A 72089-nucleotide genomic window follows, 5' to 3' on the forward strand; every position below is an offset into this window, starting at 1 on the left:
CCTTTTCTAGCCAATTGGGTCCTCTGTCAATTTACTGGGCCTAATTTAGTATTAATTGGGCCTGCTGGGATTAACTCCACTCAACTGGGTTCGGACCCAAATCAATTTGGGCCTAATTTGGTTCGGATTTGACCCAATTTGCAGTTTGGGCTCGTCCAGACTTAGCACAATCTGATTGAGCTCGGATTTAGACTTGCCCAGTCTAATTGGGCTTAGGTTAGTCAAATTTGGCTAAACCCCCTCTTTTTATATTTTTTTCTTTCTTTCTTTCTTTCTTTCTTTTTCTTTTTCTTTCCCTTTTTCTTCCCTTTTTCTTCTCTTCTCCTTCTTCTTTTCTTCTCCTTCCCGAAGCTTCCTCTCCTCCCTTCTCTTTCATCCCGATCTCCCCCTTCCTCTCTTCTCCGACGATGGGAGCACGACGAGCGGAAATGGAGGACGGCGAGCGGAGGGGGACGGGCCACGACCGGCGGCGTCCGCAGCCAAGCCCCGCGGCATCCCCGGCCGAGCCTGCGGCACTCTCGGCCGCGCCTGCGTCGACGGTGCTCGCGGCCGAAGCCGGCGGCCGCCGCACACGACGACGAGGATGAGTCCCCTCTTCCTCTCTTCTTTTCCCTCTTCCTTTCTTTCTTTCATTCTTCGTCTTTTCTTCAACCTCCCTTCACCAACCCCCCATATTCTCTCTCTCACTCCCAAACCCTCTCTCTTCCTCTCTTCATTCTTCCCCTGTGAAGGAAGAAGGGGGGTTTGGGAGGGCCGAGCCACAGTCGGCGGTGCCACGGCCGAGCTCGCGGCGTCCACAGCCGCGCCTGCGGCTGAGCCCACGGCCGCGCCTGCGGCGGCCTTCTCTTCTCCCACGGGGAAGAGATGCCGGGAGAAGCCGGCGGCACTGCGGGATGTCCGCGGCCGCTCCCTTGGTCTGCCAGCAGTCCCCTTCCTCCCTTCTTTCTTTGTTTCTTTGTTGTCTTGCACAAAACAGGGGGAGAGAAGGCAGGGGGCTTACCTGGCTTTTTGTTGGTTACCGTTGGGCAGTTCTTCCCCCTGGTAGTCCCTCCTTCCTCTTGGAGCTTCAAGGCTCCTTCGCCTTCGGCTCCAGGGCTTCGGCTCTCTCTCTCGTTCAGTGTTCTTGGGGGTCTGTGACTTAGGGTTGCCGGCAGAAGCTTAAACAATTGTTTAGAGGATGAGACCCCCCTCTGAGAGGTCCCATCCGCTCCATTCCTCCCCTCTCCGGGACTGGCCGCCGCCCCCCTGTCTCCGGTGCGCAGGCATCGGCTGCCAGCAGGGGTGAGGGTCACCCTTCCCTGTCGGTCTTATCCCTTCGTTTTTTTTTTTTTTTTTAAACATTATAACAGCACTGCCCATAGTGAAATTTGGGCCCAAACCCTTAACTGGGCCCATTTCTTATTGGGCCTAGTAGGTTGTGGGCCCGGACATTACATGAAATATGGGTAAGATTGTGGTCTTTGTCGAATATATTCAAAGATGTTATCATTAGAATCTAGTGGCGATGGCCTTATCATGTCAAATATAAATTTCTCTAATGCTCGAAAAACTCTATGAAATTGTTTGCTAATAATCTTCCTAGAATATTGAAACCATTCTTGAACAAATCTATTACTAACTCTATGGCACAAATTTAGTAAAATAAATAGCCATTATCTCTTCAACATTCATTTCTCCAATACTTATCAAACCATACTCACTCTTGAGTAAATTGCAAAGATTTTGAAACACGTGTCTATTTGAAATGCTCATACCTAGTACATGCAAAATATCCATAATATATATATGACCAACATACGAAGAATCGCTACATGGCTCCTTATAAAGAAAAAAATCAACGACATGTTGTTGTATCGACTAGTACAAGTGCATCAAGCTGAATCTCACTTTCATTATTCTCCTCTTAAGTATCATCCTTCAGTTGAAAAGAATCAATCTTTCATCCTCATCCATATTTACTATCATGAAATGAAAGTAATCCCAAATCATGATCAATTAACAACATTCGCTAAAGAACATAAGTATAAAATCGTACATCTATAATTACTGAGATGTTTATAACGAATATGAAAATAATTGTGCATCTGTCTATAATATCATAAACCACTACATCCACATTATATAAAATTCTAAGAACCTATTTTCAAGAATATAAAGATGCTCAAATCATCCAAATATAAAGTAACATTTTCAAAACTGACCAAATAATTAGTGGTGAGAATACAATATTCATTGTACATTAAATATAATAAATATGTTCCAATAACAATTCCAACAAAATTTTGAATAGTTGAGTCTACATTATAGAGCTAAGAGATTGGAACAATCTAAAATTAAGAGGTTGGACCAGTAGGTGGATGGCTATTCTCTTTGTCATAAAATGCTCTGAACCAAGCAAGCTGCATAGTTGGGTCAACCAAGGAAACAAACATCTCTCGATATTCACAGTGCAAGAACAATTGAAACTCAAGCAAAAAGATATCGATGCTACGATCAACTCTCGAGAGTGTGCCAAGCAAGTTTACCATTTTCAGAATGCTACAACTAGAAAAATCATGACTAGATGAGGTGGCCATGCTATGAATTTCCCCAACATCAACCAACCGATCAAATTATCGTGTTCAAATTAGAGGCCATTCATTCTCATTTGCTATCCTTTGGAGTTGATCCTCTTGCCTCCTGTGGAGTGATTGATTATAACCCTATTTGATTTTGATGAGCTCAAAGCATTTGAGTATATCTTTTGTTTACTAATGAATTCAATCTAGTGTTTCAGTGAAAATCTTGTAAATTTATGGTTAAGTGTCTCTAGATTTGGTTCAAGACATTTTGGATAAGTTAAGAAGTCAATTTGAACCAAAGTCTGAGACTCGAGTCGACTCCGGGATATTACGAGTCGACTCCAAGCGCATCAGAAGCACTGGCACAGGCTCGGGTCGACTCCGGAACATTACGAGTCGACTCCGACTGAGAACAGACAGACGAACAGAAAGATCCAACTCAAAACCTGTCAGCGAGTCGACTCCTGAAGAGCGCGAGTCGACTCCGATGCTTGCCGAGTCGACTCCAGAATAGTATGAGTCGACTCCAGGGAGTTACAGACAGAAAGACAGAGAAGTTATTTTGGACCCTGAGAGCCGAGTCGACTCCTGAGGAACGCGAGTCGACTCCGATGGTTGGCAGGTCGACTCCAAAGGAAGCAAGAGTCGACTCCCAGTGTAATACAAGGCAAAAGTCAGAGAACAACTTTCGGACACTGAGAGCCGAGTCGACTTCCGCAAAGCCCGAGTCGACTCCGAGACAGCGCGACCCCAAAAAGACAGAAGACAGTATTTTCGTCTCTGAGAGGCGAGTCGACTCCAAGACAGTTCGAGTCGACTCCAAGGCAGCGCTACCCCAAAAAGACAGAAGACTGTTTTTCGGATACTGAGAGCCGAGTCGACTCCGAAACAGTCCGAGTCGACTCCAAGACGGCACGAGCCAAAAGACAGAAGATCGGGAGTTCGGACTCTGAGCGCCGAGTCGACTCCCAGAATTTCCGAGTCGACTCGAGTGAGGAAAGTTGAAGAATACCTCTATGGATTCCTTGGAATGAGTCGACTCCAAAAGTGCCAGGTCAGCTCCAGATTTTGGGGAGTCGACTCCGGGTTAAGTCGAGTCGACTCCCAATCGAGAAGTGCACTTTAATTCAAATCCGGAACAGTTGCCGAGCCGACTCCAGAAAAGCATGAGTCGACTCCTGCTGCAGCCGAGTCGACTCCAGATCGCGTGAGTCGACTCCGATCCCAACGGAAACATTGTCAGGATGTGCAGAATGTGCAGAACGGCTAGAAGATTGTGTCTAACAGCTAGTTTCCGTGGAAAATGGCTTAAATAGCCACAGAGAACTGTAGCATGGCAGAGAAGTGACATTCCACTCTAAGAAAACAAGAAATCTTCATCTGCAAAAGGATTTCAATGGAAAAGAAGGAAGAGGGCCATTAACTCCATTCAACCAACTCTTCCCAGCATTAAAGAAGTCTCCTTCAGCCTTCAAGTCTTCAAGACATTCAAGAGGAGACCCAGAGTTCGAGAAGCCCTCCTCTACATCATTATAAACTTGTTTGAGGGCTCTTAACTTCTCTATTATTTAAATTGCTTAATATCTGCTTGCTTAGAAGCTGTATTTTTCTGTTTGTTCTTTCTATCCATTTGGTCCTTACTTGATTCAATCAGGGGATTGAATCAAGGGTGTAAAGGTTTGTTGGTGAGCCTAGGTTGAAACCAACGTGTAAGGGTTTGATTGTGATCTCAGGAAAACAATCGGATGGTTCTAGTCGGTGAGCCTGGGAAAACCGACCGAGTTCGTTGTGATCTCGTAAAACAACAAGTTGGGTTGTGAGCTTGTAAAACAACCGGCTGTAATCCGAGGGGTTATAGTGAATTCCCAAGTGAGGCTTGGGGAGTGGACGTAGGAGCAAGGGTTAGCTCCGAACCACTATAAAATCATTGTGTTTGTGATTGCCTTTGTGTCTCTTACTTTCATTTCATTCACTGCACATAGCATCTAATTAACCAACTTGCAAAAAGTATTAATTAGTATTTCACAAACCATTTAATTGTAATAATTATTTTAAAATCCAATTCACCCCCCCTCTTGGGTTGTCTATCTGGGCAACACCTCCCCTGTTCTATTACGAGTTGGGATCATTGATGAGGTACCCATACTATCCAAATCGGAAGTTCTAATCTCTAATTCAGGTGTATCCTTAGGGCTATCATTATCTCCGAACTCCTTATTCATAACGTTTTCACCCTAAATGGGACTGCAAAGCTTGGAGTCCAAGCTTGCCTCCCAGTAGTTACTATATCCATGTACAACTCAACCAAGTTAAGACAATGTTTAAGTTCTTTGTCCTTGTATTTTAACTAATCTGATTTTTTGTTGCACAATATGAGAAACATTCATTAATATAAACAAAGTAGATAAATTTATAAATTAGTATGTGTATATATATATATAGATCCACACATACACGCACCTTAATTTTTTCTTCCCAGCATTTATCTCGAGCATCTATAGTTTGCTTTCCATCATCCCAACTTAACCCAATTTTCTTATACACTAAAGTGTTCCAACTCTGGTACTTCTTTATATTATGTCAATAATTTTTCTTGGCCTATTCATTAAACCTTTTGTTTACACCACATCCAATTCAATGCTTGTGATTCGAAGGCTGATCAACAACAAGTTTGACAAGGTCATTCAGTATAGAACGAGTAATAGCAAGTCTTCAAAAGGGATATATTGTGTAGGTCAAATAGGAGGTTTCGAAAGGATGTCAACCAAGATTTACTATCTCTGTACTAGATCCCGTACCTGTGCCACACTAGCATAGTGTCGATACGGTACAATATAGATTTTTTTTGGCTACTGAGTGTCGGTATGCCACTCGTACTGAGTACCAGTATTAAACCAATACGCCCTGTACCGCCTGATTCGGGCTGGTACGACGTACCATCCGATTCGGGCTGGTATGACGTACCATGATGTCAATCTTCAAATACCAAGGTGCAGATTGAGAATCTTAGGATGAAGTACTCGATCAATGGGCCGAATTATTTAGGATGAATTATCCTACCAAGTGTTAGAGCAGGCTAAAACATTAAGGTTTCTAGCCAAAATACCAAAGGTGTAGGATCAAATACAAAGGATGTAGGGCAAATGACATAAAGCAAGGGGGTGAGAGCTGTCAATCTAGAATGAAGCCTTAGTGGAGCAGAGACTAAGGATGGTGCTTGGCCAATGGTTACCACTACCTATGCATGAAAGGATCGAACTGCCTATCATGCATGGTAATATTAGTGGCTCATGTGACACACAATAGCAAGGACAAGTGTCCATAGTGAGTAATGCTACCCATCTTTTCACTACCCATGATGTGAGAGAAAGGGTAGCATGACCTACTATGCATGGAATAGTAGGTCGTGCGGATGCTAGCAAGGACAAATAAAAAAACTAATTAATGGAACCACTATCAAAGATATGAGTGGACTGGTAGCACTACCTATCACTCTTAGCAATAGTGACCTATATGGCATGTAATGGCCAGGACAAGTATCAAGATAGTTAATGAGGGTTAGTTATAAATATCATATTGCAATGCTGAAAAAAAGACCTTTCAACATCCAACATCAATAAATCTTATTTTATCTTGTACTTTACTTACAAGTAAGATTCTACTTTAGGAGTAGTGTTAACTTAGATTTCTAATATGTAGCCTAAGCTACAACCTATTCTAATCCATCTTCCTCGAATGGGAATGTAATGATGATGAAAGTCCTTGAAGGTTACAACACTTGACTTATATTACTTTTGTATCCTCCCCTCGATCATCCTTTTTTCGACTGCATTAACACCAGTGGCATACCCGCATACTTATCTACCCTCTTGCCATTATATTGTCAAACAAGCTTTTTGGCATGCCCATCCTTAGGCGACAAGGAAAACCTTGTGCGCCAAATAAGTTTTTTGGCACATCTGGTGGGACCAATTAGTAGCTATCATTATGTTGCCCTGGAGAGAGATTGACAAAGTAGCTACAAGCAAAGTGGCCATGGTGCTAAGGCCATTAGTAGAACGAAACGTTTCATTGTTAGCTTTAATGGTGGAATAAGTTGGGAGACTTGTTTCGGTTATTGAAAGCCATTATTATGTGCCATAGTATATTCCGATGTATAATGCGGTGAGCTCAGTTGATCATGTCTTTGAAAAAGGCAAATCGGCTCATCAATTTTTAAATATGGAAATGTCGGGATTCTTAGGGAGCTTGACTTTTGGACTTTAACCTACTAAAAAATTGAGACTGAAAACTTGAATACTTCAAGCTATGGACGAGGTATATTATCCTAGCAAATCCTCAAGACTCTAAGACTTAGGTGAAGGAGATATTACTCAAGCAAATGCCAAACCAGCAAGTCAGACCCAACCTGGGATCTCTCATATTCTAATTAGCATTAGGCTAACAATTAAGCCCGAGGTACGCTTCGGCCATCTTGATGCACGGATGAATGTTAAAAGCAATATCCGTGGAATCATGCCAATGTAGATCCTTATTGTTGGGGTTGGTTGTCCCCCTAAAGGCAATAGATGGTGGGCAACAACTCAACCAACCCATAGCAAAACCCACCTTTATTCCAAGGTCTAGGGGGCAACTACCGTTGTGGATACCATCACCTCCTCAACATCAGCAGCAATATACGCTAACTTTATATGCCTTAAAGCAACCTGTTCAATTGTATCCATCATGTTTGTGTGTCGTGGGACAAGTATAGCATTAGGTTTTACCTCCACCAGATCCTCTATAAATTCTACATATTGCTCAAGTTTGAATCTCACATCCACCAAATCTCTCATGGCCTATATATGTTGCTCAAGTTCAGTTTTCTTAAGAGGTGACTTATCGACTTTCTTGGCGAAGCAAGCAATTGGTGGGTTTGCAAGTTCTCGATTAGCTTTTCCTTCAAATTAGCCAAGTTAGATGACTGCCAAGTCCAAAGTTAGGTCGATAGATGTGGTGTTAGATACATACCATAGCCTTCCGATCATCAACTAATGAGATTTGACAAGCATTGTTCACACTACATCCAGACCAATACCAGTGATTTGAAGACCGATCAGCAACAAGTCGTAGAAAGTCATTCACTATAGACCGAGTAATAGCAAGTCTTCAAAAGGGATACCTTATATAGGCCAAATTGGAGGTTTTGGATGGATGTAAACCCTCAAATATAAGGTGCAAACTAAGTATCTTAGGATGAAGTACTTGCCCAATAGGTCAAATTTGTACTTACCTACCAAGCTAAGTTGCACACTAGCTCCTACCAAGTGTTATAGTAGGATGAAACATCGAGGTTTTTAGCCGAAATACCAAAGTGTAAGTTGATATACCAAGGATGCAAGTCAAGAAACATAAATTGAGAGGGCATGAGCTATTGGCATAGAATAAGGTCTCAATGGAGTGGAGTCCAAAGATAGTGGTTGGCCAACGGTTACCACTACCCATGCATAGGAAGAGCGGTCAAATTATTTATCATAAATAGTAATAATGGTCCATATGGTATATAATAGAAAAGACAAGCGTCCACATTGAGTATCCAAACCCCATGCTCCTCTATAAGTTCCCTCGATAGTCAACACTCTTGCCATGTTTGTGTGATTTTTTCCTTTTAGGAAGTGCCTCAATCACAACTTCGGATGAAGACACAATATCTCTCCTTGTCACCTTTTTTTCTCCTTGGCTATGATATCAACTATCAAGGATTGGGAGAAAATTCTCTTCTTTGTCCTGTGCAGCACTTAATCTTCTTTTATGAAGGTTGAGTTAGCTTTCTCTCAATGCTACAACCCTTTAACTTAGACAAAGTGAATAACTAGACAGCTAGAGAGTAGAGTGGATGAAGAACCCTTTATTAGTATTAAAAGAGAAGAGTATATCTTTTGGATATTTATAATTTAGAAAGCTCTCAATGGAGGATGGTTGCAAATTAGGACTCCTCTCCTATATACAAAGTTAAGCAATGGTGTAAAGTAGATAGGATAACACTACTTATCGTGCATCCAATATTTAGAATATTCTATAAAATATACTTACAAGCTACCAAAAATATCTAGAAAAATCTAGAACATATCTAGAAATATCTAAGAGTACTAGAGGACTCTAGAATCTTCCAAAAAAGCCTCATAATATGAGTCCTCTTAGGATTTGGGCACAATCCCAGACTCCATCAATTAGGTCATAATACAAGGATTGGCCCTATAGTGGAGTAGAATATGGGGGTAGAGATGCACCTCATGATTCTAAACTTCTAATCAAAATAGTAGAGATCATGACACAATGTAAGTATAGAGTAGGAATAATTGTTACAATCGTCTAATTAACCAATATTATAAAAAATAAAAAATATTGAAAATAAACTTTACTAACTAATTATACATGTAGCCACAATAAATAGTTTCATTTAATTAACATAAAGATTTAAATTTCAAAGATGTTAATTAGAATCATGAATGGATCAAATAATGTTCTTTTAACTTGCCAAAAGATATGTTGCATGCCGCTCTATTTCAGAAATAAAGTAAAGTATTCTTAAAAATACGAAGAATTAATTCTTGGAGATAATTTAGATTTAACTGCACCGTTTTATAGAAGGAAGTAGTTTATTCACCTATTCATAGAACAAATAATGTTCTCTAATTAATATAAATATTTAAATCTGAAAGACGTCGTTCTAAGAGGAACCATCAACTGTGAATGATTTTTAACCTGCCAAATGCTATTTTGCCAGGTACTGGAATAAAGCGGCTATTCTAAGAATTGCAAAACAATTACCCCTTGGGGATAATTTAGAATAAACTCTTCTCATTATGTGGAATGAAATAGTTTATTCCACAGTAAAACGCGTTAAGAATAAGCTAACCAAATTAATTGGGACAAACCCGATGGCCGAGGGAGCAAGACCACCTTACTATCATTCTTTTGTGGCCATCTGATCAAAATCCGATGGCCGTAAATCTTCATTTCATTTGGAAAAGCGCGGGAATCTGTATCCCGAACCCATCTAGTGGGATAAATAGGCGGCCCAGGAATAGAAGGGCTTTAGTCCCGTCCATGGAGGAAGAGAAGAGCTTCAGGGTTTCCCCTCCAGAGAGCACCATCGGAGGAGGAGGAGGGGTCACGGGGACCATCGATCTGTGCCGTCGAGATCCATCCTCCGCCGTCGATCTCACGGATCGAGTCCACCTCCTCCCTTGCTCCATCAAGCACGACGGCCCCTGCCCAGTCTCCCACTACTTCAAGCCCAAAAAGACAGGTCTTTTAGGTTTTTTTTTTTGAATATTTTCCTCTTCCGTTCTCCCCTCTCTCAATCATGTTCCAATCCTTTACTGTGATTTAGATGTGGTGGTGGATGGATCGAGCGTGGAAGAAGCCTTCTTCAGAGGGAGGAAACTGCAGGGGATCACTGTTCCACTCCCGGAGGGTTATCGTGGTAATTTTCCCCCTTCTTTTGTTGTGCTTCATTTCGACGATTGATGTTGGTTTTTAGGTAAAATCTGATCTTTTTAGTAAAAGTGGAAGAAATGGAGGGGAACATTGACTGGGTGTTCATTAATTGATGTAGGCCATGTTTTGGAGAGTAAGAAGTCAGGGAAAGGGAAGGGCTTGGAAACCTCGGAAGGGGAAGGGAAAGGGGAGTTCAGCCGTTGGGTTTCACGTGCGGAGTTTCGGAACCTGACGTATTGGAATCACGACATCGTCCCGTCGTCTGATGATCCGCTCGTGCGCAGCTTCCACTGGTTCTCTGTTGCTGATGCTGTGAGTGATACTGCTCGAATTTCTTTACATTTGTTCAGAGTTTGGCTTGACATTACTTTGGATTGTTGGTTCCTCATTTTGATCATATTGATGCATATGTTTAAGAAGGTGGTGTCGTTGGGTCTCTTTCTTGTTGGCAATGTTGTTCGAGTTTGAGACTGTAGAATGGTGAACATCACAAATGACTGAATTGTATACTCCGCAGACCTCATTGTTTCATTTGGCTTTATTTTCTTTCTCTTTAATGAGTAAATGAATCCTTGCACCTGAGCCCTTAACATATGATTATCATTTTTGAGGTTTCTCAGATTTGCTATTTTCATTTGTTGGTTCTTTAAAACTGGTTGGGTGAAGTGGAAAGGTGCTTCTGGGATATTATTTGAGATGCATACCTTTGTGACTTAAAGTGATAAAGTATAGAACAACAAAAATTCCTGCAATGTCTTCCAGCATGGATGCTGGAAAATAAAAAGGATCCATAAAAACAAGTTGAATATAGCATAAAGAAGAATGTTAAGATGAACATGTGTAAAATTAATAAAAAAAGAAGTGAGACATGAGTCTTTACAGGACTCTTACGAGTTGTACAAATCAAGTATAGAGTGATGGAAAATGGATTCAGATGTTATGGGAATGTATACTGAAAAGTATGAGGGCTCAAATAAGGAGGCTACGCCACCAAGGTGGTAGCCTGGTGGTAAGGGGGCTTGGACTCCATCCGAGTTGTCCGGGTTCGAAACGTGCGGGCGTCGATAAAATCAGGGGACTGCATGCCTCACGCCCGGATGGCTCTGTGTGGATATGTTTTCCTTCCATTAGTATTGAGGTGACGTACTCACACGTGGATGGCCTAGTGGGGTTTCCCACGGGTTGGGAAGGGCATGCGGAAACTTGCGACCCGCATTAAATATTTCCTGGTGGAAGGGAGGCTCAGTAGGGGCTGCTACGCGGGTGGGGTTCTGCACCTCCCCCTCCCCTCCTATTGTACACCAAAAAAAAAAATAAATAAGGAGGCTACTTTAGTCTTTGCTGAAGGATGTAGGAAAAGGAGGGGAAGATCTAAATTAATAGGGATTGAAATTGTAAGAAAGGATATAGAAAAGCTTGAAATGACACAGGAGGTAACTGCAAATAGGATGTTTGGAAATAAGGATTTGTAAAACCATCCAAAATAGTTGGGATAAGGCTTGGTATTTATGGTTATTGATTGGCTCTGCAGCATCTCATAGTATGATAGCCTTGATTAGCATTTTATAGCAAATAATTTGTGATTTATGATAGTAATTTGAATAATTGAGTTGGTCTTGTAGTTGGTAGCAACTTATCTCTTATAGATACAAACTGATCAATTTTTTACTGTTAGATATTCAAATGTTTATTTCTACAAATATTATGCATACCTCCAGTGAACATGAGGGTATGCATACATTCCTTCATATGTACAATGTCCTTGTTTTCATTTTTTATTTTATAACTGTATGATGAAATTTTAAAAAATTATTGCAACTTAATTAGTGATCTCATTTTAAACTAGTAATAATTTTAAATAAACTGTTCTAAAACATAATTTTAAAGAAACTAGAGATCTACTAACCAGTGCCATGTAGTGTGTGATGAACCAAAGTTTTAGTAATTCTATTGGAAAAAGCTTGCTTAGTGACACAAGAAATCTTAGGGAAAATGCTTAGGGATCTGGCATCAACCCCATTGTGCTAAGGTTTGAGGTATAGACAGTCCTTTGTTGTCATAGTATAACATATTATTTGCATTATGCTTTGTGTTGACGTGCTATACATGGAAAGTACATAGGAACTTTTTCTTTAATGATTTGGGCTATTTTTGGTTGCTTCAGAGAGACTAGTAGACACTATTTATCATGCTGAAAAGAAGTGTGATTCATCAAAGAAAATATAGTATGTCTAAATCATGCCAAACAAACATGTTTTTCTGGTTACGAGTTGCATTTATTTGTTTCAGCCTCTACCTGTTTGATATTATTTTATTAAAAATTAATGCAAGAAGGTTCAGTTTGAAAAATGAGTTAGACAGAATTCAAACAATTGAATTTGGGTGAGTCAAAAAGTGTGTTGATGTTATATGATTGTACATATTATGTACTTATCTACATCTATATGTGTATACATGCATTTACATATCATATATTGGTCTATGTTGCTATCTGTTGTAGCATACCAACTGCACAATACTATAATCTATATTGTATTAGATGTGCTAATATAGTTTTATATGCACTATGATGATATTGTACTGATGCTAATCAGTAATTTATTTTGTACTTTGTTGCTGCAATTACCTCAAAGTTCAACTTAGTTAAATCCAACGCAACTTGTTATCTTGAGATTACATATTCAGCATGCTGAAGTGTCTTATATAAAATATAAGTTCAATTTCCTTATATGAAGTTACAAAATATAAGTTCAATTTCCTTAGATGAATTAACTTTATCAAAATTTACAGATACAACAAAAAGTCTATATCTCATATCAAAGTTACCTGTTGGAACAACATCTTGTATTTTAACTCTGTATTGTTCATCTTGTTACTCTTGTATGCAAACTATATTTTTCTTTGGGACCATTAATGAAACATTGCGACCAATAATTTATTCACTAAATTCGTATTTTAAATAGGAAATTCTATTAGAATGATTAGATTTCTAACTTAGTAGTTATATGTTTTACTAGATTCACAAAAATATTAGAAGAAGAGGGAGAAGGCAGATTTTAAGAGACTAAAAAGAAAGTATAGTCTATTTTAAGTGGTCCATTGCTCGCCTAGCAGTCTATCTGTGCTATTCATGCTGTAATTCCTGATTCTGTTTGTTGTAGAGGGAGATGAGAGAGATGTTGGTACAGAGGCAACTTGGGAAGTTTGGAGGGTTTGTGGTTTGGAAGGAAGAGGGCCGTATGGGGTTCAAAACAACAAATTTGGTTGTGTAGTTTTGGGAGATTGGAGCCACCAAGAAAGATAGGTGGGGTTGTGTTACCTGGACAGTTGCTTAAACTTTAAATAATTCTGGTTGATACTTATCAGTGAGTTTCGTACATGTAATATCTCTTAGATATTTATCAAATCTGTTAATTAGAAATTAATGGTGAAATGGCCTATCTAGAATTAGTTGACCAAATGATGTAAAATTGGAAAAGTCTTTGATTGTTTTCAGAGGTAGGATAAGGAACTATATTAACTTTAGAAATATCATGATTCTTATGACCTCGTACTAATTTAGAAATTTGGATGTGGAAATATGCATTGTGAAACACTTGGACAGTATCTTTAATTTAGTTTCCTATGTGTAATAGTATCTCCTTATGTTCCTTTTGCCTAATCAAACACTAGTATATGTGCTTAAATCCAATTCTAGGATCCATCTCCATGGAATACTGAGGTGAGGTTGGAGTGGGCATGTTTGGTGGTTGGTTCAGAGGAGATGGAGGAAGAAAGTTATTTTCACAGTTTGTGAATAGTAACATGCCTAGGCATTGGGATTTCTCTTCTGGCATATCATCAGAAGGAAGTAGGTAGTACTATGGGAGGTAGGAGAGCTAGAGGTGAGGGATCTCTTGGGTAAATAGGGAAGAAGAGTTGGGGAAAGAGGGAAAAAAAGATGCAGCTAAAACCTTTGTCCGCTCCTATTCTGTTAATATGTTGGTTAAATTAGGATTTGTTCTTTTCCATGGATGCTGATTGGTAGCTTGATGTGGTTTGTAGAAGACTTGGAAAAAAGATGCAGCTAGAACCTTTGTCCGCTCCTATTCTGTTAATCTCTCCGGTGAATATCCGGGAAAAAATTAAGAAATGGGAGGAAAGTGGGGCTACAAGCTCTGTGTAATGTATTTTCATTCTTACGTTTTTTGAAGCAAATCCATTACTTGTCTTTCTTTCACCTGTTATTTTCCATCTAAATGTGGCCAATCTAGACATCTTCTAGCTTCAACAATTACAGGATCTATATATTTTTATGGGTAAATTAACTGAAAATAACCAAGTTTGTATATAGAATATGATGATAATACACACATTCTGCATATAGATTAAACTTAACACAATAATTGCTTGACTAATTGGATCCATATATATGCATTGAGTAAGTTACCGAAACACACTTCCCCACTGATGTGTGGCTACTTGGGGATGGCCTACATGGGATCAGTATGATTTTAGTGATGGCTGTCCTGTTTCAAAAATAGGACAGCATGTACTAGGTTTAAGGATTATGAGCAATCAAGGGGTCAATTTCCTGCCTCGCGAATTAGAGTCCCATGGGGTACTAGAAAACCTAATATGGAGGTTTACTAGCAATAGGAAGGGTTCAGTTGTTGACCTGTAATGAGATTCAGTGGATAGAAATTCATGTGCAGAGTGCTTATTGCAAGTTATAGAATGTTTAGTTATTAGAGAATAGTGAATGTAGTATTAAAAGGACGAGCAAGGTCTTTGATTAAAATGTAAATCTTAGCTGTTTGATGGAGTAACTATTGTTTGACAGTCTGAATAAGAATCAAATTTCAATTCAATTTAATCAATCCTCAGCCAGCTAACAATGATGGCAATTCCAAAAAGTAAAAGTGTGCATGAGGTATCAACTTAAAGAGAATAATCATGCCATATAATTGAAGGAAGTTGATTGCTGTTTGTGGATAAACTTGCAGCAGGTTTGGTGTTGTAAAACATTTAACCTGAGGAGAAGACAATATTGTAAAATAAACTAGAATAGAGAAGTGAAGAAGGATAAGTTAGAGAGATTAGAGAGGGTACACTTGGCTGAACCTGGCCTTCAACCTTTTTTTCCTTCAACGAGGTCATCAAAAAAGACTTGCTGGAAGATATTATTTAGGTTCCTTAGCTCTATTTAAGTGCCCAACTTCTCCCTAGCGCACAATCTATGGGGAACTCAACACACGCCAATACGGGCTTTCTCATATTCTCCCTACTTAAGCCTAGCATCCTTACCGGGCTAAGGGTCCAAATGCAATCAAATCCATTTAAAATGCTACAATCAGTCCATGATCAGTCCCAAAAAGGCCTGTGTTGCAATGTTCCCTAGCTCACATGGGCTATGGTTTGGGTCCAGTCTTATGCTATGTTAATTGACACATGACCTGAGAAGACTAGCTAAAAGGTATTATTTAGATTTTTCGGCCTTGTATAAGTATCCCAGATTTTTGCAATGCATAACCGATGTAGGACTAAATACATGCCAACACGAGCTCTTATATATTCTACAAGTGATCTTGGACTCTTAAAATTAGAAAAATGAATTGCCTCAGCAAATTAACAAAACTCCTCTATTTTTCTGCGTATTATACTCTAATCAAGATCTCCAATAGTCACCAACTTACGTGGGAGCCAAGTTTGTCTCACGATTGTGTATTATTAAAAAAATCAAATTCCATTCATTGCGCATGGCACTACAACATGAATAATGATCTTTTAACATTACTATCCAAAAAAGGCCATAAACTAACATCCTCTCAAAAATTACGATCTTAAACCTTAGGTGCATAAAGTCCCCCTTTGATAATTAAACTTGGACCATTCAATCTTTTAATTTCTTGTTTGCTCCTTTGAGTCCCCACGTAACTGGTCACTGACTTGAATCTTTACAAAATATTATTTTGTTGCATTGTTGGGCCATTACTGCATCACCTGCTTTTAGATGCATGAGAATAAAGAGAAAGGTATGCAAACTTCACAAATAAACCTATTGGTATCTTTATCTTTGTACACATGTTATAGCTACCAAGGAATTGAACTTCCAACAAGACAGGAGCCGTCCCGATCATCCCGTCGCATTCCTATGAGATCACAGCTTGTGGGACAGGTGCAGGATCCTGAAACCTACTTCTGTCCCATGTCCCAGTAGTCCTACCTTCATCTTGGTGAGGTCATACACCGATACGACCATCCCAGTTGGGATGTGCTTTCAGTTTTTGACGATGCTTTAGCTCATCGCCAGGAGGAAGAAGGAAAGCGATATTTATCTTTGTTTTTCTTCATTGATGCGTCGGCATCGTCGCTAGGATGGAGGAGGGAGGAAGCTCGGTTTGTGGGGTTCCTCCCCTAATTGACATGGGCTCAGGTAGGGGCTCCACCAGTTATAGGGGCTTACTGTCTTAGCCTGGTCACGTATGGTGCCTCAACTTTACTTTTTTTTCTTTTCCCGATGATGACACATAGGGAGATGCGGAGCCAGGGATCCTTCATGCAAAAGGATTCTTCGTTCGATCATTGATGCACAGATCTCAAAGTGCTCAAAACTTCCTCACTTATCTGTCCAAATTGATCTCGAAGTTAGCAGATGACCCAATAGGAGAAAGGAGAGGAACTGTGCATTGATGAGATATAGGGATAAATATCGACATTGAGTATAGGTTGTGAAAGAATTATTTGTAGTACGTCCTTAGTTAAGCTTTAAATTGCTATTATGTTCATAGTTAACAAGCCAATTGCGGGCTTTATCATTGATATATATATATAAGGCATTTCAGGCAAGTACTTGGACGTTCGACCGGGACGGCCACCCGGATGGGGCATCCCATTTTGTGGAAAAACCGGGATGCTCTTGTCCCATTGGATTTAAAACCTTGATAGCTATAATATTATTCACAAGATAACCTTAGTTAACCTAATTGTTTCCTTCTAGTCAAGAGGCCTGAAGACCAATTTAGTTGGAACTGGGTACTTTCAATTGGTTCCCTCTAAGTCTAAGCTTAGGAATTCAAGTTCCCAGTTCATCCAAAAAAAATAACTTAGGAGGGGCCTCTGATTTCAAGATTCAAGTGGGTAAGAAAAACATTTTTAAATGGTGATCTAATGCACTCCCACTCACTTTCTTCTCACGAACATGTCATTTAAACTTATTTAAGTGATATTTATTAGCAATGATAAATTCATGATGCACTTTCTATGCACAGACTTCTTGTAAAACAAACAAAACTAGCTAGAACTTAAGTTCAATAATATGTAACAAACACCTCATCAAGACTCAATTCAAGCTCAAAAGTTTAGATACTTTTGACACGTAGAAGCAAACAAATATTACATGTCCTAGTCTAGTTAGTGTTCACCTGCTAAATAAATTGATAGGACATCTTGGATAGATGATTTGGAATTTACACCATAAACCATGGTCTACAATATTAATAGGTTTATCTTGGAGATTTCTTAGATTCACATCAAACCGACAAACATTTATTTATTTTTATATAGTGTCAATAGATAAACAATTTATTTTAATTTGTAGTAGAAGTTTCAAAACTTTTTGAATCTAGGTCAAAATGTTGAGATGCAACCCTATGAAGAGGATATATCTTTTCTTATTTTAATACAAAAGTTAGGTTACTATCCTTTCTATCAATGTCTCAGTTTCCTGGTGCGCAATTCTTAGTATATATTATACATGTGGAGAAGCATAAGGTTCTTAAGCTAGACAGCTCTTCAAGAACAACTAAACATTTCAGAAAATTACGATTGTGATATTGATATACATAAGGAACTAAGGCACTTAATAGTCTTAAATAATTCGCTTGATATCACACTATAAAAGTTTAATAGAAATAAATCAGTGCAATTTTCTGTAATAAGAAGCCATGATAAGCTGAGCTTTTGATTCATTGGGCTTGACTCAGATACATCATCTGTTTTTTTGACCATGTTCAAGCTCAACTTGAGCTCAAGGAGAACTTAGCTACATGCTTTCAGGCTTTACGTGTAAGCCACTTAAACAAGCCGGTACTCTTATGGGAACCAAAAAAAAAAATGATTTTTGCAAGCTGACTCTCATTCAGGCTCGGCTTACTACATGGCTTGAGCTTTACCTGATAGAACGAGATTGCACAAGCTGCTTATTGTCTTTAGGACTTAAAAAAATCTTCTATTAAGGGTGGTAACTTTCTCATCCGACCCACAAAACTGACCCAAGTTCAATTGGAATTAAACAGGTCCAGATTAGCTATAAACAGGTTCAGATTAGCTATAAACAGGTTTGGGGTATAAATTGGTCAGCTTGACTTGACCTGCTAATTATATGGATTGGGTTCGGGTTGAAGGATTGGACCCAACTGACCTGTGATGTCCCATTGAAATGGTCAGATTGGTTTCCCAGGTCATTTGGATTGACGTGTTAATCTTGAAAATCAAGAGGGTACTCTTGTATAAGAGATAAAGGGAAATAAACATCAAAACCTAAAATCTTTGCCCTCCTATCTCTGCCTCGCATCTCCACAGCTCACTTGCACCAATCTTCTTTGATACTGACCAATCTGACCCATTGCCAGCGACAACCAATTGTGATGATGAGGGAGGAAATCATGGCATCTAGTGGCGACCATCAACAATGGCAGGCATCCAATGTTTGTTTGTCTCTTCTGTTTTTTTGGGATTGGGTCAGCCCAACCTAATTTGATTTGATCTGTTTGTTAAGTAGGTTAAACAGGTTGGGTCGTGTAACTTGTTTAGTAAGTAGGCCAGTTTAAGTTTTTTTATCCTTTTATTAAACATGTTGGGTTTGGATTGACAGTTCTTTTAAAATACTTGCACCATGAGCTGTTCTGATCCAATCTGACCCATTGCCATGCTTATCTTCTGTCCTTTTCATGCTTCTCACATTACTAGTTTATCCAGCCTCCACCTAAATGAATAAAAGTGAAAGCTTCCCTTTTAGTTCTTTAAAACAAGATATGGAACGAAAATGAATTTCACTGCTAAAAAGTTTTGAGCATAAATGCGAGCCACATCATTCATCAATTATCACCATCCATCCTCCCCAAAATATATTTTTCTATTCCAATCTATAGATGCTCATTTTAAAGATAGCAATTAAAAAAGAAGATGCAGTCTGTGATGCTTTGAACCTACATTGATGCCCGACAAAGATTTTTGTTGGCAGAAATTCTTTCGTTTTGCTTAAACTATCTTTTTATTGATCTCTCCTTTGCTTCTTGAACTTATAGATAATGAGAGGAACGTGATGCTTGAAGATACTTCTTTTTTTCCCTTAATGAGGGCCACATTAATTTATCAGCTCATTGAAGCTTGGCTATTTTTCTATATCCCTCTCTAGGGTTATAATGATGTTGATTAAACTTATAAACTTATTTGTGGTTGTGTTCTTTGTGGATTTCTTCATCTTTTATGCTCAGCACCTTGACCTCTCTCTCTCTCTCTCTCTCTCTCTCTCTAATGGAAGGGATGGTTTAACACAACCCTCCCAATTTATTAAAGAAAAAAATTACAAGAAGATAGAAAGTAAAAGGAAAGAAAAAGAAAGGAAAGAAGAACTTTAACAATTCAAAGGAAGAAAACGTTAAAAAAAGAACCATCAGTCTATGAACATCTTGAATAATTGAATTGTCTAAGCAGCTCCAATCTTTGAACGGTATAAGCTAGCTATTGCCATTGCTTTAAGCAATGTATTCTCCTGCTGAAGTCCCTGTCATTTTCTTCTTTCCATGAACTCTAGTATGAAGCTAAGGTCAATTGATCCTAAGTAGCTCTGATTAGTTTCCTATTTCTTGTCTTTCATTGTAATGTCCACAATGACAACTTGGGGTGGCAAAAATTGACCTGCACCTGCTGACCCTCATGAATCCATTTGGAATAAATGGGTTTGGATTTTTTTTACAATTATTTTTTTATTTATTTTATCTAGTTGGCTTATTTCTGGGTCAACTTGAAATAAACTTGATTATAAATGGATGAGTTTGGGTTTGACCCCCCAACCTGATGGTTACCCATAGTGAGTGGGAACAAACTAATTCCTAGGCTCACATTGATAGTTCTCTAATTTTTTCATGTGGTTCGATTTGCTCCAAAAGGGTGTTATAGAGAGTGACGGGTAGGTCATGCCAAGGATATGGGATTGCATTTTAGTTAGTTTTATCCTTAATTAGTCGACAACAGTCATATGTCCTAAATTCCTAAGTTTATTGCGATTATGGTGATCTATTTGAAGTTAAATTTGATGTTTGCCATTTGTGATCTTTTCATGCATGCTTTGCTTTGTTTTTTGGCTATTTGTATTTATGATAAGTGAAAACTTGATTGCATGATTGGGTGGGTATGGGCTTATGAAATAAATGGATTAGGTCTGGATATACAATTTCTAACCCGTTTATAATTGAGACAGGTATGGGTTTAGAGTTTTTTTGGGCCGAACCTGACTCGAAGCAAACTCATTTCAACCCATTACCACCCCTAATGACAATGAAGTCAGGGGGAACCCCCCGAATTTGAGAATTTCTTGCAGCTTCATTGATAGTTGTTTTACATGTGGACAGCAGGATATGGTTAATAGTTTCAAACTTGCAGTTGACAGAGGCAACAACCAAAGCAAACATCCTATCCTTGCAAGAACTTCTCTTGTATGTAATCTGTTCTTGATGGCCAGCCACATGAAGACCCGAATCTTCTTAGGAGTGGCAGTTTTCCATTGAGAAGAGTGGGAGCATCTCAATCCCCTGAAATTCAGAAAAGTATGCAGGGATTTAACCGAGAATTTACGGTCCTTTGTTAATTTCCATGCGGTACATCTGGATCCCAACCAGGTTTCACCAAGTTCAAGATATTCCATACTTTTCTCCCATTCACAAATTCATAATACCTTTCTCACTCTCCTTTTGCTATGGCTACTACCTTTTGGTGAGTCTACCTTTACTGATGTCGAACTCTTGGTGTCTGGTCCATCATAAGCTTGAGGGAGGTGTTGGAGAAGTTAATACAACAGGCAATCATGTAATACATTAGTTATTGTATAGTATGGTTAGTGCACTTCCTCTTGTGTTTTATTTCATTCATTATGAGTACATTATAGAATCTATATGTGACATCCATACTTCCACACCTTTTGTTTAACATAATAACAATTTAACATATATTTTCTTAGCAAGGACTTATTTAGATAACTATTTTAGTAAGATTCACTATTTTAGTACTATGGAGGCATGGTTCGGTGCAACTTCAACAAATTTCAAATTGTCATATGGAAAACCCTGATATTGGATGGAGTTTTATTGCTTGTTTTAATTGCTGCCTTTTTTTAAAAGCTAATCTCTATATGATGGTAGGACATGCTAAACTACATTGTTATACATAAAGAATGCAAGCCTTTGGATGCCAGAATAATTTTTTATCTTTATGAATGCAGTTGCACAAGCCTGTCACTGCAGAAGAAATGTCTACCACTTCAACTTTTCGGGACTGAAAGTGTTGAACTGAAGTTACATGCTTGGATATATCATCTGGAAAAATATGGTTGCCTAGCTGGTAATGTTACTATTAGTATCAGGAACTAATTTCACTTCCCTAATGACCAGACCTTTCTTCCATTCCTCACCCTCAATCTCATACATGGCAAATGTTAGCATTCCTGATCTGTCTTGAGGGACCAAAAACTCTAATCCTCCATCAGGAACATCTACCCATCCTCTATCCATATGCTCTGAGAGCTTAACTTCTTTAGATGCTATTTTATTTCCTAGCAAATGGAGCTTGAATATTACTGGATCGGTATCCCAACCATAAGCAGCTGATGCCAGTTTAAGGTTAATGAACAAGCAATATTTTGTGCTTGGACTGAGCAGATGGAGTGGAACCTTCCCTGTGACTTCTAGCCAGTAAACTCCCAATAGCTCGACAAACTTAGAAGAATCATCTGTACTCCTTTTCCAGTACTTACCTTTGCTGCCATCTCCTCCCCATATTATGTTGATTGCTCTGGTGTTGAGTGTTAACCCCTTCTTCCCTCCTTCCTCCCACTGCATGTACAATTCATCCATGGGTTGTATTATTCAATCATTGTCTAACAGAAGCAGGTTAACTTTGAAATGTGGCATCTCAGCTTGTCAAGTGATTTACATCAAGTTGCTTTTGCGAGTTGATCAGGAAATTATATGGTTGCGTGTAATGTGTTGAATCATGAATACTTGTGAGTTGATGGATTAAATATTCAAAATTACTATTAAATTAGAGTGTTTACCTGCAGAGTTACAGATCTTTTCTGAAAAGCTTGCATTTCGTTCTCCAGGCCATCACTAAGATTTGTGTTTGTCAGTGTTCCTAGACTGGCTACTCAATCAAAAGTTCAAAATACTTTGTTTTTTGCTACATAAATTTCCGATGGCACAAGCTTTTTCTTTTGACAAGGGATCATTGATAATCATATGATGACATGATTCTGACTTCTGAGTCTTTGACAGTACTTTCATAGGTTCTCTCGTTTTTTTTTTTGGTAGGTTGGATAGATCATACACTTCTAGTAGTATGAATTGTCAGTTCCCTTTGTAAATTGTCAGTTCTAGTGGAGGTAGCTCGGTAAAATGATTGGTGACTATGATTAACAAAACTAAGTTTTTATGGTTATGGCTATTGTTAGTGCTTCATCAAATCTGGCTCTCCCGGATAGGGTTTACTGGGATTCATTGATATGGTATATAACAATTTTCACCCATTGAAGATCTAACATGAGTGGCGAAGGCTTTTTTGAGTTAGTGACCTTCCTTTTGTTTCTGTGAAGTTGTTATTGGTGGTTCAAACATATAATTCAGGTTCACCAGAAAAAAAAAAGAAGCCATAATTCCTACTCTGTTAGAATAAAATCTTGTTCACTGATGCTAGAATAAGATCTTGTTCCAAATAAAAAGTATGTCAAATCTATGGAACGAAAGATAAAAGATAATTAAGAGCTGATAACATGTACAAGGAAGGTAGATAGATCGACCATGGCGATATTATCTTCAAGTACACCAGTCTGATGGTTGGATGCCATTTTTGCTTAGTAACTTGGACTCAAAATGCTTCTCTAGCTTGTTCTTCAGCATACGTTGGATTGTATATGGATTGCATCAAATTCTATATCTCGGTGGCAGCATTAGAGAGGTTCAATTCTGAAGGAATATCTTAGAGCTTTCGTCGTAGCTTCCAAGTGATGCTTGACATCAAGTGCTTAATGGAATAAGCAAAGGACCTGTGTGATTGAAGTGAAAGCTCGAATCGTGCGTGGAGAATTTGATGCTTTCGTGTCAGAATGATGTTGACAAGGGGATAGAAATCCTCCACAAAAGGGATTCTTCTTTACGTCGGCTTGATGCCGAAAGCCTTTGAAGAGTTGTCACCAATGTGAAAAAGATCGTATTCCTTTTGTTTTACTAAAAAAGGTGAAGGATGCTATCAAGATGAGAATGGAATCACAAGAACTCTAACCTTTTGGACTGTTGGAAATTTTGAAGGTTTTTGCGTTTGAATTTCCGAATACTATGATTCCCTTCTTTTGAATTAGGATGGTGCTCCCATGATACTTTTCTTGATGGTTTGCTGTTCATTTATTCAAGCTTGCGAGGTTACCATAAATTTGGAGGACAGGAGCACTAACCTAGGTGGACCTGATTGTTGATTTATTCATGAAGTCTAATAATGCTACCTTGTGAAGTTTATACCAGTTGAAAGTGACAATGCCGAGATAGATTGAAAACAATTAACCTGAGAAGGCAGAATAAATAAAGAAAAAGGAAATAGGCATACATTTTGCTTTCTATGTCAAGCATTTGGGAAAAAGCATGGAGGCTACTCTTTGCTTAATTGTGCATGTGCGTGCAGCTTGTGTTGTTGAGAGCATTGCCTGAGAGGAAGAATATTTCTGAAGAAGAGAAATAAAGATGGTGAAAAGCATGTATATTGCTTAAATTCTCGTATGCACCGCAAAAGGCAAAACTCAAATAAAAAAACTATATCCCACACGGCATTGCACCACGTGATCGTGCACACCGCCAATAACAACCATTGATTTTTGGAGTAGTGCACCGAAATGAGCGCTTATGTATGGGGCCTATGGGAACAAATAATTGTGGTTGGTAGCATGTATGCTCATATGGTGCATGCCGTATAGAATATAATTTCTTGCACAAAGTGGGATAATAGGAATAAGGTCTGAAATTAAGAAATATCTTTTCCGGTCTACCTCATTAGACTATGAGCACTTATTATCTTGAACTTAAATGTGAAACCACTTGGCTAAGTTATCATCAAACAATTTGTAATATAATTCTAAAAGTATTTGTAATATATTCTCTACGTTTTGGTTGAAACCTTAATATAATTATTTTTTTTATTTTTTACAGCCTGCTGATATCCACCGTCCAGAGGCCTCACCAAAATGAGCAAGTGGCGCCCTCATTTTTAACAAGTTCGTGGGAATCCAAAAGATGACCACATAACGCATTCAAGTGCCAATAAATAATTAATTTATCATATATTTCACAGAGCACTTCTAAATTTTGTATTATATTGCTTTTGATAGCTATATGCCCTTGGTCAATAAGCGCACCTTACTAATTCATACCATTTCCTGTAGGAACATAAGTGTTTAAAGTTGGGATAGGGCAGTTGACTTAACTGTTATGAAAACAAATTTAGGTAAAATTTCCTCCTTTAAAAATATCAAACACCTTCCAAATATGAAGCCTTCTTGATAAATCACATGAAACTAAGGATGGCAATTTTTAACACGACCCTCACCTGACCTGAGTTAATCGGATTCCAGCTTGGTATCAACAGATTCGAGCCATAAATGGATCGGCTGATTTTAATCCATTGAAGATCTCTTTTATTTGTTTAAATCTTCGAGATTTATTTAATCTGTTATCACATATTTGGCTTGATCTGACAGGTCATGTGTGTCTAAACAGTTTACTTGTTTAATGGATAGATTGCATTGGTTTTGGATTTCTGACCCATTTAATAAGCCGGTGGCTTTAAGTTGGCAAGTTTTTTTTTTTTAATGTTGACATTTTAATCTATCCTAAATAAGATACACTGTACTAATACTGAACCTTATATCGGTGCCACACTAGTATGGTGTCGGTACGGTATGGTACAGAATTTTTTTGGTGCACCGATCCTCGGTACGCCATCCGTATTGATACCAATAACGAACTGGTATGGTACGATACGTTCGATAATATCCGATTCGGTATGGTACACTATGATTCTAAACTTGAACCCAGCTTGACTTGTTAATACCTTTAATGAGAACATCTTGCGACCCATAGCAAAATAAAGAACGACATGCAAATGTATGCATACGTACATATATACATGTGTACATACATATAAATGCACGCATACGCATATGCATGAATGCTATGAGAGCAAGCTACTCGCCTCTGACCTAATTAAAGGCCTTCATGAACTTTCTTGGGGTGAGGGGCATGTAGGTCATTGACCTACTCCTATTCCATAGTTTGATTAAGCATTTCGTTTATTGTGATAGGCAGTGAGAATAACGAAACAAGAAGAAAAAAAAGAGCATAATCACACAATATTTATGTTGTTTGGTTTTTTGACTTACGTCCATGGGCAAAAACGATGCAAAAGTTTTATTATAGAAAACTGAAGATTACAGAATATAAGATTTTTTTAGAAACCCTAGACCCCAACACATCCGATCTTTAGAACACTCAATTGCTCTCTTCTTTTAGGGTTACAAGAGATGTATATAATAGAGTAACTCGATTTGGACTCAAACTAATGTCCTATAATAATTAGGTTAGTCCAGCTCGTGGGGGCAACACCCCAGCATCCCCAACATGTGGCCCAAATAAAATAAATATGCCAGCTGGAGGGGAACTTTTTTCCTCCACTCTGCTTGCTTTGCTCATTGCGCTCTGACTTCACTTGCGTTGTTCGCTCTACTCTAAAAAAAAGGTCTCTTTTTGTCTTTCTATAAATTGTAAACTCAAGACATACTCAACAAATCTCCACCCTCACTTGCCTCTAAGGATGTCAATCTCTACAAACACCAATTACGTCTAAGAAATGTTCGAGCTTGTCAACTGGAAGTGACTTAGTCAACATATCAGCCAGATTCTTTGTAGTGGCTATCTTTTGAACAACAATAATACCATTGTCAATGATCTCCTAAATAAAATGATACCTAACATCAACGTGCTTGGTCTGCTCATGATACATTAGATTTTTGGCCAAGTAAATGGCACTTTGATTATCACAGTACACAACTATTAACTATTGTTGTATGCCAAGATTATCAACGAGACCACACAACCATATAGCTTCCTTTACTTCCTTTGTTACCGCCATATATTCTGCTTCAATTGTGCAACTATAGACTGAAGTGTAGCTTTCCAACTATCAGCACAACCAAAGAGAGCAAAGACATATCCTGTCAATGATCGTCGTTACTCCAAATCACCTGCATAATTAGAATTAACATAGCTTGCAACACTATTAGTTGATCTGCTACAATGATAGACTGAACCAGAACCTGTAGAACTTCTCAAATATCTCGTAATTTGTTTCACGGATTGCCAATGTATCTTCCTACGATTGCTTACGTATCCTGCTAACTACACTAATAGCATATGAAATATCGGGCCTGGTACAAACCATAGCATATATTAAGTTATCAATTGCATTAGCATATGAAACATGTGACATGTACTCCACCTCCTTCTTAATTTCTGGTGATAATAAAGTTAAGAATATAAAGTGTGCGGATAAAGGAGTACTTACCGGTTTGGATCTATCCATACTAAAACGTTCAAGTACTTTGTTTATGTATTGTTCCTAGGACTAGTACAATTGACCTGCTCGCCGATCTTCATGGATCTCTATCCCTAAAATCTTTTTTTGCACACCTAAATTATTCATTTCAAATTCACTACACAACTGAACTTTCAACTTCTTGACTTTAGATTTATCCTTAGTTGCAATCAACATATTATCGACATACAATAGCGAATGCACATAGGAATCATCTAGGAATTTTTTATAATATACACAACAATCATAGTAAAGTTTGGTATAACCATTATCATTTCCTATATCACTGCCTAGGTGGTCGCTTCAAACCATATAAATTTTTTTTAGCAGGTAAATATGATTCTCTTTATCTGGAACAAGAAACCTCTTTGCCTGTGACATATTTTTTCTTACAACTGACCATGCAAGAAAGTAGTTTTGACATCAAGTCATTCAAGCTCTAAATCAAACATGCAAACCATGGCAAGTAGTACATGTATGGAGCCATAATTCACAATAGGAGAGAACGCTTCATGAAAGTCCACTCCCTCCTAAGTGTAGCCCTTTGCAACTAACCGTGCCCTGAGCTATGCTGCCTCAACCCTAGTAATGCCTTCCATCTTTTTAAAAATCCATTTACAGCTTACTACTTTTTTACCCTTAGGCAATTGGACTAACTCACAACACTCGCAATAACTATAAGACCATATGCAACTATATCTACAAAGATTCTCTACCATGCAGCACGGTATCAACAAAGTTCTCATAGAAGGGTGGTAGTGAGCATAGTAGAATAAGGGCAGATTTTCAATATCAATTGGAATACCAAATACAAGTATAATCTAGCCTGTGAGGGACTTGGTCATATATTTACTCTCCAATTTTAACCAATGCCTAGCTTTTATCTTCTCTTCAACAACTTCTCCGAGCACCTCATCTACCAAATACAGGTATAGGCGCTAATAGTTCCTCTTTATCTCTATTAGATATATGCTATCTGGTAACTTCTCCTTCCCTTCCAATGCCTTCCACAACCCTTGTTGCATCTAAAGAGCTCGCATTTTAATCTTCCAGATGCCGAAATCATTTATGTCATCGAACTTTTTAATTTCAAATTTTGTAATTGATATTGCAAAATCCTAATTGAAAAGCTAAGGCTTTGATACTACTTGTTGTGATAGGCAAGGAGAATAACAAAACAACAAAAAAAAAAAAAAAAAAAAAAAAAAAACCAACCAAATAAGAGCACACAATATTTATGTGGTTTGATCTACTATGTCCACGAGTAGAGACGATGGAGAAGTTTCACTATAGATTACTGGAGATTACTGGAGATTATAGAGTACTTAATTGCTCTATTTTCCTAGGGTTACAAAATATATGTAATAGAGTAAGCTGATTTGGACTTGAACTAGTGTCCTATAATAATTAGGTTAGTTCAGCTTGCAAGGGCTGCTCCCTTGCACCCCTGGCTAACTAATTTTGTGGCCCAAATAAAACAAGTTTGCTGGCAGGAGGGGACCTTTTTCCCTCTGCTAGCTTTGCTTGTTGCGCTTCGCTCAACTCACTTTACTCGCTCCAGCTCGAGAACAAGGTCTTTTTTTTTGTGTTTCTAGAGCTTGTAAACTTAAGACATACTCAATATCTTTTTTAACCCAAGTATTGGTTGCGTGATTCCTAAATAAAATCCATAGTTGCATTGGAAAGAAATATTGAGTTTGACTTGAAATTGTGATGCTCCCTCTCATTCTCAAATTTAATTTGACATGCATTATGCACTTATTTTACATATGACGAAATAAGTATTTGGTGTCATCAGTTGGTTGAACTATTAAAGTACATGATGTAAAATTCCAGTATCATTCTAATTTCAGCTAGACTTTCTCTTGTACTAGTTTTTTTTAATAAAATAAAATTTATAATTCCATACCTATTTTACAATAACCTAATCACCCAATTCTATTTTTATACAGGAGATTTCATAAGAAAAAACATCTTATTTGCCTCTGCAAAAATGGGCCACTTTTCCATTCTTTTATTTTTCCATTTTTTTTCGGGTGCATGGATTCGGTTTATGAAATTTTGAATCATTATGCTTCTACCTTAAATGAATGTAAACATCTAGTATATATTATAATAGTCATACAAATTGCCAATAGGTAGGTATACACATGATACATGTTGATGCACTCATAAAAGATATGGCAAGGTATAGTAGTCTAATAAAGTTCAAATCTATTAATTATATTTACAAGATAAATAAATAAATAAATAAATAAGTAAGTAAAACTCGTCATTGAAAAGAAAGAAAACTGATTTTTTTTTTTTTTAATTCCCAGTTGGTGGCAAAATGAAGAAGTGGGTGGTGTCAATAAGGGCTAGTGGCGTGAAATAAATCCTAGAAAGAAAAGGATGAGAGATAAAGGCGAAGCCTTCCCTTTGCGTGCTGCGCCAACTTGCACCGATCCTGCGGGCCATTTTAGCCGATGGGAAGGTTCGAGAGGTTCCCAAAGCGACCGGCTGGCTCTCGACGCCCGCCAAGTCCAAGGGCGAGGGCCCATGACCGCCCGCCCGGGCTCATCTTTTTTCTTTATCCTTCTTTTCTTGATACCTTACGGGGCTCTTCTGATCTCTTTTTTTCTCTCTCAGTCGGCCTATAAAAGGCAACCAACTGCACAACCACATTGCCATACCAAACTCCTTCGACAACCTTGAAAAATCATTCACTTGGGTGCTTCTCGTTCCTCTCCAACTTCAGTCACCAAGGTTCTCCATGGCTCCTCACCACAAGGGGGCAGAAGTTGATTTTTCCGCGAGGAAGGTAACTTCTCGAAACTTGATGGGTTATTAGCAAACAGGTAGATCTCTTGGTCCATGGAACAAGACTGGAGCTCCTTGATGGGGTCCAATAAGAGTGTCATCATGGGTAAGCATCTAGATATGATTTTCCAGCAACGGAGAAGAGAACATATGGCAAGTAAATAAACACTATGAGGTAGAATATGACCCATTGTTTGGGAGGCAATCTTTTCCCATGTGAATTATGGTTCTTGCAGTGGCACATATATAGCTATTTATGGGTGTCGAGCCAGTGGATGCACCCTAGTTAGAGTTGTCGATGGAGAGGGTCTGGCTTTGTTGGTCCTAGTTCTCAATTTGGCTTGGGATTAAATTCAATTTTTTGGGCGAGCAATTCATTGTATTCCATGCATAGGAAAGAGGACATATACAGGGAAGGGAACATGAGACAACTTTTTATAGGTTACTAACCTCGTTTGCATGTCAAAACCTATTTCTTCAACCTCGTTTCCAAGAGGAAAATCAGGAAAAAAAATACTAAACCTATTTCATTTTATGTTTTCTTTTCCATGCGTTTGCCTTGTAGATTTGTTACTGATAGCTATTAGATCTCATATCCAAGCGCTTCTTTCTATGTTGTTTGATGCTATAATATAGTCACAACTCCAAATTAACTGTTTGAACTTCCTTTTTTCCCTCCTACAAAAAACAGGACAGTCAGGGTAAGGTGAAGATCTACCCCAAAGAACTAGATATTATCTGGGGTAGTGATGGCCGCTACTGGCGACTTCCTGAAAGGGACGAGTAAGCAATTTCTTCCTATCACACAAACTTTATATTATGGGATGAGTTCATTATTACAATTCTTGAATTTTGAGTGACAACTTGTGTAAGCTTAGAATTGAGTCGAACTAAATCAAGCCAAGTATGCATCTATATGATCAACTTGACATGCATCTCGAAGGAACTAAAAAGATAATGACAATTCACTGGCTTGTAATCTAGGGCTTTTAAGTTGATTTTTTTTTTTTTGCCTCTTGAAACACAGTGGACCTGTGGAGCTGCTCCAAGTTTGCTGGCTAGAAGTTACTGGTTCCTTGAAAAACGTAGAGAGCAACAAGGACTACCAAGTACTGTTCAATGTGAGCACGAAACCGGATGCGTTCGGGTGGAGCGACAGCCCGGTCTACCTGATGGTCAAGATCGGGGATAAGTACACCTGGCAGAAGGCTGACCTGAGCCAGCTGAAGAAAAACCCCGACAAGATCCCATACGCACCTCTTAAGTTCAAGGTCACCGGGGACGAGAAGGTTTCCTTTGGATTATACGAGATATGGAGAGGGAGATGGAAGGGAGGCCTGCTCATCCACGAGGTCATCATCGAACCAGTTGCCAACAAATAAATATATGAACTATATATGCTTTATACAAGGCCATAAAGCTTCCTACTCCACTCTCTTTAATGCTCCTTTCAATTAGGAGAAGGCTTGATCAGTTCCATTTCGTGTTCTATGGTGAGGATAAACTATATATACTCTGTAATAAAATTCCACTATAGTGTGTGCTAAAATAAAGTGGTCCTATATTCTCCTGGTTCTTCCTGACGTAACTCTCTCTCTCTCTCTCTCTCTCTCTCTCTCTCTATATATATATATATATATATATATATATATACATACATACATACACACATGCATACATACATGCATACATATATATACATGTTGGTAGCCCTTCCTCATCTACAGCAATGCTTTAAAGTACCTTGGTAGACTTAGTACTTGTATGTAGTTACATTAATACTACATGGATTTGCAAACAAACCTTATCCAACTTCAGATCATGCAAACTTGATGATCGTGTTGAAGAGATGCTTCGAATCTCGACAAATCAAGTAATGCTATTTTATTTTGTATCCATTGCGAGGATCTGTATGGGCATATATTTTGTTTGATATTGGTTATGCACTGGGTAGATCTTAGGTACTATTACAGGGCCAAATAACCCAAATAATACTTTCTGGTTAGCCTTTTTGGGTGAGATACTAGATTATTACAAATAGTTTCAAAGTGGATCTAGCCCACCCATATGGACTTAGGGATGTTGTAGCACATGCCTATTAGGGTTGATTATGGTGTTATGATTAGATCTGGGGATACTTATAAATAGCTTTGGACCCCTAGCGAGGACACAAGGGTTTAAATAGGGAAGTATGTGAGAACTTGTGGGGCATATATTTAGTCCCATATTGGTAGGCACTAGGTAAATCTTAGTGTTTTTATATAGAGCCAAGGAACCCAAATAACACATTTCAATTAAGTCTTTTTGGGTGCGGTCCTTGTTACATCCACCAATTATATATTTTTTAAGGGGAGATAGTTACTACAAGAAAATACACTTTTAGCGACCACTTTCGGCGACTAAATGAATAGTGGTCGCTGCAAATAAGGCTATTTGCGACCAACATATTTGTTAGTTACTGAATGATTGTCCAACACCGACTAAATGCATATTTGGTCGCGAAAAATCAAAACCAAGTTGGCGGGGTGGAAGTAAAACGTTTGGCGACTAAAGTTTGGTCGCTGAAAATAAGGCTATCTGCGACCAACGTTCTTGTTAGTTACTGAATAATTGTCCTACACCGACTAAATGCATATTTGGTCGCGGAAAAGCAATACCAAGTTGGCACGAGTCCAATATTTCGCATGGGCTGGAGGTAAAATTTTTGGCGACTAAATTTTAGTCCTTAAAGGTTCACCTCCAGCGACTAAAAAAAATTTAATCCAGGAAAATTTTTACGAATGGCGCCTTTTTCCGATGAAAAAATTGGGCAGAAAGTTTGAGTTTTTTAGTGACCAAACTTTTGGTAGTGGAAGGTTTCCGTAAAACCGAATGATGTTGTACTAGCCCCTGTAAGATGCTAATTTCTAAGTTCAAAAAAAAAAAACTGCCTATTTTTAACCGTGCCGTTTAACACCTTAATTCACTTAGGCATATCCTCGTCTCTTCGGCTGAATCTCAATTCCACAACTTTCACTACCAGAAAACAAGCGTATAGTGACGGAAAACTAGTGACGGCCCGTTATCTGTCACTATTTGTGACGGATTAGTGACATACAGAAATTTGGTCATCGTGGTGTGAACTTAGTGACAGATTAGTAACAGACCGGTCACAGAATACGCGGGTAGGATGGACGCCAAAACTTAGTGACCACCGTAGTGACGGAATATTTGTCACAAAACTGGTAACCGAAATTGCAACCAGACAGGGACAAATTCAGCTGTCACAAAAATCATAACTCAAGTGTTTATAAATTTTTAAAAGATTATTTTTATCAGTGATGGATTATTGACAGAAATTTCCGTCACCAAATTTAATTTTTAATTCTAAAAATATTAAAAATATTATTTTTGAATAATTATAATAAAAAAGATAGAAAGAGAAAAATTCAAAATGAAACTAAGTGTCGCCGCCCCGCCCAAATTCCCCCCCTCCCCCTTCCCAAAACCCCTGCAGCCGCTCAACCCGCGGCCCCGGCACTCACCCATCCCCCCCCCCCCCACGCGATCCCTAACTCCTTCTCCTCCTTCCTAGCATGTGAAATCTAGTTTTTGGTACATGGATAGCTTTTGTTCAGATGATCATGGTGGAGTTGTCTACAAGCAGAATCCAGTTTTTGGTATACGAATATTTTTGTCTACATGATAGTTGTTTAGAGAAATAGCAAGATCAGATATTTTGGGATTTTTAATTTACATTTTGATGTGTTTGGTGATAATTATCACCTTAACATATGGTATGGATGAAACATTGTGATGTATGGTTAATAGGTATGCTTGACTTTAGACTTATAGATAATGATATTTATAATGAATGATTATGGATTCTCCAACATTGTGTATACTTCTATTTGGATGAGCAAATGTATTGTGCAATATGGATATTGGATAGGCTGTGTTGGTTGTACAGGATTTGGAACGAGCCCAAAAATAAATATTAAGCTTATAATTTGAATTGTTAATTAAATAAAGATTAATACTTTCTGCCACCAAAAAATGTTTGTTGCTAATGCATTCCAATACATTCTGCGACCAAACTATTGGTGGGGGAAGATAGATATTCCGTGACCATTTTTTTGGTAGCGGAAGACAAACATTCCATGACTAACTATTTGGTCGGCGTTGAAATTAGCGACAATAGATTTGGTCGCTGAAAATTTTCTTCGGCAACCAAATGTTGGTCATTGTTGGTGTACCTTAGGTGACCACACAATATTGGTCGCCAAAATCTTTCAGTGACTAGGGTTCGGCGACGAAGAGTATGCTAGTCGCGAAAAGGTTTCGGCGACCAAATATGGTTATTCGGCGACTAAAATCTTAGTCGCTGAATATGTATTTTCTTGTAGTGAGTCTATCACTACAGGAAAAGTCGGTTTTACCGACGCTTTTTACAAGCGTCGGCAATTTTCGGTCTAACGTCTAAACTTTTGGCGACGCTTGTAAAACGCGTCGGCAAAAAATGACGCTAATACGCATCGGTGTAGTCGCAGGCCTAAGACGACGCTAAAAAGCGTCGTCGGAAGCCAACGACCCTCCTCCAAACAACCCCCTGCCGGAAGCCACCCTCACGCTGTCGTAAAATAAGTTCCCATGGGGCTCCTTTTCCTTGCCATGACCTTCTCCCCCCTCTCCCCCACCCCTTGAAAAACCCCTCTCCATCGCCTCTTCTCCCCTCCACGGGCCGCTCAAAATCCCTCTCCTCTCGCGTTCACAGATCTTTCAATCCTCCCGAAACCCTGACCCTAACCCCAGCGAGCAATCGAAGACGAGAAATGGCCCAGAGAGAGGAGCTCCAGGTCCCGAAGACTCTCACCCTCTGCATCAACAACTGCGGCTTCTACGGCAACCCCGCCACCAACAACATGTGCCAAGCCTGCTTCCAGGCAGCCGGATTCGCCTCCCCCTTGCTGCCCTCCCGCTCCAGCCACGAGAAAGCCAGCTCCGCCCCGGCTCAGTCGCTGGATCCGGCAGCGGAAGCAGGGAGGGGAGGTGCGGAGGGGCCGGCGGCCAAGGCTGATGCTGCCGCCGCGGTGGTGTCGCCGGCGAGGCGGGTGAGCCGGTGCGCGGGTTGCCGGAAGAGGGTGGGGCTTACGGGGTTCCGGTGCCGGTGCGGAAGTAGGGAGGGAAGCCAACGACCCCCCTCCAAACAACCCCTGTCGGAAGGGTCACTCCTCCCTCAACCCATTCCAGAGATCGGAAAGCATCTATTTAACCAGTAGTATTACCCACATCTCTCTCGCCCATTCCTCGTCTTCTCTCTCTCTCCAGAAACATCGATCACCAGTGCTTCATAGAGATAGAGGTACAGAGACCAAACCTTTCTCCAATCCCTCTTTTGCTCGATCTTTTCGACTTTTTTTTGGTTGTTTTCTCATATTTTCTTGAGATCTGTTCTACCCTCAGATGTCGATGAGTTCTATGCGATGTGCGATCCAGGTGAGTTTTTTTTGTTTTTTTTGGTAAAGATCGGTAGAAGTTTGAGATCAGGGTTGTTTTGGTGTTGGATCTGGTTCTTGGAATTGAGGGATTTGGGTGTGGGTTGATTTGATGTAGAGAAGGAGAACTTGTGCTTGTATGGGCATCCTGGAGGGATGTCGGAGGTGACGTTGCCGGCGAAGGAGGTGCCGCCGGAGCTGCCCGAGCCGGCGCTCGGGATCAACTTCGCGAGGGACACAGCGACAGAAAGGAGCCGGTGCACAGCGACTCGTGGCTCTGATTCAAAATATTTTTTTTTAAAAAAATATTTATAACGACGCTTTAAAGCGTCGGCGAAAACCCAAAACTGGGCATGCTTTGGGCTTTCCTGACACTTTAAAGCGTCGGCGAATGTCGTTTTTGCCGATGCTTCTATTAGCATCGGGAAAGCCCTGTTTTTACCGACGCTTTTTCTTAGCATCGGCAAAAACCGGACCCACGCCCACCTGCCCGACATCTGACCCACGCTTTGGGGTGCGTGGGCTGAAAATTCGCCGATGCTTAAAAGCATCGGTAGAGACCAAAAAAACCGCCGGAAGATATCCTTTCTTTTGTAGTGTATGCACCAAACATAGCACCAGGCTCTATATCATTGAGACTTGGTCTTATAATTCCATGCAATCAGATCAAGCAAGGTTTTCATTATTCGGGTTAGCTCACATACTTTAATACATTATGCTAAAACTTTCCGACTCTTTTATTAGTTAATCATTGGCATATCTTTGTCTCATCGTCTCATCTTTTCATATGAGGTAAACTAAGCATATGTAAAAGTGGCTCATCTTAAAATTATTTTACCAAGTTTACCTTATTCGCATATGGAGAATGTGATGCATGCACAAGGTAGACTCACCGCTACAAGAAATTCTTCTTCTTCTTGTTCTTCTTAGGTAAAATGATAAGTGAGACCGTATATTTGAATAGAAATAAAATAGATATAAAAGGAAGTGAAAACTGAACAAAGAAAGAGAAAAATAAAGAAAAATAAAATAAAAAAAAAGACACCCACAACCCAATCCGAGCATCAAAGTTTGACTATATACAACTAAGGAAGATAGTACATCCTAACCACAAATCAAAACAGGCGTAGCCCAACTTAAAATAAAGCCTAGCTCTAATTAGTCAACCTAATATTGGAAAGTTGGTCTCTCTTCATTCTGCGTAGAAGTGTCAGGCACATGCAATCACTACCACCACCACTAGGCCGCTATATTCACCCAAGTACCCAACCACCACTTAGCTCACCTCCACAACGACACTGCCTATTTGCTAGCGTCCACATCCTCATCGACAATCTCATCCTTATCGAGCACAAATCTAACCAATTCGACCACGGATGACCCTCCTATGCAGCCATCACCTAACTTCCATGTAGATCTAATCATCACCGATCAAAGAATGGTGATATTGTCCTTGTAGATCATAGTAGATCATAGTGATATTGTCTTTGTGGATCATATTTTCATCGATCCTATACATTTTCTCGGATATGAACAATCAGTCGATCTCACCAATTCGACGAATGACAAACATATCCTTGTAGATCCGAGCACAACCATTATCTATGATCTCACCAATCCACACCAAACTCAAATATCATCGAAAACCTTCACTTTTCCCACCAACTCACCTTAGGGTGGCCTCATTGGCTTGCCAAGCAGTCATGGTGTGACACTCTGAGCTATCTTAGGTCCATGACTTGGGGTATGATACTCTGAGCTATCTTAGGTCCATGACTTAGGGCTCATATTTGAATCCCTTGTAGTTTGCATTGCAAAAGCCAGTGCATGTTTGGATGGATGTCATGTTTTCCATTCTTGAAAATGGATGGCTGTTGGCCATCATATTGGTATGCCAAAAATGGCTAATGTGCCAAACATGGTAGGTTGAGAAATGGGCGACAACCATCCATGCATACACCAGCCTTTGTGGTGAAAAGCATGTACCATAAAGGATCATGACACCCTACTCCCAAATTAGCTTGGGCCTTGAACTCAAGCAACCCCACCACCTTATCCCCCAAGCTCCTATGCTTCTTCTCTTATACACCACCTCAATCACTGAGCTTATTTGTGCATCTCTCCTTACTCTATTTTTCTTTTCCTTCCCCTTCTCCCTCTTTCTTGTTGAGCCACTCAATGCTACTTCTTAAGTTACAAGCTTTCGCTTCTGAGTGTCAATAGCTCCATCAACACATTTGGCAAGCTCTCCCCTTCTCCCTCTCTCTATTTTTCTCTGTTGCCATCTAGAAATCACATTGCCAATGTTCCTCTCCCTTACTCTCTCTCTCTCTCTATCCAGACCATCTTGTCATAGAGGTAGAGGAAGACAAAGATGCCTATCAGCTTGGCTAGCACAAGCCCAACTCCTGTGCCCCTAATCATCTCTCTTGGCCTCTTCTTGCCTTCATCTCTTGAGTTGCTTGAGTGATCCAAGCCAGATGGTCCTCATGATAAGGAGGATGCTTGCCTAGGTCTCCCTTCAAGGTTAGCTGGATATAGCACCCAGTAGGCCACATCACCGAGAGCCATAAGCCAGGGCTTCTGCTAGGTGCAAGCCATGACTTAGAACTCTTCAGACCTCTTCATTGCATCCTCTACTGGAAGAGGGGTATGTCTTAAAAGTCATTTACATATTTAACACTAAAAATAGTTGAAAAAATTATAGCCATCTCCTATCTACATAGTCATATACGATAAAGGCAATCTGTCAAACATAGGCCATAGGGCTCAAAAAGAATGCACAAATACTTTAGAGATTTATGGAGTATTTTTCATGGGATAATTGGATATTCCTATATACTAAAAGTTTATTCACAGCTATGCATGAGGTTGGGCATTGCATTTGTAAGATTATTAAGGTGGATAATGATGATGTTGGGTTCCTCCTTCACCAATATCAAACCTCACATTGACTCCTACTTATTTCATACCGGATAGTCTGCATTTGCAATCAACCTCACAAAGCACTGTTAAAGATAGAGGTGCAAATCAGATATACAAGCTTCCAAGTGATCCTTTGATATGAAGGATAGGACACCTTGATGTAGTTCGAAGGCCGGCAAATTTGCAGTTGGACTCATATATTGGCTATGATACCTTGGAGTATATTCTTGATAGGGAGCACAATGGCTTACTAAATTTGAAGATGAGAGACGGTCAGGTTGTATAACATGAAAACCATCATAATGGCATAGAGTTCATATTAGAATAGAGATATGGTCAGACATATTAGACTGACTGGGTATTATCTTAAAAGATTTTGAAAATAATTCTTTTGTAGAATTATAATAGCTAATAATTCATTATTTTCAATAGGGATTTGTTCGAACACTTTTCATAAAAATATGTCTGACATGATCCAGGATTTTAATGGGCCATGAACCTTATGGCTATGGATTTGACAGTGTTATATTCAATAGTCATGTGGGGAGATTGGAATGATAGAGGACTGAATTACAGAAAATAGCTTGTGTAGGAATAGAAAAATCAATTAGTTTTATCCTACTTATTAAGAGATTTAGTAATGCAATATGGGCTCCATATTGCCATGCTGGACCATGTAGCTAATGTGTAATTAAGTAAACATGAAAAGACAAATGTTTGGTGAGCGGAAACTTCAATTGACCTATCTTAATAACATATATAGCCTTATCTCTAAGTCAACTGGACTAAAATTCTTATTAATTTCCCTAATAGATTGGATGAAGAAAGATTTAGATTTGATTCAATAAGAGATTAGGTTGGAGAAATAGCATGGATATAGAGATTGGGCTAAGTTGGGTCAAGTAAGTTTGAACTTGGGTCAACCCTGGGCTACATAGATTGGATCCAAGTTGGGGTGGTCAATTAGGCAATGGTCTCCAACCCTACTAACTATGGCACCCTAAGTAGGGAGCATCTAGTAGATGAGGGGGTGGTTCTAGGACCAACACTGCCTTCTAGGACATCCCTATGGTTTCTCCATCTCCAACATGAGATGAGGATCATAAAATATGATTGTATCATTTTTCTAGATTTGATTTATATGGATTCACAACAAGAATTAATGGATCATGCATAGGGTTGCATTATATCATGCATCCATGGACTTTTGATAGCATAGATCTCATTGGATAATAAAGGAGGGCCATGGGTCTAACTTTGATCTACAAGAGAGGGTTCAAATCTGGCTCTTAACTATATCTGAAGTTACTCCTCTTATGGGATGAAATATAAAATATTAAAATTGCATAAATAAGTGGCCTCGTTTCCTCAATTAGTTGGTTAACTTCGCATGATTATATCCACTATAGGTAAATTCCTGATCCGAGTTCTTGAATTTTCTTTTTCATTGGATGAAATAAGAAGGTTCATCTTGCATCTCCATGAAGTCCTATAGGAGTAGGATCGGTTTATGTTCATTAATTTGATAAAATCTAACAAAATTTCTTGTTTTGATATTTTTTGATTAGTTTGCCCAAGACTCATATCTATACTTACATTATGAGTTTTAAGAGGTCAAGATATGAGAAACTAGAGTTATAGTTAGAGTAGGATTGCAGGGTTTCCTATGAATAGTGAATTCCTGTATGATCCAATAATTCTTTGCTTTCCTAATTTTCTCAAATTAATTGGAGGTAGAATCCTAAGTTTTAGAGGCCTTTCACCTTGCTCTCCAATGCTTGTAATCATGCTTGTGATGTACTTAAAGCAAGTTCTAAATGGCTAGATCAGATATATTGATATGGCAGGTCCTAGTTTGACTATAACCCTATTCCCTAATATCTAGGCCATGGTCACCTATTATAATTAAGTTTGGTACCTTACTTATGACTGGCCACATCATCTTGGACTCCCTTTTTAAAATTAGGATTGGATCCTAGTGTGAAATTAACATGGACTTCTATAGTTGAATAAGGATAGGTTTCCGAGTTAACCTATCCTCGTCAAATTAAGTAGACTTCCTAATATGATACCGCCCACCTCTACCCCAATGAGGTTGGAATCCTAATTTTTTATGGTACTCCATGCATGTGTAAAACACCTCAAAATACTCCTAATTGGATCTAAAAATTGACAAAGTCACACAAAGATTTATCAATATGGGTATGTAATTAAAATAAGAAAGTCTCATAGGAATCCTAATTAGATTAGGACTTTAGTTAGCTTAATATTATTGAAACCAGGCTATGCATCCTTGATCCTATTAGGTTGGACCCTTTTTCCACACTGAATTGGGCATGTCTAAGAGCTTAGTTAGTGGTGTGCTACCAACCGTTCTATTAGGTTCGTTGTTGGCATGAGCACAACCCTAATTTTTAGCTCATTATGTATACTTCCATGATCTGAAATTCTTCTAATATTATTGACCTATGATCTTAGTTTAGATCATGCTAAAATTAAATCAGAAAAAGTAGGAATATAATATTAGCCAGGGTTGTCCAACTGCAACTAGTGTAATTTATATGGTTGTGATGAGTATGTACATGTTTTGCAATCATATTTTAATGACTTAAAATTATAAATTATTGCTGATATTAGAACCTATAAATATCCTATCTAAATCAAGATTTATGAGGATAATCATTACTTGTATTAGGTCTAAATTTTTAGCAAGTAAACGGATGGAAGTTTTAGGGTAATTATAATGATTGGAAACTTAAGACATCCTAGTTTTAGGGTTTATCACTTGCTTTTCTTCCCTGTTTTTTAGATCTAAAGAAAGAGATGGAAGTTTAATTTAAAATCAGGTATTTTCTAAAATAGTTGATGAGCTACACAGTTTTTACTTGCATTTTTGGATGATGTTAATAATAAGTATATTATGAACATCATCATTAGATGATGGTTTTATTGAAATGGTTGGACTAATCTTGGACTAATTTAGTGGGAGGATTTAATGTCTTCTCGATAAAATCACATATTTATCAGTTTTTGTATTGAATATGTGTGGTGATTTTATATTTTGTACATAAGATATACTACCATTGCAAGTGGATACTTTATTAGTAAGTGCTGACATGGTATAGTGGTGGAATATAATATGAATGAATGTATTTTTATTTTATTTGATATTTTAAATTTCAATGCCTAGACATATCAATGTTAGGATACTATATAAGGTTAGTATAAATGGATGAGGCCTTTGCCTTTTCACCTATTGGCCAACTTTTTTTTTATTATATTTTTCACATCAGAAAACCACAAGAATTTGATTAGGACATATTAGAGTAGCATAGTAGCATGGATCAAGGATCTAATTGGGATAAGTTAGAGTGGCATTATGGATCAACTACTAGAAAGATATAATTTTGCGGTTGTATATATGGCATCACCATTACCATATGATGTTTTGATTTACTGCTTATCTTGCTTATCTTGATTACCTATAATTTGTCTATTTAGATATTATGCTTTCTGTATATGATGTAAAGTATATTGTTATATGCATAAGTGTATGATGCATTATTGGTATGATATATAGGTCAGTATAAAGGGATGACACACTTGCCTTTTCACCTATGGGCTACCTTTTTTTTTTGTATTTTTCACATTAGAAAACCATGAGGATCTTATAGGGATATATCAGAGTTGCATAGTAGCATGGATCGAGGATCTGATTGGGATATGTCATATATAGTAACATAGGGATATGGATCAACTACTAGAAGGATATGATTCTGTGATTGTATCTATGACACCACTATTACCATTTGAGGTTTTGATTTGTTAATTATCTTGTTTGTTTTGATTGTCTTTGGTTTGCCTATCTATATGTCATGCTTTCTGTATGTGATATAAAGCATATTGTTACATGCATAAGTGTATAAAACATTATTGCTATGATATGCACCATTTGTATTCCATCCTTTAGCTAGATTTATTGCTAAGCATGTACAAGAACGTAAATATTAAGCCATCATGGCCCTCCACTGTCCACCCTATGAGATGCTAGTATATGTTGGGGAAAAACACATGTCTGTGCAAAGGCCAGCTTTGCTGTTGTTTGTATGCTTGCAGTAGAGTGTGAATCTAGAAGAAACTATTGAATGTGAATAGTCACATAGAGCTCGCCAGGAGAACTTGACTCGAGATAAGAAAACTAGTCATGCTTAATTGATGGGTACAAAGGCAACCCCAAGGCATAAGACATTGTATTCCATAGGAGACGAGATAGTATATTAAGGTTCCGCCAAGGGAATGCTAATAAATGATGATGTTATTTACAATATTAGTTTCTCCAAAGGGTAGAAGGATAGTTGCAATCTACTCTATCAAGTTGTCTTCACTCGCAATGTGAATAGGTATTCCATAGGATGGAGAACTCAACAGGTTCTATCATTGAGTTAGTACACCAAGAGATTGTACCAAACTCTAGTAGGTACTGTAAGGTGGAAAATTCTGATCATGTAGAATTTATCTATGATCACATTTATGTTTCATATGCATTTGGCTTATTATTACTATTTCTTAGTGTAGAAATGAATTTGAGCAATTTTAGTCTCTTAATGGAAATCCTAAGAGAAGACAAGTTGGATAGTTTTGACGACATTATTTGGAGAAGTAAGTTAGACCTGGTGTTTACTGCAGATGACTCGACTAGGATATTGACAAAGGGCAAACCAACATATTCTAATGGTGCTGACCTCATAGGTTAGCAAAAGGAAGCACTTGAGTATGCAACATTTAAGTCCTAAAAGAAAATTTGAGTTAAAGGATGGTAATAGGAATAATAAAGGAGCTACTTAAGGGTCTAAAAAGGGGCAGCAACAAGTGTAGCGCCCACCAAAGCTAGACTAGAACAGGAAGGATAACAAAAAAGGGCAAGAAAAAGGTAGAAGGATGGTTCAATTATGGCAACTTGGGGTACTAAAAGAGTCATCTCCGTGCATGTCATATTGTCAAAGCCCAAGGTAAAGAGGAAGTTTTTTTTTTTCAGAATTATATTGAGGTTGAACCTCATTATCTTGGTCTATGGACTAACTTTGATACATGTTTTTTTTTTGTAGGAAAGGCTTCGAGGCGAGGGAAGGGTTGAAGAAGATGAGATCTTCTAATTGGAGGAGAGGCAGTATGGATAAGAAGTAGTTAGTCACATCAAAGTGAGCATATATTTGGTCTATAGTTATTCTTACATATATTGTTTACAATTTTATCATATTTTAGACATCTATTTGTGAATGATAAATAGCAATTTAACTGATTTCCTTTAATTATGACAATTACTGTACTATAGATTATGTGACATGTTCTACCAAGGTTACGACTCATTATGAGTTAGTTTTGGTCGCACATGCCTTTGGTTAACATGCTTTCTTTAATATGTTTAGTGAGCAGTTTTCCTACTATGATGCTAGAGGCATCTGTGGTTTATCCTAATTTATTATTTAGTTAGTATTAAAAGCTATTCTCTTTCTCTTCCCTTTGGTGGATTTCTAGGTTCATGAGCATGTGAGAGCTCGACCCTTGAAGTGGCCAACCAAGATGGTGGTTTGTCCTTGGAAGAGAGACTTGCTGCATCTCTTCCTCCACAAATGTCCATTATTGCTAGTAACCGATGGGTGTGAGGATTTGCTACCACTATCATTAGGTTCAAGCTTCATGTGACTTCCATTCTAAAGTAGGGTTTGTACCGTGCCATAATTGGTTCTACTAACATTCTCTTCATTTTTTTGTATTCTCGACTCAAGTTCAACACCTCTTCGCATCGGTTGGTGTTAGAGCTCATGTTCTAGGATGCCTTTACACTGCCACAACATCGAAGAGTGTGTTAAAAATATGTGAAGAGTTGAACTACGTCGCTAGCTTTCAACAACTTCAATAAGAAAATCGGCGGCTTTGACAATATCGAGACCAAGGTGAGTGCTGACATTATCCAGGTTTCAATCATGACTCTTGCAGAGAGCCCTTTGGTGATGAAAGTGAGCATTCAAATGAAGAAGTTGAAGATCTAAATTCTTTCTATAATAAAAGAAAGTCCTCATTAAGCAAAGAAGAAACTTGTTGCCAATGCAAACGAAGACTACATTGCAACCATCATAGCCTCAGCATCAAAGCAAACATCCCTGATTTTGATGGTCGAATGCAACTTGATGAGTTTGTAGAGGGGCTTCCCATTATTGAATGAGTTTTCAAGCTTAATGAAGTCCTTGATGATTAACATGCAAATTTAACCACATTCAAGCTCCAAAAGTATGCATTTAGTGGAAAAATCTGAAGTGATGATGTCAGCATGAAGGATGTGGTTGGGTCCGGACTTGGGACAAGATGCATCATAAGCTCATGTGAAAGTTTCTTCCTGAAGATTACCATCAAGTTAAGTTTCTTAATTTTCACAACCTTCAATAGCGCACATGACTGTGGAAAAGTGTATGACAGAATTCGAGCAATTCTTTATGACATTAACATCATAGAGCATGAGGAGCAAGTTGTACAGCTCAACCTTATTGGATGTTAAATGACATGATTTGGTTGGCATAAAAGGTTGAGAAGCAACGATTGAGAGCAGGTAGCCTGCGCTTCTCAAAGTATCAAGATGGTGCATCCAGTTGGAAATGTTCCACATCGAAGTTATCACTATCCACAAGAGCAAGATCCTCCAAGCCGTCTATGAAGAAGGATCAAGATGCCCGCTCAAGCCATTCCAATATTACGCCATCCAATCCCTAGAAGTGCTTCAAGTGCTAAGGTCCGGATATATTGCACCCAAACTACAAGATCATATCTTTGGTAGAGAATGAAGCTTACAAAGAGGAAGAGCAACCAATTATGTAGGATGATGAAAAAGAAGATGTGATGTATGCTGACTGAGGCAAAGCATTGGTGGTATGTCAAAACCTTAGCACTGCCATGGTAGCTGATAAGGAAGATTAGTTGCACCACAATATCTTCTACACTAAGTGATCTTCTTATAGCAAGGTATGCAATGTGAGAATGTCATTGCCACATTGATGGTCGACAAGCTGAAATTGCCCACTAAAAATTACCCTTATCCCTACAAGCTACAGTGGCTGAGAAAAGACAATGAAATGAAGGTGACAAAGTGATGTTTAGTCTAGTTTTTTATTTGGAAATGATATCGAGATGAAGCATGGTGCGATGTTATTCCTATGGATGCTTGTCACATGTTATTAGGACGCCCATGGTAATATGACTAGTGAGCTATCTATGATAGATTTAAGAATACTTATTTCTTTAATAAGGATGGTATAAAAATAACTCTAGCATCATTGAAGATCGACAACCGCCCCCTGCCTCCATTGAGAACCAACACCTTCACCTTTAAGTCTGGATTTATCAAGCGCGTAAGGAGACTTATGTTGCATGCACCCTAATTGTATTAGAAGAAAATGAGGAGTCAACAAAGCTACCTAAGGCAATCAAACCATTCTTCAAAAGAGTTTGCTGATGTCATGCTGGATGAGATTCCAGCCGAACGACCATCTATACGCGACATCCTCAACATTGCATCAACTTTGTGCCTAATGCCATCATCCCCAACTAGCTTATTTGTCGCATGAGCCCTAAAGAAGACGAAGAGCTCTAGTGACAAGTAAAAAAACTCATGGAGAAAGTGTTAGTCAAGGGGAGCGTCTGCGCATGTGCTGTCCCAGCACTATTAGTACCTAAGAAGGATGGGTCATGGGATACATGTATAAATGGCCATGTAGTTAACAAGATTACAATCAAGTATAGATTTTCTATTCCTCAACTTGATGACTTGCTTGATCAACTACATGGTGCGACTATTTTCTCTAAGAATGACCTATAAAGCGGCTATGAAAATGCACCCTGGTGATGAGTGGAAGACCACCTTCATAATGCAAGATAGCTTGTACTAGTGGCCGATTAGGCTTTTCAGTCTTTCCAATATCTTGAGTATATTAATGCATCTAATAAACCAAGTCTTCAGGCCATTCATTTGGTGATTTTTTGTCATATATCTTGATGACATCCTAGTATATAATAAGGGCATAGAAGAACACATGGCACATCGCTGACAAGTGTTCTAGACCTTTAGAGACCATAAGCTATTTACCAATTTGAAGAAGTGCCAATTCCTCACCAACAAGCTAGTGTTTCTTGGATATATTGTGTCGAGCTAAGGCATTGAGGTGGATCCTAACAAAGTTGTCTCCATCATCAGCTTGCCCATGCCAAAAATGTTTCATGAGGTGAGAAGCTTTCATAGCTTAGCTTCCTTTTATCGATGATTTATCTAGAATTTCAATACCAATGATTGGTTGCATGAAGGGAGATCAGCTTTAATGGACTCACAAAACTCAAAAGAAGCTTTAAAAAATTGAAGAGAAGAATTATTGAAGCACCAGCATAGATGCTTCTAAACTTCGAACTAGTCTTTGAAGTTGACGGTGGTGCTTCCAATGTCGACGTTGGCACTGTCCTCAACCAAGAAGGCCATTCTATTGCCTTCTTTAGTGAGAAGTTGAATGACGCCAAGCTTAAGTATTCGATGTATGAAAATAAATTTTATGCTATAGTGCACGCCTTAGATCATTGGAGCCATTAAGTCAAAGTTGTTATCCTTCACAATTTTGTGCTATTCTTCATAAAATATTTGGCACATACATATATAAAAGTATGAGAGGAATTGAAATTAATGTTAGCCCTTTCTATTTGAATCATTGGTTTTGAATATTTACAAAAAAAATAGTGGTTCATTGGATGAATCAAATTATAACCATATAGTCCTCTCGCTACTATATCCCACAAAATAATTTCTCCCATTAATCAATGGTATTTGCATGGTTAGCCTATGCTACAAAAGGCTTTCATGGCCTAGGAGGTCGTAAGAATATGAGCATTCACCACATGTTATACCTAAGGGTTAAATACCCAAATGGCTTTGAGTACAAGTGGAAGATTGTTGGAAGAGGGTTATACACTAAAAGATATATGTATATGTAACACTATGAATAATTAAGAAATCATGGCTATCTCCTACCCATATATATAGTCATATACAATACAATGTTTATGCCACACATCGGCGAACTTCGGTATAGAAGAGAGCTAACCACGCTTACACTAAATCGCATAATTAAGGAAGAGATTGGGAATGCTCAAGCCCAAACCCTCCACTCCAAGCCAAATCAGCCTTATGCGATTGAAGCTATCTTTGGTAGAATCTCGAACCAACATGAATCAGAAAAATAGAGAAAGACACCAAAATAGTAATTCCGAATGAGAAGTTTTTGGAATCATGTTTAGAATACTAATTTGAAAATATATTTGTATATAGACCCTTGGAAGTATATGCATATAAAAGAAATCTTATTTTTATTAAATAAATTGTTTGTATCATGAATCTATAAATTGTTTAAAGTTCCTTTTGCTATATTTGTTTGATATCTTTGGTTATGGTAGTTGGTTTCTTATTGGCCCCTGGGCATACTCTTCTTCTTTCTTTGTTAGAGCCTGATGCATAGTAGGGGACTAAACAGTGAGCCTAGCTCGATGTGTCCAGCTTTTATAGTTTTCTTGGAACTCTCCTTGATGCTATGGATTGTAAAACTAATTGAACTATTATTGCCATCCTTTCTATTCCATTTTGGATGAGCAGAAAACTCGAAATCATCAGAAACTTGGTTAGTTGGCAGAGGGCATGCTGCCTAGTTTGTTTAAAAATGGGGTAGAAACATGTACAAGCATGCTACTGGCATTAGACTAGTTAGAAAGATGTTGATCGAAGAAAGGATAGAGAGTAGCATGAGTCTAGATAGGGGTATGACGTTGCACTATGATAAAAGGGTGGAGTACTGAGCTAAAGTAGGCATATAGAGTTGGGCTATAGTAAGGGTGTAGCACTACACTAGGATAGAAAATCTAAGTTATGCATACTCCTATAATAAAAGATTAAGATAAAGATAAAGTAATATGATTTGATTGATTGTCAAAGAATCCATCATATAGTACAATTATACTTATTTATATTATAAGATAATAATTGCCCATCCTGAAGGTTGCTATCTATATTTGGCCTCTACTTCTAGTAGTTCTGGTAATTGATGCTAGTCATCCTCTCACTATGCATGAAATAAGCATGATTACTCTACAACTATCAGACTGATAATTATATTCTATCAGTCTTTAGCTTGTATTAGCTATCTCTCTCCACTTGGCCTACAATATGATCTTCTGTCTTTTGAAATTTTTGAGATTGGTATGATTATCTCGGTCTTCTGTTGGATATCTTTCATGGCCAAGACTTACTCTTTCAGTTTGTTTATCCATATCATGGCTGAATTCTATCTGCTCAGCCTTGGTCTCCATCCTTAGTGTAATTTCACAGCTAAACTTTATTTAGTTATAGCAAGAATTATGTGATTCTCACTTGCTGTTAATTTTATCAAACTCAATCCATATGATGGTTGCTTCTGACCGCCAGCTAGATTGTTGAGATATCATATAAGCTGCAATATATATAGGGTCATTATATATATAATCACTATATACTGTATAAGGTCTTGTGCTAGGTCATTTTCTAAGGAAAAAAGTCGTAATGGAATTAAAATATTAGTGATTGTTCTACTTTATCCTCTCCAACTCTTTACCTCCATATCTAAGTAAAGTGATTATATTTTCACTGCCTTCAACAAAGTGGTATTAGAGCTAACAAAATGGTATCAAGGCCATGAAGATCCAATGAAGTAGACAATCAAAAAGAGTTGTTCAAGAGCAAGGAGGCTTTAAGTTCGAGGATTGTGGCAAAGAAGAAACCAAAAATAGCTTTAATGAGGAAAGTAGTATTATGCCAATATGGGTGGTGAGTGAACAAAGAGGAAAAAAATGAAAGCAAGGGAGAGGGAGAGATGGTTTTCTCACACAAGAAATTAGTGTACTCAAAATACAACTTTGGAGTTTTCTAGCTTATAGATTATTGGATGTGTTTGATAAGCTCAAAAGATGTATATCAAAGAAATTGCAAGAAAGAAAGAAAGTGAAAGCTTTGAAAATATTGCAAAAGCTATGCACCAAGAAGTATGGAAGCATGCTGAAGAACTAAAATCTCCAAGTTAGGTATGGGGAAAGCTTGAATTTACATGCTTTTGTCACAAGAGTCAAGAATTGTACATAGAATATTGGTTAACAGATTTTGGTTTAGATGATTTTTGAAAATATAATGAAAAATTGGTTGCAAATGATGTGGAAGAAGAAAAGGAGAGGAAAGTCATGAAAGAAATTGAAACAGTAGGAGATAAACAATAAAAGATGAAAAAGGTGAGATTAGTGACAAGGAAAAGGATATGATATTACTAAAGAAGAAATTGAATAAGAATATAAGATTGAAAATGTAGGAATTCAAATTTATGAAGAGATAAAAAAGAATTTAGTCATAAAGGAAAAAAGAAGATATGACAAATGAAAGGCAAAGATTTATAACATAGAAATATAGAAGTACAAGAGAAACATTAGTTTCTGTTGCTGGTGGTCCAAACCGAGAACGATTGGCACAGCGGTGTGAACGGGGTTCCCTTGGAGTTGGGTTGATTGCGCTCCACCTTCCACCGAAAAACCTGCAGGCAAGCCTCGCACCACCACTGGGATAGTGGGGGCCCTCCGACGATCAAGTCAGAGAAGATTGAAGGAGAAGGAGAGATAGTAGTAACGGATAAGAGAATACTCTGGAAAACCTTTGCTTACCCTCCCCCTTCCCCCCCAGCCTCATATATATCAGGCTGGGGGGTTTTTCCGGGGATTCGTCATCGTGTGGCACGATGGGGCTGCCACTGACATGGCCGTTACAGGGCGTCGTGGGGCAGCGCTGGGTACGGCCCTGGCAGGGCATAGTGGAGCTCCGCTTTGTACGGCTGTTACAGGGGATCGTGGGGCAGCGCCGGATACGGCCGTTGCAGGGAGTAGTGGAGCAGGGGGCCGCGGCGTGCCTCAGAGGAACAGTCTGTTGTTGTCGAGAGATTGCCGACTCGGGGTCGGATGACTGGATCAGGGGGCAGCCGACTCGGGGTCGGGCTGCGGAGCCGAAGATATCCGACTCGGGGTCGGATTGCTGGATCAAGGGGCAGCCGACTCGGGGTCGGGCTGCGGAGCCGAAGATATCCGACTCGGGGTCGGATTGCTGGATCAAGGGGCAGCCGACTCGGGGTCGGGCTGCGGAGCCGAAGATATCCGACTCGGGGTCGGATTGCTGGATCAAGGGACTGCCGTAGTCTTCCTGGGCGCGCGTGCCGGTCACGTGGGGCATGGTGGCTAAATTCCTCCGTAACAGTAGCCCCCCACTTCCGAGCCTGGAACCAGGAGGGGAACGGGTGAAGGGAGTGATGCTTCGAGATTGCCGCCATCCCTCGGAAAGGCGCGCGCGCTTCGAGCTCCCCGCCTCCTTTATGGCGTATAGCGGTTGTCGCTGATCTGGTAGTCTGCGGATTTCGGCGGACATCCTTCCTTAATGGCGTCGATTCGCCTTTGGGGCGCGAGCGATCCTTCGGCAGCCAGGCGTCCTCTGGCGTCACCGAGGCGTCACCCGCCTTTCCGCCTATTTAACCGGGGGCCCTCCCCCGTCCACTTTTCTCTTCGCAGGCATCTTCGAGTTTCTCCCTTGCGCTGCTGTCGTTGCCGTCGGACTGTTTGCTCGCTCCTCCTTTGATGCTCTCGGAGCCGTTCTTCCTTCCCTTCCGGTGAGTTGCCCCATTCTTCAATTTAGGGCTCTCCATACTTTCTCCTTCCGTATTAGTGTACTTCAGTCGTTCCGGTCCTTTCCCCCTTCTTGGCCCCGTCCTGACCGTAGATCCACTGGCCATTAGGTATGGACGAAGTAAGAGCGGACCGCATTCAGTCGGATCTGGTCCCCGAAGACCTAGATAGGTTCGTGGCCCGGTACCACCTTCCCGAAGCCTGCAACGTTACGCTCCCGGGGCCTGAGGAGAGGATGTCCCATCCTCCTCCAGGGAAGGTCGCCATCAACGAGGACATCCTTCGGGCCGGATTCCGCTTTCCCTCCTCGGACTTAGTTGTGCAGGTGCTTCGGGGTTTAAGAGTGGCGCCGACGCAACTGGTGCCGAACTCATGGCGCGCCCTGACGGCCTTCCAGGTTCTCTGCCGCATGCACGAGGTTCCCGCCACCCTGAATGTCTTTTGGGAATGCTACGGCCTGAACGGCCACCCCCAGGACAGAGGGTGGTGGTGCTTTGCGGCGCGGCGAGGGTGCGGCCTCGTCAAGGAGGCTCCTTCCTCCATTCACGGCTGGAAGGAGCGTTTCTTTTTCATTGACGTAGATCCCTCTTGGGGAATCAGGGCAACCTGGGAGACGCCGATGAAGTCCCCGATCGGCCTATCGAGGTTGTCGAGGGAGGAATCCGATGGCGTCGCCGTCTTGAAGGGGTTGGTTGCCGAGGGCCGGCTCCCCCCGGTGTCTCGCCTTATTTCTGAGGACACCTTGGTGAACGTCGGCCTGAGCTCGGTCCCCGCTGACCGTGAGCCCGCCACCACTTCTTTTTTAGCTTTTTCCTCCTCTTTCGTTTCTTCTTTCCATCAGCTTCTCAGTCTCCGACCATCTCGTCCTTTTTGCAGAAATCGACGACGTCATGCGGTCGGACAAGGCGATGGCTGTTGGTAGGACGTCCCTACTGGAAGCGGTCCGGAGGAAGAAACGGACTCCTCCGAGCGGGGTCCCACCGGCGAAGAAGTCCCGCCAGCAGGCGACTCCGACGCCGACAGACGGGTCCGGACCCACCGATCAGGGGGACGCCGCGGGCTCGGACCGACAGTTGGCGCTGTATCAGCCCTCCGGTGATGAGACTACCGTTATTCCGGAGGTGTCATCCGAGCGCGCCCGAGACGGCCGGGTTGGACGCGATCGGTCCCCAACCCGGCCTTCGACTCGGTCGGCTTCGGATGACACGAGAAGGAGGGGCGCGCCGAGGCCCCGGCCGAGCGGGACCCTGTCGATTCCTGGAGCGGCCCCCGCCCCGAGCACGGTCAGCATGACTCTTCCCCAAGCGATGGGTAAGGGTAAGGCTGTAGAACCACCGTCCGGCTCCGGGGCGAAGTCGGGGTCGGCCTTCACTTTCGCCGGCGCCTGAAACCTCATCGAGACGGTGCTGCTGGAGAAGGACCGTAGGCAGGTCCGGCAGATGAGGATCCCTGACGTCGGGGCTGCCAGCTGCGTCTGTCTTATGTCGGTGAGTGTTCTTTTGGTCGCTTCCGCCACTCATAAGCTCTATTGATCCCCGTCTGACGCTCTCATTTTTCCTATCTTTTAGCTCGCCCAGTACATGATTCGTCTGGAGGAGAGCCACGAGGAACAGGCGAGGCTCCTGGCGAGGGCCGAGAGCCAACTGAAAGCAGTAGAGGAGGGAGGCCAGGCTGCGGCGGGGAGGACGACCAGGGACCTCGAGACGAGGCTCCAGGTGGCCGAAGAGCGGGCACTCGGCTTTGCCGCCCTCGAGAGGCAACTGTTGGAGGCTCAGGAGCAACTCAAGGTTGCCTCGGGTCTCGAAAGCGAGGTCAGGAAGGCGGAGGAGCGGGCCGAAAAGCAGTCCCGGAAGGCTGCCGACTTTCGGGAGAGGTGGGAGAAGGCCCAGCGGTCAGCCGACAACGCCCGCAACCGAACCCGGTCTCTTGAAGCCAAGCTGGGCGAATTGGAGTCGGTCTTGGAGGAGTCCCGCGCGAGCGACCAGGAGCTTCATTCGCGCCTGGAGGAGGCTGAGGCTGCTCGCATTGCTGCCGAGGCGAAGCACAAGGAGGCTCGGGCTGATCTGCTGAGGGTCTCCTCCGAGGCGGACGACCGGATTGTGGTGAAGGTCATGGAGGCAAAAGCTCAGATTACGGAACGAGCAGAGGCGGCGCTGGCCGAGAAGAGCGCGGAAATCGGGCGTCTGGCGGTACAGGCCTATCGTCAGTCCGCCGAGTTCATCCGTGACATGTCGGAGGCGGTACAGGCCTATCGTCAGTCCGATGAGTTCGTCCGTGACATGTCGGACGCGGGGTCCGACTCCTTTGTCTTAGGCTTCGATGAAGGCTTGGCAAGGGTGTCGGCTAAATACCCCGAGATTGACCTGAGTGGGGTCTCCCTCCTCGACTCCCCTCCGGCGCCATTGCCTGCTGATTTTCCAACCGCCTCCCTACCCCTTGCGGACGTGCCCGGCGTTCCCGACCCAGGGGTTCCTCCAAGCTGACCCTCTGTACCTTTCTTTGTCCTTGAGGATGATAGTGTTATTTTGATGATTAACAAGCAATTATCTAGAGTATGCTATAAGTTAAATTGATACTTCATTTAAAAGTTCATTACTCTCAGTATATTTGGTTAATTGAAAATAGATACATGACCTTGTTCATTTGAATGAATCTAACCTTGAGAATGCAGCAAAGTGTGGATTGAGTCGACCCAAAGGTTGATTGGGTCAACCCCGGCACATCAAGAAATCATTTGGCACACTCCTGCAAAAATGGCACAAATGAACAGTGAGTTGGGTCGACCCAAGGTAAGCATGAGTCGACCCAACCTTGAAGAACCTCAAAAACACAACTGAAGAATGCTCTCTGGATTTACTGAGAGGGTCGACCCAAACAGTGGTTGAGTCGACCCAAGCTTGAGTCGACCCAAACCCTGAGAGGGTCGACCCAAAGGCAAGACAGAAAGACAGACAGAAATTGGTTCTCTGGAATTACTGAGAGGGTCGACCCAAGAAGAAGTTGAGTCGACCCAAGTGAACTTTGAGTCGACCCAAAGAATGGTTGGGTCGACCCATGGGAAGGAAGGCTGAAATTGAAGTTTCTGTGGTTTCTGAGAGGGTCGACCCAAGGAATGTTTGAGTCGACCCAAGGCAAAGTTGGGTCGACCCAAGGACAGGTTGAGCCGACCCAAACACGGGCTGAACAGTAACGGCTAGTTCTGCAACTGTACTTTTTGTCCTTCCCAAGGTGAGTAACGGCTAGTTTTTCAAATCTAACCATTGGGACTTGTCCTAAGAAGGTGGGAAGCTATTTAAAGGGGCACTATTCATCAGAGAGAACAACTTTTGAGTTGAATATCAAAGAGTACCCAAGAATACAAAAGTGCCCTAATCTTCTTCATCAAGAGCTTCATTCAAGAATCAAAGAAAGGGATTGAGCAGATTCAAGAGGCATCAAGAGCTCCATCCCCTTTAAAGAGTGAAGCATCCTTGACAAAGAAGAGCAAAGCGACTTCAAAGCGATAAATACTTTCTAACTCTTCCTTGTAGCTTATATTGTTTCATATGCTCATTTAGGAGTTTGAATCTTTCCTTTTGTTATTAAACACTTTGTAAAGGTTCGTTGGTGAGCCCGCAAAACCAACAAAGGTTTTTGGTGAACCCGAAAAACCAAAGTGTATAGGTTCGTTGGTGAGCCCGTAAAACCAACAAAGGTTTTTGGTGAACCCGGAAAACCAAAGTGTATAGGTTCGTTGGTGAGCCCGTAAAACCAACAAAGGTTTTTGGATTGTGAGCCCGGAAAATAATCCAACTGTAATCCGCGAGATTATAGTGAATTCCCAAGGGGACGCTTGGGGAGTGGACGTAGGTGCTAAGGAGAGCACCGAACCACTATATATTGTTGTGTTTGTGTTGTGCTTGTGTTTTCATTTACTCTTGCATCATCTTCTACTCTTGCGTTAGTTTAACTCACTCAAATAGCTTAAGAAAGCATCCACCGCACTTAATTAAGAAAACGTTTAAAGCATCAAAATTTAGAAGAAACCAATTCACCCCCCCCCCCCCCCCTCTTGGCTTGTCACCTTGGGCAACAAGTGGTATCAGAGCGAGGTGCTCTAATAGTGCTCATTGATCTAACAATCAAGAGTTAAAGATCATGACAACCCAAGTGGGATGTGCAATGAGTGAGGGGCAATCCACAAATAGACCACCTCTATTTAATGGCACAAACTACACATATTGGAAAGCTAGAATGAGGATATTCATTCAAGCTTCGGACTATAAACTGTGGCAAATCATCACTAGAGGACCTCACATACCCACACTTAACATAGATGGCACTATCATACCCAAACCAGAAATGGATTGGAATGAAAGTGATAGAAGATTAGCACAGTTAAATGCAAAAGCTGTAAATACACTTTACTGCTCTTTAGATGTAAATGAATTTAATAGAATATCCACTTGCACCACCGCCAAAGAAATTTGGGATAGACTTGAGGTCACACATGAAGGGACCAATCAAGTTAAGGAGTCCAAGATAAACATATTAGTACACAAGTATGAACTGTTTAAAATGGAATCTACTGAGTCCATAACTGATATGTTTACTCGTTTTACTGATATTATAAATGGGCTTAAAAGTTTAGGAAAGTTTTATTCTAACTCTGATTTGGTGCGTAAAATTCTCAGGTCTCTACCAAGGAATTGGGAGGCCAAGGTAACCGCTATTCAAGAGGCAAAGGACCTCAACACACTATAGTTAGAGGAGCTCCTAGGATCTCTCATGACCCATGAGTTGACAATGAGGCAAAATTCAGAAGATGAGGTCAAGAGAAGAAAACCCATTGCCCTAAAGACTACCACCCCTAGACAACAAACTGAATCGGAAGATTCAGATGATGATGAAGATATTGATGAAGAAGGGATGGCAGTGCTTGGGAGAAAATTCAGAAGATTCATGAGAGGTAAGAATAAGTTCCATAAAAAGAAACCCTTTCTTAAAGGTAACTCAAGCAAAGAAAAGGTTAAGGATAAGGAAAAAGAAAAGGAGACTCCCATTTGCTATGAGTGTAACAAACCCGGGCATTATAAGATAGATTGCCCAGATTTGAAGAGGATGGCAAGAAAGTTGAAAAAGAAGAATTTTATGGCCGATTGGAGTGAAAGTGAGGAATCAAGTTCGGAGGATGAAGATCATCAAGACACGGCCCAAATATGTCATATGGCCAATGACGATGAGGTAGATTCTGAACTTGACTGTGATTTTACTGTTGATGAATTGCATGATGCATTCTTAGAACTCATGGAAGAACATAAGAAAGTAATTAATAAAAATAAAGCTCTAAAAGAAGAAAATCAATCTCTCATTAAAGATAAGATAAAACTGTCTCATAACTATGAAACATTAAGTAGGAAACTTGAAAATGAAACCAAAAATCTAATTGCTGAAAATGTCAAGCTAAAAGAAGATGCTGAAAAATATAAATCTTTGGTAGATAGATTTACTCTTAGTTCTACCAAATTAAACTTGATTCTTGATAGCCAAAAAGCTGTATATGATAAGGCCGGTTTAGGGTATAGAACAAATAGGAAACAAAAACTCTTAAAGAATATTTTTGTAAAAGCTAAAAGGGAAAATATTACTTGTTATTGTTGTAATAAGATAGGACATAGAGCATATGAATGTAATTTTAGAAAGTCTAGTCAAAACAGATCAAGTAATAATCAAAAGATAAAATTTAAGAAAGTTTGGGTTCCAAAAGGAACATGGAGTACTAACCCTAAAGGACCCAACTTAGCTTGGGTACCTAAAGGTTCTTCTTGATCTTGATTGCAGGTGTGTCTTGCAGCTGATAAAATGGAAAAACGATGGTATCTAGATAGTGGCTGTTCAAGACACATGACCGGTGCCGAAGATCAATTTGTCACCTTGGAACCAAAGAAAGGTGGAGTAGTGACCTATGGAGACAATGGTAAAGGGTATATCATTGGAAAGGGTAAAATTTTCATTGCTCCATCTATTTTTATAGAAAATGTTTTATTAGTTAAGGGTTTGAAACATAACCTTCTTAGCATAAGTCAATTTTGTGATAAAGGATTTAAAGTTACATTTGAAGCATCTGTATGCATAATCACAAATCCTAAAGATAATAGCATTGTACTTGTAGGACAAAGGCAAAGAAATATTTACTTAGTAGATCTTCATGAGTTAGGCAAGAAAAATGGTTTATGCTTAATTACTAATGAAGAAAAGAAAATTGAAACTAGTTGGCTTTGGCATCGAAGATTAGGACATGCTAGTATGGAATTAATATCAAAACTAGTTAAGAAGGAATTAATAAAGGATGTGCCAAAATTGATTTTTGAAAAGGACAAAATATGTGGACCATGTTCATTGGGAAAACAAACTAAGTCATCTTTCAAATCGAAAAACGTAGTATCAACAACTAGACCATTTGAACTCATACACATGGATTTATTTGGACCTACTAGAACTACAAGTCTAGGAGGAAAGAAATATGGACTAGTTATTGTTGATGATTTTTCAAGGTATACATGGGTTTCATTTTTGGCACATAAGAATGAAGCATTTTCAGAATTTTTGAAACTATATAATAAAATCATAAATGAAAAGAAACTCACCTTAGTAGCCATTCGAAGTGATCATGGTACTGAATTTGAAAATCAACACTTCGAGGAATTTTGCACTAAAAATGGAATATCACATCAATTTTCAGCACCTAGAACGCCTCAACAAAATGGGGTTGTTGAAAGGAAAAATAGGACATTGGCAGAAATGGCACGCACAATGTTGTGCGAGTCAAATCTTCCAAAGTACTTTTGGGCTGAAGCTATAAACACCTCTTGCCATATTCTAAATCGAGTTTTAATACGACCTATAACTAAGAAAACTCCTTATGAACTTTGGAAGAATAAGAAACCAACTGCAAAATATTTTAAAGTGTTTGGATGTAGATGTTTTATCTTAAATAATGGCAAGGAGGACTTAAGTAAATTTGATGCCAAGTCAGATGAAGGTATCTTCTTAGGATACTCCACATCTAGCAAGGCATACAGAGTATTCAACAAAAGAACCTTAGTAGTAGAAGAGTCAGTCAATATTATATTTGATGAGTCTGATAGTGAGTCTGCTAGGAAAGAAAATACTATTGATGATGATACAGGAATTATCGACTTTGAAAAGTTGAAAATTGATGACGTGCCAAATCAAGATAAGGGAGATGATTGCGTGCCACCACAACCCCAAGACGTGCCAAAAGAATGGAGGTATGCACATGGACATCCTAAAGATTTAATCATTGGTGATCCATCTCAACGGGTAAGAACTCGATCATCTCTTAGAAATTTAAATGATTATCTTGCTTTCGTTTCACAATTAGAACCTAAAACTTATGAAGAGGCTGAAAAAGATACTAACTGGATAAATGCCATGCAAGAGGAATTAAATCAATTTAAAAGAAGTAATGTATGGACATTAACTGAAAGACCGAAGCATAATTCAGTAATTGGAACAAAATGGATATTTAGAAATAAATTAGATGAAAATGGATTAGTTATAAGGAATAAGGCTAGACTTGTAGCTAAGGGATACAATCAAGAAGAAGGAATAGATTTTGATGAGACATTTGCTCCTGTAGCTAGATTAGAGGCTATTAGATTGCTTCTGGCATTTGCATGTTTCATGGATTTTAAATTATATCAAATGGATGTGAAGAGTGCATTCTTAAATGGTATTATTGAGGAGGAAGTATATGTAGAACAACCTCCAGGATTTGAAAATCATGAATTGCCAAATCATGTGTTTAAACTACATAAGGCATTATATGGATTAAAGCAAGCACCTAGGGCTTGGTATGATCGACTAAGTAAATTTCTGCTTGAAAATAATTTTTGTAGAGGAAATGTAGATAAAACTTTATTCATCAAAAGAAAGGACAAAAATCTATTAGTGGTGCAAATATATGTAGATGACATAATCTTTGGTGCCACTAATGATACTCTATGCAAAGAATTCGCTGATTTAATGCATGGAGAATTTGAGATGAGTTTGATGGGAGAACTAAGCTTCTTTCTAGGATTACAAATCAAACAAACCAAAGAAGGCATTTTCATTCATCAAACTAAGTATACAAAGGAAATACTGAAGAAGTTTGGAAATGAAAATCATAAGGGAATTGGCACTCCAATGAATCCTACTAGTAAGCTAGACAAAGATGAAAAAGGGAAAAGTGTTGATATTAAGCTCTATAGAGGACTAATTGGATCCTTGCTCTATCTTACTGCTAGTAGACCCGACATTGTATTTAGTGTAGGGATATGTGCTAGATACCAATCGGATCCTAAGGAGTCACATTTAAGTGCTGTTAAGAGAATCCTTAGATACTTAAGAGGAACTACCACCATTGGATTATGGTACTCGATAGACTCCTGTCTAGATTTGCTTGCATATTCAGATGCTGACTTTGCTGGATGCAAGTTAGATAGGAAGAGCACAAGTGGCACATGTCAATTCTTAGGAAATAACTTAGTATCATGGTTTAGTAAGAAGCAGAACTCAGTGGCACTGTCCACAGCTGAAGCTGAATACATAGCTGCTGGTAGTTGTTGTGCTCAAGTATTATGGCTCAAGCAACAACTAGAGGACTATGGAGTCAAACTAGATAATATTCCTATTAAGTGTGATAATACTAGTGCTATCAATCTCACTAAAAATCCAGTTCAGCACTCTAAAGCCAAACACATAGAAATAAGGTACCATTTTATTAGGGATCATGTGCAAAATGGAAATGTATGTATTGAGCATATATGCACGGAAAAACAATTGGCCGACATATTTACCAAACCATTGAGTGAAGATAGATTCTGTATGCTCAGGAGGGAATTAGGCATATGTGATCCTTTTTATTAAAGAAATAAAAAAGGGAGATAGTAGTCTCATGATACATTCCTCTAATTTCAAAAATCCCATGAAACATGAGTCAAATTTGTTATCTATAGATTTCTTACTCATGTATCATTGTTCCATAAAGAGTTTATAAGGATTGGAAGCAAGGAAAACTTTTTAGAAGCAAAAAGGAAGAGAAAAGAAAATTTCTGCACTTGGGTCGACCCAACCCAGAACATGGGTCGACCCAACGTTGAGTCGACCCAAGAAAAATCTTGAGTCGACCCAACGTCGGGACCCCACTGTTAAAAGGGGGCCCGAGAGCACATCTAGGGCACTGTTTGCCCTTTGTCTTCTTCCGAAAAGACTAGCCCTCACTCTCCAATCTCCACTAAACTCCTCCAAACAGTAGATTTCCTAAGGATCTTGGAGAAATGGGACCCAAACGAGCCGTAGCTAAGAGATCCGGAAGAGTGACCCGGGTCCAACCAGAGGAAAGGCACCCTACCGAGCCTTCTCCCGTGTCTCCAAGACGTGAGGCACGTGCGGAGGTCCCTCCTCCTCCTTCCCCCTCAGTGATCCTTGCAAGATTTGCGGGGAGGCCGGTTACTACCGGGAGAAGGATCCATTCGGAGTTTTTCAATCAAGAAGGGTTTCGGATTTGGGAATGGATCCAAAGACAAGGTTGGGAGTATCTTTGCTCCCTAGATGTGGTCATCTACCCCGGGTTGGTACAAGAGTTCTATGCCTTCCTCAAGACTGGTATGGGAGGGCTTGTGTCGGAAGTTCGAGGGGTTCGGATCCGTGTGTCCGAGGAGAGCTTGAGTGAGTTACTACACCTACCCTGCATAGGAGCCACTCCGGAGAGGCCAGAAGACAAAATGAGAGCTCTGCAATTGATCATGGAAAACGAGAACTTCGATTTTTCTCAGAAGGTAATAGCTAGTTCTCTTTCCGCTGAGATGAGGTTATTGCTCAATATGATAAATAGGATTTTATTTCCGAAGACCGGGAGATTTGATCTCATCTCAGAGCGAGATCTAGCAGTTATGGAGTGTATGATTCGGGGGACTCCTCTAAATCTTCCGGCTATGATATTAAGGCAGATGAGGAAGGTGATGTGCAGCAACAGGGTATCACTACCTTATGGTATGATACTTACATTGATCTTCCGTCAGCATGGTTTACCTCTTGAGGAGGAGGCATCCAAGAGTCTGCATCACACGGACACGTACACTGCACGGACACTCATACGCATGGGATATGCGAAAGTGAACGGGCAGTGGATTCACACCGGTGCAGGCATTCAGGGTGAGGCACCAGAGGGAGAGGCACCAGAGGATGAGGATGAGGAGCCTATGGATCATCCTACTGTACCCTCAGAGGCTGGACCATCGTCATCCGCTCCTCCGACAGATACGGATGACTTCTGGAGCAGGATGACAGAGCTCATGACAGCTCAGGCGAGGACTATTACTGACGGGCTCACGAGCCGATTGGACGCCAGGTTGGATGTCATGTCTGCTGAGATCAGTGATCTGAGGCAGCAGATAGGAGCACTCCGGAGAGAGAGAGAGACACATGGACCGTCTGTGCCACAGGCTGCTGAGTCAGAAATATCGGCACAGAGTCATCCCGCTCGTCGTGCTCCACGCCAGACACAGTCTCACCAGGCTCGACCTCCCCTCGCCACGTATGCTAGGAGGATGAGGACTAGATCCCAGCCATTAGATTCCCCCTAGGCTGATCTTAGCGTCTATGTTTAGAGCCTAGGCTAGATATCTAGTTCTCACATGTATCTTGCTTTTCTCCTATGTATCTTGTTTTTATCTTATGTATCTTTAAATCTTGATTAAGGAACATTGTATCTGTCTTTGTTTTTGACATGAACGTATGAAAATGTTCCTATTTTGATCAATGAAGTTTGAAGTTTATTATTTATTGCATCTTTTCCCATATATATATTCTTGATGATAACAAAAAGGGGGAGAAGAAAAGAAAGAGTATTTAAGAAAAGAAAGAGTATTAAGAAAAGAAAGAGTATTCAATTTAAGTAAAGAAAGAGTATTTTATTTAAGAAGTAAAGAAAGAGTATTAATTTTGGGAGAAGTAAAGAAATATAACAAAAGGGGAGAAATAAAGATAAAAGTTATGTAAAGAAAAGAGAAATAAATGGGCAAACAAATTGAAAATCATATAAGAAAGCTTATACATCTAAGGGGGAGCAATTTGTAACAATGAAATTGACTAAATCAAAAATTTCCATCAAAGTTCAGAATTTGGCACATATAAATTCAGAATTTGGCACGCACCTCTCGCACCCCGATACATAACCTGAAACTCAGAGTTTATCTCCAATTTTTGAAGTTTCATTGCTAATGAATTATAAATGAAAGGGGGAGCAATTCAAAAAGTCAAATTGGCAACATTTGAATGATATAGGGGGAGATTTCACAAGTATATATGAAAAGCTGAAATTCAGCAATTTAATCCCTTTTATAAACTGATTTTAAAGACAAGTATCAATAGACTTATACTCTTTATTTTGTAATCATCAAAAAGGGGGAGATTGAGGATGATAGTGTTATTTTGATGATTAACAAGCAATTATCTAGAGTATGCTATAAGTTAAATTGATACTTCATTTAAAAGTTCATTACTCTCAGTATATTTGGTTAATTGAAAATAGATACATGACCTTGTTCATTTGAATGAATCTAACCTTGAGAATGCAGCAAAGTGTGGATTGAGTCGACCCAAAGGTTGATTGGGTCAACCCCGGCACATCAAGAAATCATTTGGCACACTCCTGCAAAAATGGCACAAATGAACAGTGATGGGTCGACCCAAGGTAAGCATGAGTCGACCCAACCTTGAAGAACCTCAAAAACACAACTGAAGAATGCTCTCTGGATTTACTGAGAGGGTCGACCCAAACAGTGGTTGAGTCGACCCAAGCTTGAGTCGACCCAAACCCTGAGAGGGTCGACCCAAAGGCAAGACAGAAAGACAGACAGAAATTGGTTCTCTGGAATTACTGAGAGGGTCGACCCAAGAAGAAGTTGAGTCGACCCAAGTGAACTTTGAGTCGACCCAAAGAATGGTTGGGTCGACCCATGGGAAGGAAGGCTGAAATTGAAGTTTCTGTGGTTTCTGAGAGGGTCGACCCAAGGAATGTTTGAGTCGACCCAAGGCAAAGTTGGGTCGACCCAAGGACAGGTTGAGCCGACCCAAACACGGGCTGAACAGTAACGGCTAGTTCTGCAACTGTACTTTTTGTCCTTCCCAAGGTGAGTAACGGCTAGTTTTTCAAATCTAACCATTGGGACTTGTCCTAAGAAGGTGGGAAGCTATTTAAAGGGGCACTATTCATCAGAGAGAACAACTTTTGAGTTGAATATCAAAGAGTACCCAAGAATACAAAAGTGCCCTAATCTTCTTCATCAAGAGCTTCATTCAAGAATCAAAGAAAGGGATTGAGCAGATTCAAAGAGGCATCAAGAGCTCTATCCCCTTTAAAGAGTGAAGCATCCTTGACAAAGAAGAGCAAAGCGACTTCAAAGCGATAAATACTTTCTAACTCTTCCTTGTAGCTTATATTGTTTCATATGCTCATTTAGGAGTTTGAATCTTTTCTTTTGTTATTAAACACTTTGTAAAGGTTCGTTGGTGAGCCCGCAAAACCAACAAAGGTTTTTGGTGAACCCGGAAAACCAAAGTGTATAGGTTCGTTGGTGAGCCCGTAAAACCAACAAAGATTTTTGGTGAACCCGGAAAACCAAAGTGTATAGGTTCGTTGGTGAGCCCGTAAAACCAACAAAGGTTTTTGGATTGTGAGCCCGGAAAACAATCCAACTGTAATCCGCGAGATTATAGTGAATTCCCAAGGGGACGCTTGGGGAGTGGACGTAGGTGCTAAGGAGAGCACCGAACCACTATATATTGTTGTGTTTGTGTTGTGCTTGTGTTTTCATTTACTCTTGCATCATCTTCTACTCTTGCGTTAGTTTAACTCACTCAAATAGCTTAAGAAAGCATCCACCGCACTTAATTAAGAAAACGTTTAAAGCATCAAAATTTAGAAGAAACCAATTCACCCCCCCCCCCCTCTTGGCTTGTCACCTTGGGCAACAGTCCTTTTCTTTGTATGTTGGCGTTTTGCCAAGTTGTATGGATCTCGGCCCTGAAACAATGAAAGTTAATGCAAATAGAGTGTTTCTTCATTTCACTTTCGTCCTTCCTCTTTTTAACTCTTGGTAGCGTCTCGCCGACTCCTAACTCTTGAAGTTCTTCCGGCGCTAGGCCAGGCATCCGAGGGTTAGGCCTCAGAAAATTCTTCCGGCACTAGGCCAGGCATCCGAGGGTTAGGCCTCAGGAAATTCTTCCGGCGCTAGGCTAGGCATCCGAGGGTTAGGCCTCAGGAAATTCTTCCGGCACCAGGCCAGGCATCCGGGGGTTAGGCCTCAGGAAATTCTTCCGGCGCTAGGCCAGGCATCCGAGGGTTAGGCCTCAGGAAATTCTTCCGGCGCTAGGCCAGGCATCCGAGGGTTAGGCCTCAGAAAATTCCTCCGGCGCTAGGCCAGGCATCCGAGGGCTAGGCCTCAGGAAATTCTTCCGGCGCTAGGCCAGGCATCCGAGGGTTAGGCCTCAGGAAATTCCTCCGGCGCTAGGCCAGGCATCCGAGGGCTAGGCCTCAGGAAATTCTTCCGGCGCTAGGCCAGGCATCCGAGGGTTAGGCCTCAGGAAATTCTTCCGGCGCTAGGCCAGGCATCCGAGGGTTAGGCCTCAGGAAATTCCGCTCGTTAGTCGGCCAAGGCTGGCGCAAGCCGAGGCGACCGGTCGGGGCTTCAGGCTAGTCTGCTCCCGGGATGATCATCGGGTTAGCCTGGCATCTGAGGGCCGAGCCTCGGGAGATTCCGCTCGTTGGTCGGCCAAGGCTGGCGCAAGCCGAGGCGACCGGTCGGGGCTTCAGGCTAGTCTGCTCCCGGGATGATCATCGGGTTAGCCTGGCATCCGAGGGCCGAGCCTCGGAGAATTCCGCTCGTTGGTCACGCGCCTGTCGCTTGCCGCTCGACGAGATTTCTCCGTGGCCAGCTACGATCGTGTTTCTCCTCTTCTCCAAGCGTCGCCTGGGGAACACCAGAAGGGTATTAAATGCTAATTGAGGCGTTACCTGGGGAATCGGATCGCCAGTTGCTGCTTGCAAGGAGTGTCAGTTAAGCGGCCGCGATACGCGCGTTCTTCGAGGCGGATGCGGCCTGGGCGCGAGCGGAGATACGTGGGCCGTGGGATACACACCGCCCGGAGTGTTCTGCATGAAGAATGCAATTAAGGAGAACGACGCTTAGGAGATCGTGGGAGGATACGCCTCGAGAGCTGGAACGGCTCCGGATTCGGTGCGCCCGCCTTTATTGGAGCCACCCGCATCGGAACGACCGGGGGGCCACAGTTTGGCTATAAATATAAGTGCAGGTGCGGTGGAGCCTGCCAAGCCGGAGCTATTCAGGTTACCATGGATCGTGGACCTCCTCTCCGGCGTGTGGCTGGGAAACCCCCGCCGGAAGAACGGGAGGCGCGCCCCTCGCGACTTCCGCCAACTAGCCGTTTTATCTGGGATCAACAAGGAGGTTCTCCCCGGCGGAACTCCGCTCTAGGCGTTTCATCCGGGATCACATCCCCCCTCCTTTCATCCCCGCCTCCCGATTGAGCTCTGCGCCAGACGCTTCATCCGGGATCGCGCCTCCTCGCGCTCTTCTCCCTTGTATTCCTTCCCTCCCCTTCTCCTGGGGAGGACCGGAATATCCCTTGGAGGTGGCGTTTCTCTGGAGGCAGCGGGAACTCCTCCTTCGTCCACTTCTTCTTCGTCCGCGCCGGCTCTTCGTCCTTTGCGTGAGGCGTGGATGGCGCCTCCGGGGAGAAGCACCCACGCCTGGTGGGATTGCAGCTGCTTCGGATGGAGGGTTCGGGGTCCCAGATCTTCAGCTCCACGGAGTCTCCACCTCTTCCTTATTTTCTTTACTCCCCAATTCCCCTCTGGGAATTCTTTGTAATCACACGAACACACCGTTGTAACCAGGAATTATTGAAATGAAAAGAATTGTACATTTTTCGAACTGTCTTCCTGGCTTTGTCGCTCTACTGGTGATACACCCGCAGGTTAGCGGAATTCCAGCTCCTCGGAATTTCTCGACCATCTAGGGCCTCCAACTGGTAGGAGCCAGGTCGGTTTACCCAGCGAACCCTATACGGGCCTTCCCAATTTGGCGCCAGCTTCCCACCTTCCGCGGGTTGAGATGCTTTGGCTCGCCTTAGCACCAGATCTCCGATTCTGAAAAGTTTCGGTCGGACCTTGGAGTTATAATATCGGGCCACCCTCCGCTGATACATCGCCATCCGAACATGTGCCATTTCTCTTGCTTCTTCCAAGAGGTCCAGGTTCCCTCGGAGTTGCTCCGAATTGGCCTCGGGTCGGTGCGCGGCGACCCGGGGCGAGGGGAGTCCGAGCTCCACGGGAACAACCGCTTCCGTGCCATAGGTTAGGCTGAAAGGCGTCTCCCCGGTAGGGGTCCGATGCGTGGTCCGATACGCCCAAAGGACATTCTCGAGTTCTTCGACCCAAGCTTGCCCCGTCCGACCGATTCGCGCCTTAATTCCTTGGAGGATTGTCCGATTTGTGACCTCGGCCTCACCGTTGGTTTGGGGATGCGACACAGATGTGAACCGATGCTCGATCCCGAACTCCTCGCAGAAGTCACGGAAATGCTTGTTGTCGAACTGTCGACCATTATCCGAGATGAGGACCCGAGGTACCCCAAATCGGACAATGATGTTTTTCTTCACGAACTTCCGGACTTGCGCCTCCGTGATAGTGGCCAGCGGCTCTGCCTCCACCCACTTGGTGAAGTAGTCGATTGCAACAATCAAAAATTTCCGCTGGGCTGAAGCGACGGGGAATGGTTCGAGGATATCCATTCCCCACTGTGCTAAGGGCCAGGGCGCGGTGATTGGTGCCAAGGGGACAGAAGGGACTCTCTGGACATTGGCGTGGCGCTGGCAGGCGTCGCATTTCCGTACGTGATCCTTCGAGTCCTCCAACAAGGTAGGCCAATAATAGCCTTGCCTCATGATCTTGTGCGCTAAGGACCTAGTCCCCAAGTGCGATCCGCAGACGCCCTCATGGACTTCGCCGAGGACGTAGGCCGCCTCCGAGGGGCGGAGGCACCTTAAGAGGGGGGCGGTGAACGAGGTCCGATACAGCCTCCCTTCATAGAGTACGTAGTGGGCGAACTTCTTGACAAGTCGCCGAGCTTGATCTTCGTCTTCAGGGAGGATCCCTTCGGCGAGGTAGGCGACGAGCGGGTCCATCCAAGACGGCTCCGGATCAATCGCCATCACCGCTCCAGCCTCGCCGATGCTCGGAGCATCCAGGGTCTCCAGGTAGATTGCCCTCGACAAGTTGTGCGCCTCTGTGCCCACCAAGCGGGACAACCTGTCGGCCCTGGCATTTTCGCTTCTGGGGACCTGCTGAATGTCGACACTGCCGGGGTCGGGAATGAGTGCTTGCACCTTCCGGACGTAGTTCTGCATGGTCGGGCTCCGGGCCTCGAACTCCCCACGAACCTGCCCGACCACCAGCTGGGAGTCGGTGAAGACCTTGAAACGCCGAATGCCGAGCTCTCTGGTGAGTTTGAGTCCCGTGACTAGGGCCTCGTACTCCGCCTCGTTGTTGGTCACTGAAAATCCAAACCTCAAGGCATACTCGGCTATCACTCCATCAGGACTGGTAAGGACCAGCCCGGCCCCTCCACCCTCGGGGTTCGACGACCCATCGATGTGAAGCGTCCAAATCGGGAGGTCGAGGCTGGGCGTTTCCGGCGGTCTAGGTTTCGCCTCCTGCACCGTGCACTCAGCGAGGAAGTCTGCGAGCACCTGGGCCTTGATGGCGGGTCGAGGCTGGTAGCGGATGTCGAACTCACCGAGTTCTACTGCCCACTTCACCAGTCGTCCCGCATTCTCGGGGTTGCTGAGGATCTGCCGTAGTGGTTGATCGGTTAAGAGGGTGACCGAATGAGCCTGGAAATAGGGGCGAAGCCTCCTGGTCGCGGTCAGCAGCGCGAAGGCGATCTTTTCAGCCTTCGTGTACCGCGTCTCGGCATCCCGTAGGACCCGGCTGATGTAGTACACAGGCTTCTGGAGCTTTGCCTCTTCCCGAACCAGCACCGCACTGACCGCGGTTGGGGAGACCGCCAGATAGAGGTAGAGCATCTCCCCTTCTTGCGGCTTGGACAGTAGGGGAGGAGACGCCAGGTATTCCTTGAGCTGGTCGAATGCTGCTTGACATTCGGCCGTCCAGAGAAAGTCTTTCGGGCGTTTTAACACCTTGAAGAATGGTTGGCAGCGTCCGGCCGATTTTGCCACAAATCGCCCAAGCGCGGCGACCCTTCCAGCGAGCTCCTGAACCTCCTTTACTTTGGTCGGAGGGGACATACCTTGGATGGCCTTGATTTTGTCTGGGTTGGCTTCGATACCCCGCTGGTTGACAATGAAACCGAGGAACCTCCCGGCCGAAGCGCCGAAGGCGCACTTCGCTGGGTTCAGCTTCATGCGAAACTTCCGCAAGGTGGTGAAAGTCTCCTCCAAATCCGCGATGTGCTGGTCTGCATGGCGGCTCTTCACCAGCATATCGTCCACGTACACCTCCATGTTTCGGCCGATTTGCTCTTTGAAGATTTTGTTGACGAGGCGCTGGTAAGTGGCGCCAGCATTCTTCAGACCGAAGGGCATTACCTTGTAGCAGTACAGCCCCCGGTCTGTTATAAAGGCAGTTTTCTCCTCGTCCTGTGGGGCCATCATTATCTGGTTGTAACCGGAGAAGGCGTCCATGAAAGACAGCAGCTGATATCCGAAAGTCGCGTCGACCAGTTGGTCTATTCGCGGAAGCGGAAAGCTATCCTTAGGGCACGCCTTGTTCAGGTCGGTATAGTCGATGCACATCCTCCACTTCCCGCTCGCCTTCCGGATAAGTACAACATTTGCCAGCCACTCGGGGTAGCTTACCTCCCTTATGAATCCTGCCTCCAAGAGCTTGTCTACCTCCTGGTCGACCACCCGGATCCGATCCGGGGCACAGTGTCTCTTCTTCTGCTTTATTGGTCGGTGGGTCGGGTCGACGTTGAGGGCGTGAGAAATGACCCCCGGGTCGATCCCAGGTACATCGGCCGCCGACCAGGCAAATACATCGGCATTGGCTCGGAGGAATTCCACCAACCGGGCCCGAGCTCCCGGGTCGAGATTGGCGCCGACCCGGACCGCCCGGTCGGGGCGGCCTTCCTCAAGGGGGACTTCGACCACTCCCTCGGCCGGCTCCCCGTGCCGCAAGGCCACCTCGTCTCTGGCATCAAGGGACTCGACGCTTAGGGCTTCCACGGGCTTCTTCCCTTTGAGGGTTGCTAGAAAACATTGCCGTGCGGTCGGTTAGTCACCTCGGACCTCTCCGATCCCGACCGCCGTGGGGAACCGCATGAGCAAGTGGTACGTGGAGACCACCGCGCGAAGGGCGTTCAGCCCGGGTCGCCCGAGGATAGCGTTGTAGGCCGAGGGGATACGGACGACCAAGAACCCGAGTCGCACGTGGCTTCTGCGGGTGCGACGCCCGCAGTCACAGGCAGCTCAACGACACCTTCCGCCGGGACAGCGTCACCGGTGAATCCTACGAGGGGGGTGGACATTTTGTGCAACAACTGTCTGGACAAGCTCATCTTTTGGAAGGCCTCGTAAAACAAAATATCAGCTGAGCTTCCACTATCCACAAGAACACGCCTTACATCATAGTTTGCCATAGTGAGGGAGATCACCATGGCGTCATCGTGGGGAGTCTGAACCCCCTTTACATCCTCATCAGAAAAGGTGATTACATTGCCGACCCTCTGCCTCTTTACGACGGCCGTCCCTGACGCTTCCGTCGAGCCCCCTGCGTTCCTCACGGGCCGAGAGCAGCCTCCAGTAATAGTGTGGATCACGCCCGCAACGGGTCGATTCTGCTCCCGAGGCTCCGGAGGAGCCGGGTCGGCCGGACGCGGGTCTGCGGGGGGACGTCGGTCGCTCACATACCGACCGAGACGCCCCCGACGGATAAGAGCCTCGATCTCGTCCCGAAGCTAGAAGCAGTCCTCTGTGTCGTGGCCGTGGTCTCGGTGGTACTCACAGTACGCCCGGGAGGGCCTCTTTCCAAGGATCCTTCGTATCTGTCTCGGGGCCGGGAGGTCCTCCCGCCCCTTGATCTCCATAAGGATCTGGGCCCGGGGAGTCAGGAGAGGGGTGTACCGGTTGAAACGTCGGGGCGGAGAAGGAGGGCGTGGGGCGCCGTGGTTCTTCGCCGGCGACGGGCTTCTGCGCCGACGCTGGGGCGTCGGGCTCCTCCTCTGGCGTGCCTCTTTCCGCCTTTTCTTCCCAAGCTTTTGTGGGATCTCGGCGGCCTCCTTGCTCCGGTGGGCGGCTGCCTCCTCGGCGTCCGCATACTGGTTCGCCCGGGACAACAGCTCTGGGAAGCTCCGCGGCAGGCGTTTGTCCAGGGAGAAGGTGAGTCTGCCCTTCCGGAAGCCACGCTTCAGGGCTGAAAGAGCTACCTCCTAACTCAGGTTCCGGACCTCCAGCGTAGCCCTGTTGAAGCGGGTAAGATAATCCCGCAGGCTTTCTCCCTCGTTTTGCCGGACATCAAAGAGGGAGTCGGAGACCAGTCGCCGCCGGCTACTGACGGCGAAATGAGTGATGAAGAGGCGAGTGAACTGGTCGAAGGACCGGATTGAGTCAGCCTCCAGCCCGGCGAACCATGCCCTCGCCGGGCCACGGAGGGTTGCCGGGAAAGCCTTGCAGAGAAGGGGATCTGATGCTCCGTGGAGGAGCATAAGGGTCCTGAAACTCTCGACGTGATCCCGCGGGTCCGCCGCCCCGTCATAGGGCTCGATCGCCGGCATTTTGAACCCCGGCGGATTCGGGGTCCGCAGGATCCTCGAGGCGAGCGCCGGCTGGGAGGAGATCTCTAAGTCGGCGAAGGGATCTTTGGAATGGCCCTTCAGGACCTGGAGTTGTCGGTGGAGATCGTCCACCCGCCGGTCCAGGGAACGCGACCGGTGGGTGGGAGACAAGGAGCGGCGAGAGGGGGATCGACTGAAGCGCGGGTTCCTCGAGGACTGGGGGGTCTGGGAACGCGCCCGGGCCCGCCTCTCGTACCCCGCGCAGCTCCGGTGGGAAGGTCCCGGCAGAATGGAGCGTGCTCGAGAATCCTCCTCGCGTCGGCGCTCCTCCCCATGGGAGAGGAAGGAACGCGGGTTGAGGAGGACAGGCGAACGCTCAGGCAGCGGCGGCTCCTGAGCCTGCTGCGGCGCCCGGGACATCGCACCCTGCAGATTCTGCACCGCCTCCGCGAGGGTGCGAACCTGCTGGGTTAGCTGGTCGAACTGGGCGGCTTCGACCATCTGAATGGGCGGTGGGGCGGTGGAGTGTTGCTGAGAGCGTGTTGGGGATGCAGCGGCCTCCCGGCCAGTGGCGCGAGAGGCCCCGCGACCGGAAGCATTGGAAGCTCCACGACCACCTCGCCGTGCCATTACGATCGCTCTGAGATCCGGGCCCTTCCTCTAGCGCCAACTGTTGCTGGTGGTCCAAACCGAGAACGATTGGCACAGCGGTGTGAACGGGGTTCCCTTGGAGTTGGGTTGATTGCGCTCCACCTTCCACCGGGAAACCTGCAGGCAAGCCTCGCACCACCACTGGGGTAGTGGGGGCCCTCCGACGATCAAGTCAGAGGAGATTGAAGGAGAAGGAGAGATAGTAGTAACGGATAAGAGAATACTCTGGAAAACCTTTGCTTACCCTCCCCCTTCCCCCCCCAGCCTCATATATATCAGGCTGGGGGTTTTTCCGGGGATTCGTCATCGTGTGGCACGATGGGGCTGCCACTGACATGGCCGTTACAGGGCGTCGTGGGGTAGCGCTGGGTACGGCCCTGGCAGGGCATAGTGGAGCTCCGCTTTGTACGGCTGTTACAGGAGATCGTGGGGCAGCGCCGGATACGGCCGTTGCAGGGAGTAGTGGAGCAGGGGGCCGCGGCGTGCCTCAGAGGAACAGTCTGTTGTTGTCGAGAGATTGCCGACTCGGGGTCGAATGACTGGATCAGGGGGCAGCCGACTCGGGGTCGGGCTGCGGAGCCGAAGATATCCGACTCGGGGTCGGATTGCTGGATCAAGGGGCAGCCGACTCGGGGTCGGGCTGCGGAGCCGAAGATATCCGACTCGGGGTCGGATTGCTGGAT

General features: G+C 42.1%; 3 protein-coding genes across 3 annotated transcripts; 2 read left to right on the forward strand and 1 right to left on the reverse strand.

Moving 5' to 3' along the window:
* The first annotated feature begins 9482 nt into the window (after positions 1-9482).
* Positions 9483-22358, forward strand: LOC103709861 (ribonuclease H2 subunit C-like protein). The gene is made up of 4 exons (XM_088710449.2): positions 9483-9852; positions 9937-10029; positions 10162-10355; positions 21523-22358. The coding sequence occupies exons 1-4, from the start codon at positions 9543-9545 to the stop codon at positions 21577-21579; spliced, it is 654 nt and encodes a 217-aa protein (XP_088566575.2). The 5' UTR covers positions 9483-9542; the 3' UTR covers positions 21580-22358.
* LOC103709844 (protein PHLOEM PROTEIN 2-LIKE A2-like) lies at positions 21635-22153 on the reverse strand. Its single transcript, XM_088710329.2, has one exon. It carries the CDS (start codon positions 22151-22153, stop codon positions 21635-21637), a length of 519 nt encoding a protein of 172 aa, XP_088566455.2.
* Positions 22359-29380: 7022 nt separating the features above from the next.
* LOC113462284 (protein PHLOEM PROTEIN 2-LIKE A9-like) lies at positions 29381-31312 on the forward strand. The gene is made up of 4 exons (XM_088710835.2): positions 29381-29403; positions 29559-29730; positions 30421-30512; positions 30757-31312. Exons 1-4 carry the CDS (start codon positions 29396-29398, stop codon positions 31109-31111), a joined length of 627 nt encoding a protein of 208 aa, XP_088566961.1. The 5' UTR covers positions 29381-29395; the 3' UTR covers positions 31112-31312.
* Positions 31313-72089: the final 40777 nt, after the last annotated feature.

The sequence above is a fragment of the Phoenix dactylifera genome, chromosome 14, assembly GCF_051530095.1.
Source record: "Phoenix dactylifera cultivar Ajwa chromosome 14, Ajwa_hap1_PhDact_Kaust_v1.1, whole genome shotgun sequence".
Lineage (NCBI taxonomy): Eukaryota > Viridiplantae > Streptophyta > Magnoliopsida > Arecales > Arecaceae > Phoenix > Phoenix dactylifera.

Coding starts and splice junctions, on each gene's coding strand:
- LOC113462284 (XM_088710835.2), top strand. Junction 29,731..30,420: donor TTGATTTTTCCGCGAGGAAG/GTAACTTCTCGA, acceptor TACAAAAAACAG/GACAGTCAGGGTAAGGTGAA. Junction 30,513..30,756: donor CGACTTCCTGAAAGGGACGA/GTAAGCAATTTC, acceptor CTTGAAACACAG/TGGACCTGTGGAGCTGCTCC.
- LOC103709844 (XM_088710329.2), bottom strand. CDS start 22,153: ATGGATGAATTGTACATGCAGTGGGAGGAAGGAGGGAAGAAGGGGTTA.
- LOC103709861 (XM_088710449.2), top strand. CDS start 9,543: ATGGCCGTAAATCTTCATTTCATTTGGAAAAGCGCGGGAATCTGTATC. Junction 10,030..10,161: donor ACTCCCGGAGGGTTATCGTG/GTAATTTTCCCC, acceptor TAATTGATGTAG/GCCATGTTTTGGAGAGTAAG. Junction 10,356..21,522: donor GGTTCTCTGTTGCTGATGCT/GTGAGTGATACT, acceptor TTATGAATGCAG/TTGCACAAGCCTGTCACTGC.